This window comes from Clytia hemisphaerica, unplaced genomic scaffold (assembly GCF_902728285.1).
Source record: "Clytia hemisphaerica strain Z4C2 unplaced genomic scaffold, Clytia hemisphaerica genome assembly, whole genome shotgun sequence".
NCBI classification, from domain to species: domain Eukaryota; kingdom Metazoa; phylum Cnidaria; class Hydrozoa; order Leptothecata; family Clytiidae; genus Clytia; species Clytia hemisphaerica.
Window position 1 is genome coordinate 1 of NW_027104095.1, and position 71,834 is coordinate 71,834.

Genomic DNA, 71,834 nt, shown 5'->3' on the forward strand with positions numbered 1-71,834 from the left:
AGTCAAAGACTAGAGTTCAATCTCTTATTCAGAATTTGAATTTTGCTCCCAAAATGTTGTTGAATATAGGTTTTGATTCGTATGAAAATTCCGACCTGTAGGTAGTCGAAATGAAATGAGTTTTTTGATAGGTTTTCTTTGAGTGGTTTTTGGCTGTCTAAAACATATTTGAAATACTGTAAAGTCCCGAATAAATGTCTCCGTCGATTATTAATTTTCGAAGAAAAATTTGGGAAGCCACCTGTCATCCTCACGGTAACCCGATTCATGGTCACCGGGCGGTGGAAGTGCCGCCCAAACTGAAGAGACTAAGTATGAACCAGATTCTTGGAAGCCTGGAAGCTAATAATCTATAGACTTTTTTATATAGATGAACCAAGCGAAAGCAAGGCTAGAAGAACTGATTTTCCTAATTTTGGCAAAATATCACTTCTGCATGATGTTGATAATGTAACAAAATTATTCCAAATGGCTTTTTGTCTGTCAATGAAAAATAGAAATTGAATTTGATAAAAAAATTCTCGAAATATTGTATTTAAGTAACCAATAAGGTTTTGCCAAAAGCTTAATCAAAAGCTGAATGCTCTAAATAGCCTCTAACCCCTTTTCCAGGTGGTAAAAGACTGATTTTAGTTAGTCTAAACGAATTTTCTTTTGACTTAAAGATTAGTTATTTTTCAACTACCCGTCCTGGTCTTTTTACGCTAGAAAAGTGGCAAAGCAATCTTAGTGCGGAAATGGTAATCTTATACAAAACGGCGGTGGGCTTTGATGATATAGTTCTTCACAGACGGAGTGTAAATCATTCTGCTGGATCCAACTCCCAGCTGGCACACAACGTTGTTTTAACGTTCATCATCTAACGTTATATGGACGTTGTGAACGTTAGATAAACGTTGAAACAACGTTGTGTGCCAGCTGGGTTAAGTCAACCGAGTCTACTCTACTTGTACTTGACGTCTTAAAAATTACCAAAAAGCAATTTTTTTCTTTTGCAAAGTTTTGTGGTATTGATTTTTAATTATCATGGTTTATCTCATCAACATATTTTCATTATCGGATTTCTTTTTGGAAAATCAAATCAATAACAAATACTGATTGTTATAATTGTGATACCGCTTTCATCTAACCATAGTCATTATAAAAACATTGGTCTGGAAGCCTTTTGTCTCTTTTTATTGTTAAAAGATGGAGATTATGTCCCAAAATCGATTGATTTTGCAAATTTTTTGATTATGTGATTAGAAAATAGATCAATCCCAAGATGAGATTTTGGTAACGTGATCAAAAAGTATGCAACAAAAGAAAATTGTACAAAAAACTTAAACAATACATTGCCAGACCGGGGTTTTTTATAATGACTATGATCTAAATTTGCGTACAGTAGAGTATTTCTCGTTATCCATAGAATGGGCAAATCCGCGAATTTCTATTTCGCTGAAATCAATTAACATTTGCGAATGGAGCTTACGTAAGTTTTGGTATTGACTTTTTAATACTTTTTAACAACGATGAACGGCTATGCCCCCCCCAATAATTTTTTCAAAAATGGTTATTTTGTAAAATTCAAAGTTTTTCTTGTTTTTTCTTGAAAGCATTTTGTTTTGAGTGCGTTTTCAAGGAGTGTGATAAATTGCGTGGGTTTCGTGCCTTCGTGGGTCGGAAAAAAAATCGTGGGTCCATGAAAAAAATTCGTGGGTTCTGAAAAACAATTCGTGGGTCCACAAAAACAATTCGTGGTTCCTGAAAAAAAATTCGTGGGTTCACAAAAAAAATTCGTGAGTCATGAAAAAAAATTCGTGGGTCCACAAAAAAAATTCGCGGGTCCTGAAAAAAAATTCGTGGGTTCACAAAAAAAATTCGTGGGTCCAAAAAAAAAATCCGTGGGTTCACAAAAAAAAATTCGTGGGTCCAAAAAAAAAATTCGTGGGTTCACAAAAAAATTTGTGGGTCTATGAAAAATTTCGTGGGTCCAGAAAAAAATTCGTCGGTTTTGGTAAATAAAAATTTTATGTATTGCATTTGAGCATTTTTTTCGCGTAAAATTTGAGTGTGATAAATTGCGTGGGTTGCGTGCCTTCGTGGGTCAGAAAAAAATTCGTGGGTCCATGAAAAAAATTCGTGGGTCCTGAAAAAAAATTCGTGGGTTCACAAAAAAAATTCGTGACGGTTTTCAGGCCCAAAAAATCATGGAAAAAAGCATAGAAATTTGTCCCAACTGAAAAAAGGCTCATCCCCATTGAAAAACGTAAAAAATCTTTAAATCCCCACTAAACTTTCATCGACTTAAATGTCTCACCCCCACCAATATTTCGAACAAAGAACAATAGAATTTCGTATCCCCGGTGAAAAAAAATCCGTTTTGGATAACCCCGTTGGATTTTATGTCTCTTTATTTATAACCACAAATTATGTCACATTGTTACGGCGTTTCTCATGTCGTTGAATTTTTTTCTGAACCCACGAATTTTTTTTCTGAACCCACGAATTTTTTTCATGGACCCACGAATTTTTTTTCTGGACCCATGAATGTTTTTCATGAACCCACGAATTTTTTTCATGGACCCACGAACTTTTTTCATGGACCCATGAATTTTTTTCATGGACACGAATTTTTTTTCTGGACCCACGAATTTTTTTACGCGACCCACGATTTTTTTTACGCGACCCACGAATTTTTTTACGTGACCCACGAATTTTTTTACACGACCCACGAATTGTTTTACGAGACTCACAAATTTTTTTCCGACTCACGACGGCACGCAACCCACGCAATTTATCACACTCGTTTTCAAGCAATCTATTATTATTATACAGAATACGGTTTCAGGCCCGTTCAGGTCCTCTCTAAACCGATCTTGTTTTACAAAATATCTTTTTTAAATATAGTCCTCCTTGAGGACTTTCTCGCACTCTCCATTTGTAATCGCTCTGCGGCATTGCTCGATTTCTCTCGTTTGCTTTACTTCTCCATTCTTTTACCTGGTCTCTTTCCATTATTGGATTAAATCGTCTGTGATGCTCATACTGGCGTACTTGTCGTACTGCTTCAATTCTCTTAAGTTTCTCATAAATTTGTATTTTACATGCCCGTCATTAAATACAAATTTGATTGGTCGTGTACGATTTGATTCTTCACCAATACGGGAGATGTATACCGTCAAAATCATATATTGACGTTGTGCCGACGAATCGAGATTCTATTCAGCGCGCAATCAACGAAGACAAAAGTAACCATAACGACCATCCAAGATCTTGGATGAAGTTCAAAGTTGGTATTTTTATTCCCGTCGTTGAAAGCACAACTTAAAAAAGTCATCAATGCTTTGTAAAAAGAGTCAGTGATAGAGAATCATAACATAAAGTCTGTCTATTATTTCAATTCAATTAAAGTGACATCTCCAAAATTAAAAGTTTAGTAATTACTGTTAGGCGGGACCAATTAAATTTGTTGTTCTACGGGCAGATCAAATGGGCAGATCGTTAGCAAAATATGAGTCGGTCGGTCGGTAAAATAAAAATAAGATTTTCATTAATCAAGGTAAGTAATCAGGCTTTAAGTAATATTTTCAAATAATCTTGATCGAAAATCCATCATTCATCTTTGATGGAGTTTGTAATAAAATCTTTCGTGCATAGATTCTAGATTCTTTTTTCAACTTTTTTTTTAGTGTAAATTTTTTCAATGACTACTTATTATTGGAAATTTGTGGCACAGGAAATTCAATATTATTATTGTTTCGTTTGCAGCAAATACTGGGTCGGTCGCGCCCGTAGAACAACAAATTAAATTGGTCTCGCCTTATACATTTGGGGATCATGTAAAAGATTTCTTTCGAAATAAACTCATTTCAGTTACACTTGGAGGTTTCTGGGGAATTCGTTAATAGTAAACTGCATACTGCTACAGTGTGTTAGACATTAATATGGTAATAATTGCTCTTCATCTTTGATTTTTTTCCTACAGTTATTAGATTGACACATGCGCGATAAAATTTCTATTATTATTGGTCTTCAGAGGTTAATATATTCTTTGAAAAGTTAACCTCTGATACTCAGGGTAGAAGATGTAAGTTGGCTCTGTGTTTATTTTAACGTCGTTTAGGAGTTCGTTTACGAAATCATTGTCATCTCTATTACCATTACTCCATGGATGATGATGTTAGCTTCCCTTGATTGCTTTCTCTGTTCTTCGATTTGTTATTCGACTTTTTCGCTGCGAAGTATTTGTTTCATGCTGGATATATTTAACTCGTCACTGGTTTTCGTGATTTCGGCAAAACTTTTCTTTGAATGGGTTTTCGTTTTGTTATCTATAGGTTTCGCATTCATTGCCTCTTCGATTTTAGTTGTCAGTTTAGTTTCCAGCGCTCTAATCTAGAGCTTAAATTTTCAAAATTTCCCCCCTTGGTCCAAACCATGGTTGGCCCTCGCGGTGTCACTAAACTTCAGCCCCCCCTCAATAAGAAAATTCTTCTTACGGCACTGAAAGGTATTATATATGAATCTTAAATGAACAATATTGCATAAGTACGGCAATTTTTTTAGGCTTCCTAAATTCCAACTTCAGCATGGAGTCTTTAAGAGTAATCCTCTTAAAAATAATAAAACCTGATCGATGCCCTGAGTTATGCTAAGTTCAACCTTAATTGTCAACATCCAAATTAGGTTCAGACATTTCATTCTGTGAAGGTATTTAATGTCACTGCACACAAAAGGCATGGTTTGCCATCGCGGTGTCACTAAACTTCAGCCCCCCCCCCCCCCCCCAATAAGAAAATGCTTCATACGGCACTGTGTTTTGAGCGACTGCCTCGTTTGGAAACCATTAGCAAGGTGGTGACTTAGGCAAATGGAGGGTACGCATGTGCCGCCCTTAAGGATACCTTTTTTGGACTTCCAAAGTCCCGCTAAGGGTTGGAAAAATCAGAAAATCAAATTTCAGTCCCACTAAGGGTCGGAAAAATAGGAAAATTTCAACTTTTTACCCCCTGAAAGATGGAAATTTGGTCAAAATTGGTCAAATTTGTCCTACTGAAGCTCGTAAAATTCCCAAGAGGGGGGATGGTGACTAAATCACATGAGTCTTCAAGTGGTACTCTAAACGTCTTATGAACTCCTCTGGGAATCAAATTACCATAGCAATATTTTGAAAACGAGGTAAGCGTTGCTCGTGACGTTATTAATGAAAAAGACTATTAGGGTGGGTTTACGGGTGTATTCACACTGTTGCTTAAAAGTTGCTTTTAAATATGAAATAAAGAATTAGGTTTTAGGGGAAGGGGTACGAATTTTTTTTTGATTTTTTGAATTATTCTCCACTCCCCCCTAGCCCTAGTAGATACTTTCTGACCACTCCCTTATATTGAATTGACACGGATGTTGAGCAAGATTGGTCAAAAAGAGGAAAAGAAAAACAATTTTTTGTTTACTCACCACAATAAAAGAATAATAGGGAGACACTGTCTTTATATGAGGTATGTAACTGATATGAAACGGGAACCCAATAGCTTAGCCAAGTGGGGCGCAAAATTTGTGTAGGAGAGCAGATTTTTATGCAATTATAATAATTTTTTAATACCATGAACAGATAATTACAGTGTCATAAAAATCTGCTCTCCTACACAAATTTTGCGCCCCTCTTGGCTACGCTACTGAACGCTTATACAAAAATAAAACCTTTCAGAGGTACCCAAACCTACCTCTTGAAACAATGACTAGACGAAGGAAATATCGATATTATGTTTATAAAAAAATCGTTTAAGTAATTTTGAGCTTTTGTTTCGATTATGTTCTAAATTATTATTGGACTGTTAATCCCAGATTTTCATCCCGCACAATCACACCTGTTCGCGCACTTTACAACAAAGATATGAAGGAAAAAAATCAATCAAGATCGGAACGTAAATAATTACTATTTAACGATATCGTTACTCATTATCTGGTCAAGCTGCTTGGATTCAATCAAATTACTCTTTATTAAAAATGTCTAGACATCAATGCCAGTTCGTCACCAGTTTGAATGATAAAATAGAATTATTGCAAAATCATAAACACTCCCTCTTACTAATTTGACATCTTTTGTTTCCCTTCATTTTTATGAAAAGATAATTTATGTAATTTATATCATCTATTCATCTAGAGATTTGGGTACTAAATGTTACCCTGGGGAATGTATAAATGAGCAAAAATATCATTATTTTCTATGCCTTATCTAGAACATCAATATCGAAAGAAAGACAAGATTTTTGAATCATGAGGCATTTATTTCATTTTGTTTTACAAGTGTTCATTCTTGCAAGAATTACTGAAGCGAGCTACTACAATCGATACGGTGAGTATAATTTTTTATCTATGTAGACATGATGTAGAGTGTCTTGAAAAAAAGAAGAAAGGGGCTATCCACATAGTACGTACGCACAAAAATGTCAAAATTCGAGTACCCCCCCCCCCCCTGTACGCAAGCGTACGCAAATGGCTATACCCCCCTCTGGTAAGTACGTACTTTTTCATTCACCCCACAGACGCTTGCTAGTCTACCCCTTCCCCTGTACGCAAGCATACGATTTTAAGAAGACCCCCCTTCCCCCCTTAGTGCGTACGTACTATGTGGATGGCCCCAAAATCGAAACATGTCGTTAAGTAGAGATTGTGTGCTTTGTAATATTGCGTATTAGACGAGACCAATTTGGTTAGTTGTTTTACGGGCCTGACCGACCCGGAAATTCCAAAAATCGAAATAAAAATAAAACTCATTTTGTTAGTTCATTTTTATTTTCAAAGGTTTAGATAGTTATTCAAAGGTTTTATCCATGAATTCGACTAATTTACGTGTCTTTTTATTTTCTATTTATCAAGATGTAGTTTTTTTTAATTTTGCGCCTACCGACCGACCTACCCTCTTTTTGGGTAACTTGGCTTGTGAAACAACCCCGGGGGGGGGAGGTACTAGAGTTGGCGAATGAGGGGTATGTGCGGACGGGACCTCCGAAAACCGACCCTTAGAGAGACTGATTTTTGCTGAAAAGGTGACCGTTAGAGAGACTTTTTGAATTTTTTTTTTTCGATTTTTGAAAAAAGTCATACCCTTAGAGAGACTTTATTACAATTTTTTCTCTGGAAATCAAAAAATTTCCTAAAAATCTTGAATTTTCCGACCCTTAGAGAGACTAATTTAAAACTTTCCGATTTTTCCGACCCTTAGAGAGACTTTGAAAGGTGAAAAAACCGACCCTTACCATCCGCACATCCACCTATCATCCATTTTTGCCTAAGTACACCCCCCCACCCGGAAACAAAAAATTAAATTGCCCTGGCTAACATGTGATTAAGGGGATAGGATTCTGAAAAAGCATAAGATTTTGTGCTAGTTGTCATGTATACTCTGATAAACAAACTGGTGGTACTCAAGGTAGATTTTTCCTATCAGTACGGCACGATATTTGGACCCTATTTTCTTTAGAAAGGGACATCGTTATATTTAAGGACCTTTTTTACTCCTACTGATCGAAAAAAAAAACCCGATCTAGTGAACAGAGATATAGATATCTGTTCCTATTTATAGGGTATCACTCTGTAATGGTAATTAAGACAAGTTTAAGAATCAAGCAAACACTTTGATAATGGACACCTAAACTCCCCGGAAGGATAGAATTCTGTCAGATTTTTCAGAATTATTTTTGCCCCTTGGGAAATTTCAAAAGATAAAAAATTTCATGCGAAGCTGTACAAAAACGAGCCAAAATTCAAACGGATATACAGCAAGGAATTTTAAGGTTTTTTATATCGGGCATTTTTATTAAAACATCTAAATTTCTATACTCTAGTCTGGAAATGTTCTAAGATGTTTTAAGCCTAAAAATGTTCTTAACATCTTGTTACTTTCCCCATTTTGTGGGTAGTTTTGCCCATTTTCCTAAAAAATTGTATTTTAGAGTCCCCAAAGCCTTTAAAATGCTCTTAACTTTATTATTATAGGAGTATATTTCACAGGTCTATTGACCTCTATGAAACAATCTAATTCAAATTTACAGTTCATCAATAACGGTCTTTTTACATATTTTCTTGAAGTAGAGCTTAGCCCGAGGGCTACCTCTCACTTTCCATACACAGCATTCATCCTTCTCATTCTTCGTTTTCTCTTTAGCTTTTTCATGCCATTCTTTAATGGTTTCACGTTCTTTCTTGGAGAAGTCATCTGTTACACTGAAATTATCTTCGTTTAGTTTATGGACTGAGGCCATAATTCTTTTCTTGTCTTCTTCATTGGCCAACGTTACTTTCAATGGCCGCCATCTTTTCGTCTTGAACATATCATCCTTTCGAGCACCGATTCGTTCTGCAGTGACAACATTTATCTTTAATCCCATACGATTTCCTACAACTTCCTCCACGTAATCTTTGTCACCGGCCCGCTGTTCCTCTTTGTTCTCATCTTTATTTTCACCTAAATGATGGACAATGATGTTACATCTAGTTAAGTTCTTCTAGCGATCTTCTTCTCTTTCTTCTTTTTCATTTTTGATAAATTTCTTGATGATAACCTCCTGTTTCTTCACCTCTTCCTTTGTGATATCTGCATATGTTGCCCGTTTTGGTTCTTTAGCGACGTCTTCTTTATTCATAGCTATAAGTTCCTCCATTTTCTTCTCTAGATTATGCAATCTAGTGTGAAAACAGATTCAAATATTTGCTGACCTCCATCTTGACATTCTGCTTCCGTTATTGTTTGCGTTATTTGGTTACCTCTGACTCTTTGCTTACTTGTTTTAATTTTTTCCAAAAGTATTGGGGTGACTGTAACACATTTTTTACATTCAAAGCGTCGGCTTTTGTATTGCAGACAAAGCTGAATTTGGTATGCGGGAAGCTCCGAACAAGCATAATGAACGAATCTCTGGCATTTCCTACATTGTAAGATGTCATTATCCTTTATTATTTCATTCGTGAAGCATTTATTGGCGGTACAGGATCCATATTTTTCAGCATTTTCATTTTCATCGATTGTTGCCATTCTTTTTCATTCATTCGCAAGAGCGTGGCCGTACATATTGTATAAATAACTTGTTCTTAACATTTTGGCCATCGAAGTCTTATGTTCTAATATAGTTTGTTCTTATACCAAAATCGTGCAATTGCCACATCTTCTTTGAGAATCTTCGAACGTGGCGTTTGAACCCGGTATGGGTGGAGGTCACGTCGGGCGCATTAAACACACTGACTTTAAATACCTTGGACCAAGTTAATTCATCATCTTTCTATCGGATTTTTCATTTTTTGAAACCTAATGATAGCACAAGCCGATGTAGGTCGATTTATAATTCAGTTAGATTTCCCGTTTATTTTTTCATCCTCATTGTGCAGTGCTATCCTTAGGGTATCACTTTAAAAAAACTCGGTCAAAAGATTTTGCTTTGCCTGGAACCAGAAACATTGTCCAGGGTATAGTCAAGGTTAGTGATTAAACATCGAAAAAATAGTTATACAAAGCTTGATTGGGAAGACCTTTCCATTTTTAGATTACCTATTTGCCCGTTTTATTGAAGTTTCTTTAATTTTCCCGTTTGGGATAATGGCGGGAACTGCAAAATAAATTTAAAAATTCAATTTTACTTCATTTAAACGATTTCTTTAATACTCTTATATATGTAGGATCAGATGAATTCAATGATTTTAGTATTTGCGGTATAAGCAGATGCGGTAAAATATACAACCCAACTCGTCGTATTATCGGTGGAGTTGACGCGTTTGACGGAGAAATTCCATGGCAAGTGTCTTTTCAGAGAAATGGAGAACATTTTTGCGGAGGGACTTTAATCAGTAAAAGATGGATTATAACAGCTGCTCATTGTCAAATTTGGCGGACTGATGAAGCTGTTCTGGATGCATTTGACCTCGCTAATAAACATGATGGTAAATATTTTTAATCTGTTCTTTTTCGTTTGGGATATTGTTAAGATATTTGCATGATTAGTTAAAAGGGAAGAGTTTGGTTTTCAAATTTGAAAATTCAGGAATAAATATATAACACGGCATATTTTGATTGGCTCGAAAATTCTCTGACGTTTTTGACGTAGTACTTCCCGATGGTTTTACTAATTATGCTAAACGCTTTCCTGAGTAGAAGTTGGCCTGGAAGAATTTTCTCTTGACGAATTTAACCCCAGTTAAAAGATATTCCAACTTTTGATGTGTATATTCCTCTTTTTATAATTTGATGAAACGAGTGTTATTATTGCCTGGAAACAAGCAATTTTACAGAGCCCAAAATTACCATTCTGACTAGTATTAGATATAAGCATGAAATGTTTTTCTTTTCCTTTTTCTAACCAATCTTGCTCCACATCTGTGTCAATCCAATGTGAAAAAGCTTGTGAATTAAAATTGATGAGTAAGCAAACGATATCACTCTTATTTAAAAAGAAAACCATTAAAGTCAAAATTTCAGCATGTAAACATCACTTTTTAGGAATTTCTCAAAACACATTAATGCAATATTAAAAAGCTATACACCGTTGGAAAGATATTTCCAAGGGAAATAATCTAATAGTTTAAAGATTTCTGAAAAATTGAAAAATGAAGAAGAAAAATGAAGACTTTTTCTACTGGTTCAAAAATCATTTCATTAACCAATATTTGAACCTTACAAATCTCTGTTCAGATTTTTTGTTGTTTTTTTTATAAAAAGTTATAGCACTGTGAAATTAGGTAATTTTTGCTGTTTTTGGTAATTTTCGCTGTTTTAAGCCTACATCAAAGGATTGTAAATTTTTATCCAACGAAGATACGAAAAGTCCGTCAATAAACAGTTGACGCTCTCTAATTCGATATTCAAGGGGAATTGGATAAGGGAGGCTATCGGATAAGGAAGTGTCGTTTATGAGAGTTTCTTGTTGACGGGGACTTTAAATTTCATCAAATAAGAGAGCCTATCGAATAGTAGATCGTCGAATTAACGAGCGTCAACTGTATATCACCGGTGATCATTGAACATAACGAAAGGCTAATCAAAATCTGCTCAAGAACAGATCCTTTCATGTAATTCGGAGGTTACCCGAAAGGAAGGGGTACCATTCTGTCTCACTAAACTACCCCATTACCCTTGAACCACCCTTCTTTATAATTGCTGAGCGTCAAAGAGAAGGGTATCAATTACCATTTTGTACTAAGTACCAAGTCCTTTGTCTGACCAAGCTGAGGATATTGAAACCACGATCTTTTGCACCGTAGCCAAACGTCCTACTTAGTGACAGGCGCCGAGGCATCGGGGGGGAGGTTCGGGCGGTGGCTGCCCTGCCTTGTTTAATAACGTTAAAACAAACCTGTTCTAGGCAATCTATAAGGGCTAAAATTCTGAGATTTTCGCCCAATGGCGCCTCCTTGGTCAGTATATCATGGCCCTATCACTTTCAAAGTGGAGCCATGGCCTCTGAGTGAGCTCAATCAAATCATTTTCATCATTTTCTTCATTACTTTCTACAAATTCTATATTATAGGAACGAAGTTTTCCATCAAGACGGTAATAAATAACCAAAATTATGGTCAACCTTTACCGTTATCATACGATATTGCGTTGGTTGAATTGTACAGAGACGTAACATTCAGCACAAATGTTCGACCTGCATGCTTGGTTGGCAGACCACGAGTACCCTCATGTAGGAGAAAAGGTTATCATTTCTGGTTGGGGGCTTAGACGACCAAAACCTTTCCCTCCCTATTATCGCAAAAGGGTTCCAGATGTTCTCCGAGTAACCGAGGTAAGTTTTGTAATTCATAGTGTGTCTTTTAAATTTTAAAATCAATTTCAAATTTGCTCTCACGGTTTTCTGGTTTTTCCTATAAAAAGCTCGAAGAAAATTGCGACAAAGGGAACAATTTAGTTCAAAGTTGAAAATGAATTTCATATTATTATCAGGTGACTCAACAAGAAGTTTGGACGTTTTTTGACCAACTTAGTTAAACCGAACAAAATTTTGATTTAACCCAAAGTTCTTTGCTAGAAATAGAAAGAGGATAGTTTAACTTTATTTTCTAGGTATAACTTTTTACATTATAGTATTCAAATTCATACTTCAAAAAGTGAAAAAAGATGCGTATCAAAAAGTTATAAACATCCTAAGGCTTCATCAATTTTGGATGTTCTCATAAAAAAAACGTGTATACGAACCATATATTTTCTCATAGTCCGTATAAAAACCCCGGTCTAAAAGCTTTTTCTTTCTTTCAATTGTTTCATACTTGAACATGCGTTGAGAAATTAGTTTGTTTTGCTAACTTTTTGATCATGTGATTAAATCTTAAACCAATTCCAAGAGGAGTACTTGTAACGTGATCGAAAACTGAGCAAATCGATTTTCATCTTTTAATAATAACAAAGGAAAAACTAGCAAAAAGTTAAAAACATTAAGTTTAATTTTCTATTTTTTACTCCTTGAAAGGACGCTGTGAGCAGAACGGATAGCCCAGAAGTGTGTGAACGATAAGGGAAACCAGTGCATTAATTTTTGGCATTTGTTTATTGACTAACCACTCCTATACAAATAATTTTGGGGATAAAATATTTCCCATATTTGACAATAATTATAATTTATTGTCGACCCCAAAAAAATATCAGCGTTTTGATTGGTGGAGAGCATCAAGATATTTGCAATATTTTATATTTCTCTAGTATGGAAATATGACCCCCTTTTGGGGGACTGGGTAAGCAGCGGGAGAAAAATCAAAACAAAACAGCCGAAAAGAACTGACTTTCGGAGAAACTGACTTGGGAGTCAAATGGAAAAACACAACAAAAATATTTTCAGATGACCTTTTACTTTGGAGTTTTTCCATAAAAGACACTAAAATCAAATCTGATGAACTAAGAAATTATTATAAAACTACTTGACCAAATATTTTCAGCTTTCAGTGTAAAATTCGTCCGTGTGTGATATCCAAACAGTTTTATATCAATACATAAGATGGCCGCCTGCAACCATGCTCGCAAGCTTTGAAGGGAGGGAGGAAGGTAAAAAAATAATTTTCTCTGTCTTCACTGTAAGACGAGCTTCTTTGCGAATGGAAAATCAGTGCTCGAAGTCATAGCTCTAAACCACCTATAGATTCTACCGAAAGGAGCAAATGCAACGGGCGCGTACTACCGGGCGCGTACTACGGGCGGACGGCCTACCAAAGCCACTCTAGCTAAATGCGCTAAAGGGCGTGGCGTCGTAACAAAATAAAAGTTAAACTAAAATTTAACCTCTTAAATTACCACTTCCAGACCAGTGTTTTTTATAAGGACTATGATTTTCTCTTATCAGGTATTCGTTGACAGTGACAGTGTCTGTAGAGCCGCCCATAGCAGCTGGTTTCCGATTATCTACCAGCATTACACACAGTGGAATTATAATGAAAGAATTCATGATGAATCAATGCTGTGTGCTTCTGGAACTTTCAACCATATTGATCCTGATTACGGTCCGCAAAATAAAGATTCTTGTCATGTAAGTGTACCCAGCTGGCACACAACGTTGTTTCAACGTTAATCCAACGTTATATGGACGTTAGGGACGTTAGATGGACGTCAAAACAACGTTGTGTGCCAGCTGGGTAGTACTCTTTTATGCTTAATTGTAGAGGGGGTGGAATAAGCAGGGGGTTGGTACTCTGGGAGAAAATCCATAAATAGGGGGGTCAATATTGAGTGATTTTGGGGTGATTTTCCTAAGAACCCGTTGGAAAATGAAGGTTTTGGCACTTTTTTGGAAAATTTCATAAAATTGGGAGGGGGGGGTTATTATAAAATACTATGGGGTGATTTTTTCCGAAAAATTGCAAAGTTCAATATACTTCAATATTATACTAAGCAGATATATGTTCAATAGCTTAAAGTTGGTTATTGAGATTTATTAACTCGAGGTGATGTAATACTCAACAAGGCGAAGCAGAGTTGAATGTACATCACCGAGGTTTTTACAAAAGTTTACGAGGTTTTTATATGTAAGAAGTTAAGAGTGCTCTACCGAAGGCGTATAATATCAAGAAGTTTTACGAAGTTTTTATGTATCATCACCCACTCTTTACAAAAATGACTACAGTAATTAAAGTCACGGAGCAAATTTAAACCTGATTTCTTCAAATGACTGTTAAAAGTAGCCTGGTGAACCAAGCAACTTATTCTCAGTGTAATAAAAATGAAACCGCATGCGTACAAAATCCGTAAATCATATAGCGCATCGTAGCCTTTAAAATCATTGTTGATGTTTGAATGCGAAAGCTTAAAGGGACATAACAGTACTTGCGAAATTTACCACAACATACAAAGTTCTAAAATCATAGAGCTTGGTCTCCCTAGAGAATGAAAGTGCAAACCCATGTTTCCTAGCCAACCCAGGGCAGCCAAACAAAAATTAATGAAAAGCAGCCTTACAAAATCTAAAACCATTTAAAACACCCAAAGATTACAACAAAGTTCTTAAACAAGTTTATCATGACAAACCGTGTTTTCTTGGAAAATAAAATTGCCTCTGTTTTCTTCTTTTTCATGTTTTCATGTAACAGAAAGCTCTATCTTCGAAGTGAGGGCAAGCAAGCGGACTGCATTCTGATTTGAGAAGGCAAATTTCGTGTCCCGAGCGCAGGGTTAGCAGTGTCTTGTAAGCGTGGTAATTTCCCTATCCTAGGGTAGGTTTCTTTCCAGGGATAGGGCCCATTCCGGATGATACAGAGGGTTCACTTCTCTCTCTCTTCTCCCCTTTGAGAAATTTCATACCAAACAGGATAGCTTATTTTTGGCACACCCAGTTCGTTCATAAAAAAGCCCCGGTATTTTGGCCCGGGGTGCACTCAAGGTAAACGACCTACCGTACGTGCAGCCCTTCAGGATCCTTTTTTCAAGCTTCCCAAAGTGCGCTGTGTAAGGATTGAAATGAGCAAAGATGAGAAAAATTGCACTCTAAGGGTGTAAAACCATGTTTGACCGTATTTTTAAAATAGTCCCAAATCTTCAAGAAAATGGACCGTAATGCTTGATTTTTCGCCCAAAATTTGGGTAAGGGTCCAATTTCAAAGGCCTTATTTTGGTTACAAATACGGTCGTTTTTAAGTCGAGTGCCCCCCTCCTCCCGGGTTTTATGGGAAATGAAAGAAAATATGATTCAGATCGTGTCATTCCTCAAAGCATAGAGGTAATAAAAGTTAGATGGAGTAACAACTTTTTTGTAATAGCCAAAGAAGTCATAAAATTTAGAAATTTCTTTCAAATCGGCCTCCTTTGATTACCAATCATTGATAGCAAAAATCAGTCAGGATATAGATTATAAAAATTATAGTAAAGTTATTCTGTCCAACGAAACCTCGTATTTTTATTCCCTGAACATTTCAAATTCGATTTTCTGTACTTATTTTTGTGAGGTTTTCTTATGTTTTATCAAGAAAAAGTGTCAAGAAAACTGTCATCACACAATGAACAAATTAAAAATGTAGCATGATTTTATTCAAATTCTCTTCGACTTAAGTATTCCCATAAGTGGCTTCGTTTAGACCAACTGGCATTTGTAACTTGGCATTTGCTCATGAGGGATTCGATTTTAATAGCTTTTCCATTGTATTTTCTGTCATGGCATTTAAGGAATCGTCTTTTTAAAGTCATTACTGAAAAGGTGATCCCCTCAAGTTCAACTTTGACAGATCAAACAATTAAAAGCATGGAATTTCTCAAAAACTGCAGTCATTAAGACTGAAACTTTTTGCCGTAGGGCTAGGCTATGGCAAATCTTGCAAATTTTACAATCTATAGAAAGAACTGAATAAAAAACGTGCAAATACTTTAAAAAATCAAAAATGTCATTTTTTCTCTTTGTTTTGGTTCCTTTGTTTGATTTGAAATGCCAGAAAAGGGGATTCCTTTGCTCAATATGGCATTTCAAATGCCAACGAAATGCCAACACGCTGGCATCATTAGGCATTTGACAAACCGAACAATTGCGCGGAACAATAAAATTCAAAAGAATACTGCAAGCAATTACAAATGCCAGGCTGGTCTAAACGCAGCCAGTGAAAGCAAAATTAATGGCCTTTCTCCCAAACCAACAAAGCAACAGTTTGCTATCAATGATATAATACAATAGTAGAAGTGATATCTCCATCCATATTTTTATTACCTCCATGCTCAAAGTACAGGGTGTCCCGAAAAAAAGTATGGAGCTCGAACATGATTCTGAGTAGATGGCTGTTGCTCGTGTTTAACAAAATATAAGAAAATATATACCAACACAATAATCTTTTTACAACAGTCAACAGATTTAGTGAAACGCACACAAGAACTTTCTTTCTATAGAAGTGGTACGACTCGATACTTTTTTTCCGGACACCTTGTAGATTATTATTTTCCAATGTTGTCGTACTCACCGTTCTCTAGCCTGGATATCCAAGCTCAAAATTTTAGAAAAAAAAAAATTACCTCAACATACAAAGTTCTAAAATTATAGAGCTTGGTCTCTCTAGAGAAAGAAAGTGCAAACCCATGTTTCCTAGTCAACCCAGGGCAGCAAAACAGAAATTAATAAAAAGCAGTCTTACAAGATCTAAAACTATTTAAAACATCCAAAGATTACACCAAAGTCCATGAACAAGTTTGCATGCATTATCATGACCAACCATGTTTTCTTGGAAAATGAACTTGCCTCTGTTTTCTTATTTTTCATGTTTTCATGTAACAGAAAGCCCTATCTTCACTAGCAACTGGAGGACTATCCTATTTTTGCTTTAGAATTGCTCCGCGCTGTGTAGATTGACCCTTACGGCTTTAGTGAAGTGAGCGCAAGCAAGCAGACTGCATTCCCTTAAAGAGAATGCATATCGCTCTAGGGAGACCAGGCTGTAAACCAGAACATAAAAATATCAAAAACTAGACTGTGAAATAGTTTACAGCCTGGATATCCAGACTAACCGTTCTCATGATATTGAAAAGTTCCTAATATCTAGCAACCACGTGATAATGATAAAGCACATTCACGATTCTTGAAAATGTAAAGATAGCGGTTATAAAGACCAATCATTTATTTTATAGGGAGATAGTGGCGGTCCACTTATGTATAACTTACATAGTAATCAACAGTATTATTTGGCTGGTATTGTCAGTTGGGGAACATCTGGCTGTATGGACCCAAAACAAGAACCAACTATTTATACAGATGTTGCCGCCTTAAGAGGCTGGATTGATAGAACATTAGCTGGCTATGGTGGTAAGTGAGTCACATAACATGTCCAAAAAAAAATGAAGTAGTCAAGGTTCTAAGCTAATAGTATAATTTTGACTTTTCAAAAAAAGATGTGTACACATTGTACTATATTAGCTTAGTTGCAAACTAACTCGGTAAAAACATTATCGCCTTTGCCGAAGACTTTTCGTATTCCCAAGTCAATCAAAATATTTTGTTATCAAAGGCAAAAATAATAAAATTTATATTATTCCCATGAGAGCAATTAAAGATGACAGTCTTTTTCTCTTTGCTTTGAACGCGTTATTTTATCAAAACAATCAGAAACGATAAATTGCCGTGTAAGTGCTGTGTAATTAATCGTAATGCAGGTTTTTGGGCTAAAACTTATTATGGCCAGTAAGTGTATTGACACTGAAAGTTTTAAAGGGGCATAAAAGTAGTAAAATGTAAACATAGCGCGAACCACGTGTAATTAAAGAGAACAATTAAAATCCCGTGTCCAAAACAAACTTGTAAAACAAGCTAACGGCCTTAAAGGGACATAACAGTACTTGCGAAATTTGTAAACAAACTGTATGCAGCGGATACAAAATCAAAACAAATTTCACATGTCAAAATAAAAAATCAAACCAAATATGGCTAATTTTGATTGTTCAATTGTTTTACAAGTTTGTTTTGGACACGTGATTTTAATTGTTCTCTTTAATGACACGTGGTTCGCGCAATGTTTACATTTTACTACTTTAATGTCCCTTTAACGTGTTTAAATTATAAAAATGGTTTGCACTTTCTTCTTTGATAATATCTTTGATAGATTTGAAAGCAAACTTACCACATGATAGTGACAAACTTTTGCTATTCAAACTTTTATTAGTGGGAAATTTTTATCAACATTTATGCAATAATAATCGTTTTGTTTGTCATCATAGTTTACCCAGCATTCTCGACTGCTTCAACGAGACGTACAACAGGTGGGTATCACTATTATTAATCTCATATTAACCTGATAACAGATGTTCGTAATTTTCTTACGCGCACGGTAAACCTCTGAAGGCGCTTGAAAATCATACATCTGAGGAAAATAGTCCTCCCGCGGAAAATTCTACAACAAGAATCTTGTTTGTGCGCCGGAGAGTTAAAAACTGATACGGCGCCCTATTCATAAACACAATCACGCAACTTTGTTGTCGTTCCTAGTCCTTTTAGTAGAACGCGGTCCTTACGATTTCGAGATTGCATATTCGTCAGATTGTTATGTTTTCACACATCCCTTTAGAGCCTCAGCGTGGTGTGCAGAAAACATTCACAATCTGATCTCAGGTTATCTCATATTAGATGATCTATTCTGCGCATGCCTTGCTTCAAAGGGATATGGCGAATATGAAAGTCTGATTTGGTTGTCCAGCCGAAACATTCAAAACCGCCTTGCTTTTTACTTGAAAACTAAAAGTGACAGCGACTCGGTTTTATGTTTATGTTTGCGATTGACTTTTGATTTTGGTGCGATTGTTTACCTTCAGCCAATCAGCGCCTCCTCGACTCGTATTTACTTTACAAAAAACGTCAGGTCAGTGGGAAGAGTGTGGAAATTAGCGTTTTTTGTGAAGAAGCCACAGTGTCAATCTTTTCACAAATTTAAAAACCCACTTGAAATAATTGACATTTTTTTCTTTTTTTGGGTCCCTTAGAACATTTGCTAACCGTTGACCGCAAAAATTTAATAATTTGCGAATTTAGTAGGGGGCCAAGCCTGGGGTCCCGTGACATCTTTTTTGCGACCTGATGATTGGAAAATGATTGATACCATCTGAAAGAGCATGAAATTCTGAGCAAAAATGTATTACATCAGCTCTCTGACTCGAACGCAAAAAGAAATACAACCTCTTGAAGTTCAAAAACATATCAACGTCAGTACGATCAAGACAAGATTTGACGTCAAATCACACCAGTAGAGCTGACAGTTAGTTGGTCTTAAAGCGGCTGTATTTCCTTATGTGTTTTAGTCAGAGAGTTGCTGTAATACATTTTTTGGCTCAGAATTTCACGCGCTTTCTAATGGTACCAATCATTTTCGTTTACTTTGACTTTTGAAAATCAGCTATTTTCTACCCCTCATTTTCCCTTTGCAGTTTTGCCTATGGCGTCACTATTTTGGTCATAAAAAGTTTTCCCGGGCCTAATCCGCGTCCCCCCTCTCAAAAATATCTTGTAATGTACTGTTCTTTGGAATAGACTAAAAATGGCTCAATCGTAAAAAAGTTGTCACGGGACCCCAGGCTTGGCCCCCTACTACAATCCGTGCCATAATATATTTGCACTTTTGGCTAATTTACCATTTTTCGAAAATTGAAGTTCGAGCGAGAATGTCAATTTTAGGCCCTCCACTTGATTTCATCGATTATTTCGATCTGGGAGGGATTTATTGGTTTCTAGGCTATATTTCAAGCCCTACTGGACCATTTTTGAACTTTTGGATCCTCAGATCCTAAGGTCCTAAGTCTTAAGTCTAGCGTTAAAACTCAGAGTTAAAACTGTACCCTTCGAACCTACTTTAGAGCACTTACAAATCGATTGTGGTTTCAAAACACCCCGGTGAAATTCCCTTTTGTGCCAAGTATTTTGTCCCTGATTGTAATTACGACAATCAATATTATAAAGAATTGAGAATCAGGCCCTGGGAACAAGGTTGATCCTTAAGGTTCATCATTGCCAGCATTTTATTCACAAGAACCATCTTCACCAGCATTACATTCACCAGAACTATCAAATCCATCTTCAGAATCCAGCAGAATTAATGATATTTCTAGGTTGCAACAATCAGGGCCACCATTTTCAAATATTTTTCAGTTTTGTTGTCATTTTTTTTAGTTTCGTCTTTAAAGATTAAAGGAGAATCTAAATGGCACTAATGCTAATGGGCTTCCCATAGTGATCGATTTTGTTTTGATCAATTTTTGTCTTCTGTTGATCGATTTTTTTCGGTGATCATTTCTTTTGGGCCTCAATATTTTTTGGGTATCTGGTATCAAATTTCATACCCTTAGAGTGTTTATCCCGAAACACACCCTTACAGTGCATTTTGGGATGCTGAAAAACTCCACCCTTAAGCGCGGCACATGACGTAGGCCAGATCATATGAGTGCCCCCCCCTCCCCGGTGTATTCATTCTTGGCACCAGGCGATCGATGCTTAACAAAGTAATTCCTTTCTTTAACTTACTTTTGGACTAAATCTGTTGGTAGCATCAAACATTTGATTCAGAATTCGAAAAAATTGTTAGTACAGCAAAGGGGGACCCTTGATAGATTCTATCGATTAACTGAAAATCGTTTCACTCAAAAAACTGCAGGAACTTCTACATCTTATTGGGAGCATAATATCAAAAATTTGCCCTGGTCTAAAGGGTGAGACAGTTCATTACTTCGGCCATTACCTTTCAAACACTAAAGTCGTATTCAATGAGCCTCAATCAATTATATTTTCCCTTTCTTTTCATACATTTCAGCTAGAAATAACTGTGAAAGACCATCTATTTGGAGACCAGGTAAAGATTTAATCATTTAATTATTTTAAGTCCATTCGCTGTTAGTATGTTGAACTACTAACACATACGTATGTGTTTTCTGTTTAACTCTTACATGTTTTTATAAGCATTGCACGTATAAGCATATCTAGGCTCAGATATGACAAAAATTTAAGCTTATGCTAAGCATTACCTTGGGCATAAGAAAACTCTTTCTGATTTTGGTTGTTTTTGGCTGGGATTTTACCGTATTTTAGGAATTCCCCTAAAATTTTGCCTTTGATATAAGCATCCTTATGTACTTTTCAGCCTTGTCAAGCGCTCAAAAAACATGTATTTACTACTGATTGGAAATTAGTAAAGGGATACATACACTACATGGTATATTGTCAGGCGATAATATGGATACTTTTGTTGAGTGCCGGCTTTAGAGTGTGGAATTATTAAAATGATGAACAGTCTACCAAACTTTGTACGGATGTCAACCAAATTTAGTAAAATCTCAATAAAAGATAGCTATTCAGTAGTCTGAATCGCCGACCCCTATAGATATACTTCCTATAAGAAACTCTTTTCACTAGAGGATGAGCAGTCCAGCTATTGAGTAGTCTGAACCGCAGACCTCTACAAAACCGCATGTAGTATAGGTCTGCTTAATGATTTACCAACCGCTTTCCGGTTCGCAAAGGAAATCTTGGTGAGTTAATACCTTAAGGGAAGAAATTTTCGCGGAAGAAATTTTCGCGGAATTTAATTTCGCGAATTTGGGCGTAATTCGCGAAATTAAATTCCACGAAACACACCAAAATTGTTAATTCGCGAAATTAAATTCCGCGAAATTCGATTTTTCTTCTTCTTCTTTTATTTTGTTGTTTTTGACCAGGTATTACAAAAAAAGATGGACAAAATTGATTTTTAAGCATTATTACGTGTATTTTTTATCAAATATAAACAAATATAAACAACTCCGTGATGCTTAAAAGTTAATCTAAGTTGATAAATTCTTCTTATTCGCGAAATTAAATTCCGTGAAATTTGCCATTTTGAAATTTATTCTCGCGAAAATTTCTTCCCTTAACCCTTTAAGTGCCGATGTCGTATATATACGACATGGGCTATATAGGAGGGCGAAGCCCTCCTGTAATGCCCAGTTTGAGTTAGAAATCGTTATTTTTGGTCGAACTCGTAGGAATTAGATTGTCCTTTATGGTCAAGCAAAAAAAAATTCAAAAGTGAGTCTTTCCAGCGAAATTTTAAGCAAAAAAGTCAAAAAAATGCAAAAAATTGACAAAAATTCACTTTTTTGAGATTCTGACCGTTTTTTGACTATTTTTGGTCAACGAGTGATCCAAGAACCTCCAAATTTGGCCCTGTGTTTTTACTTTATTCTGTCTTCTAGTGAATTGATTTGAAATTTTACCACTGGGCACCTTTTCATCAGTTCAGTCAGGTCCGCGCAGCGGGCCTGACTGCTTTAATTCCCTAACCTACCCCCCCCCCCCCTTGGCCGCCGCCCACCACGCCCTTCCTAAATCGGGCGCGCGAAGGCGCCCAAAAGAAAGAAGAGACTCTAAGCTATCCAACGAGCTATATACGAGCTTCTAATTCCTTCTAGATCAGGAGATATAAGCCCTTAAAGTTTGAACTAGCGATTTTTTAAAAAAAACTTAGAAAAAAGGACCCTGGCACTCAAAGGGTTAAAGAAAAATTGCAAAAATTATTTTTTTTTTTTAGATTTCTCAATTTTTGGCCTAAACTCACTCAAAAATGCTGAAAAACACCAAAAAATCACATTTTCGAAATTTTTTTTTCACTTTGTTTAACCCTTTAAGTGCCGATGTCGTATATATACGACATGGGCTATATAGGAGGGCGAAGCCCTCCTGTAATGCCCAGTTTGAGTTAGAAATCGTTATTTTTGGTCGAACTCGTAGGAATTAGATTGTCCTTTATGGTCAAGCAAAAAAAAAATTCAAAAGTGAGTCTTTCCAGCGAAATTTTAAGCAAAAAAGTCAAAAAAATGCAAAAAATTGACAAAAATTCACTTTTTTGAGATTCTGACCGTTTTTTGACTATTTTTGGTCAACGAGTGATCCAAGAACCTCCAAATTTGGCCCTGTTTTACTTTATTCTGTCTTCTAGTGAATTGATTTGAAATTTTACCACTGGGCACCTTTTCATCAGTTCAGTCAGGTCCGCGCAGCGGGCCTGACTGCTTTAATTCCCTAACCTACCCCCCCCCCCCCTTGGCCGCCGCCCACCACGCCCTTCCTAAATCGGGCGGCGCCGAAGGCGCCCAAAAGAAAGAAGAGACTCTAAGCTATCCAACGAGCTATATACGAGCTTCTAATTCCTCTAGATCAGGAGATATAAGCCCTTAAAGTTTGAACTAGCGATTTTTTAAAAAAAACTTAGAAAAAAGGACCCTGGCACTCAAAGGGTTAAAGAAAAATTGCAAAAATTATTTTTTTTTTTAGATTTCTCAATTTTTGGCCTAAACTCACTCAAAAAATGCTGAAAAAACACCAAAAAATCACATTTTTCGAAATTTTTTTTTCACTTTGTTTAACCCTTTAAGTGCCGATGTCGTATATATACGACATGGGCTATATATAGGAGGGCGAAGCCCTCCTGTAATGCCCAGTTTGAGTTAGAAATCGTTATTTTTGGTCGAACTCGTAGGAATTAGATTGTCCTTTATGGTCAAGCAAAAAAAAATTCAAAAGTGAGTCTTTCCAGCGAAATTTTAAGCAAAAAAGTCAAAAAAAATGCAAAAAATTGACAAAAATTCACTTTTTTGAGATTCTGACCGTTTTTTTGACTATTTTTTGGTCAACGAGTGATCCAAGAACCTCCAAATTTGGCCCTGTTTTACTTTATTCTGTCTTCTAGTGAATTGATTTGAAATTTTACCCACTGGGCACCTTTTTCATCAGTTCAGTCAGGTCCGCGCAGCGGGCCTGACTGCTTTAATTCCCTAACCTACCCCCCCCCCCCCTTGGCCGCCGCCCACCACGCCCTTCCTAAATCGGGCGGCGCCGAAGGCGCCCAAAAGAAAGAAGAGACTCTAAGCTATCCAACGAGCTATATACGAGCTTCTAATTCCTTCTAGATCAGGAGATATAAGCCCTTAAAGTTTGAACTAGCGATTTTTTAAAAAAAAACTTAGAAAAAAGGACCCTGGCACTCAAAGGGTTAAAGTTTGAACTAGCGATTTTTTAAAAAAAACTTAGAAAAAAGGACCCTGGCACTCAAAGGGTTAAGGTAATTTGATTGACATTGATGCGCCCGCAAAAACGATCGTTTCGAACGTTTTCAATGGAATGTTTCGAAATTCGAATCCCAGACCAGAAAAACAAAACAGAAAAAAGATAAAAAACAATCTGATGCGCGCATTATGTACAGTCTGTAGATTTTTTTTTGACTTTTGCTTTTATAAGATATCTGGTCTATAAATTTATCAAAACTTTTCCATCAGCTCTTCGGTCGAAAAATATGAACAAATATGAACACAAAAGTGAAAGAAAACAACCAGAAACACTCCAATCTCTTCAAAGAATTGAAGTTAAGTACCTGAAAAGATACGAAGGCCACACAGTATTAAAAAGTGAAATGCCAAAGCTGAAGAAAAGTTCTTTCTTTGTTTTAATATTTAAAGGCCCTTGTTGAAGGAACAACAACACTCCCTTTTGTCCATAAGAAGTAATGTCAGAAATATTCAATATCACCCCCAAAATGAAATGTATATACATAACTAGAATACCTGGAAATAATCTGCAACATATCTGTAGAACTGACAAAACAATTATCTGGAGCTAAAGTGATCAACGAACCCAGTGTGGTAAAAAAATTATACACTCATACAAGTCCAAATTCAAGCATCAAAATGTAGTTTTATGAAGCAAAATTTTGTTGGTGCACACAGAAGATACACCAGGGCACTTAAATTCAATAAATCTAATTTCTCATCTTTTACAAAATCTCCACATTAAACAAGAAAGGAGGAAAAAAAACAAGCAAACTTTCTTCCGCCTACTTTTTTTACGAAATTCAAATATATTTTCCAATCTATGATTTGATGCCTCACAGAAAATTTAAACATTACGTTATGTTATATTTGTAGACATTCGCCAGCTAAAAATGTCTTTAGCCGTATATCGGCTAAAGGCGGCAAATCTCTGGACAAAGGAAATATCGCTTATTAAGCATCCTCTATAAGGAGCATGAATCCGCCAGCAGCCTAGCTATTGAGTGAAAACTTGACATCAGTTAACATTTTTAACGTCAAATTGCTAGAAGTTTACTCAAGGAATCTTATGAATTTGGCAATTCAGTTCAAAGTCTCATATATTTCTTTTGAAGAGTTTTCGATTGTTTTAATTGGCTTGGAGGTTTTCGGCCAGATTGAGTTTTTTATTTTCCCTGAGAGTTGAGATAATTAGGACAGTGAATCAATGTTTCAGTTGTTTTCTTTCTTTTTTAGCGACAACACGACAACCAGTCACACAACCACGTAAATATTTTGTTCATGTCATTGCCTAATTCTAAAACATCTAAACGGAATACCTTTTTTGGAAGAAGTTGGAAAAATCATCTTGAATCATGGAAAATTTAAATTTTTTTTAGAATTTCAGTCTCATTCAGCGTCACTTTTTTCAGAAAACGAGTCCCACGTAGGGTCCATTTTTCGAACTTCAGCGGCGGCACACCCCGTCGGTTGGCAAGGGTGGTACCCTCCCCAGGTATATTTAATTTTATCTTCCATTTATTATAGCACGAACACAACGACCAGTCATACCAGGTATATCTTAATTTTTCATCTTCATTTTCGAAAAAAAATTTTCTATTAGTTAAAGTGCTCGGAAATTAGTACCTGGTGTGCCACAAATAAGTTACCCTCTTTGATTAGATATTATAGGCAGTAGAAAAGAGATTTTTCAAAGATTGTTTCGAAATCATTCAGAGGAAAGCCTAACTTAAAATTTGGTGTATTACTTTTTAATTTTACTTCATTGGTTCAAAAGTTATGTTCAAAAACCTAAAATGTCAATTTTAAAAAATGTCAAAAAAGGTGAATAAGCAAGGAATAATTACTTTATCGTAAAAATGCTCTCCTACGCAGATTGTTCTTTACCTCTGTCTACGCTACTGGAATAGTGCAAAAAAAAGCAAATGTACTTGTCTTTTTATTGCTTTCTTCATTTATCTTTCATATCAACGCCAGGAACAAACACTGCAGACCTTTGCCGTAACAAAAACGATGGAACAAGACTCTCAAATCCAAACAGTTGTTCGTCATATATTGTTTGCACGCACAGGCGAGCGACAATCATGAACTGTCCACCAAGAACATTGTATGATAGGAACTCTCGTAGATGTGATCATGAAAGACTCGTTCGATGCTCAGCACCAGGTAATTAATCTTATATTTGCGTGCTCGTTCAGATACACAAGTAAATGACACGAGTGTGACTTTTGAGCAAATTTAATCACTTGATCCAATAGAGTTTTCACAGGACGACCTTTCTTTGTATTATTGATTGGTTTAACTGGTTAAGGGGATTTAGGCCACATTGACTGTTTATTTTTCCTGAGAGTTGAGATTTCAATTAGGACAATGGACTATTATTTTAATTGATTCAGTTGTTTTCTTCCTTTATTTTAGCAAGAGGTCGACAACCAGTCACGCAGCCACGTAAATACTTTATTCATCTCATTGCCTAACTTTAAGCGGAGGAAAGTACCGGTAGATATTGACCGAGTCTGTTCATTGGCACGTTACAATTGGTTGCAAGGGAATAGTTTTGATAGTCTTTTTTGTTTAGCGCAGGTTTTCGTACATGGGATCGTTTTCCCTTATTCCCTGGTCTGAATTGCAGACCTCTACAAGACCGCAGAAGCACGAAACGGTTAGTGTATGCCAGTAGCCTACTTCATCCCATAAAATTCTTTTGAGCCTGTTGAAACAGAAAAGAGAAAAAAACATACTTGAAAATCGACATTAAGAAATGCTGAATTTACAGACGGGTTGGGCTACGGGAACTCAAAAAGGAATTGATGGTCATTTTTGAGCAACTCCTTTTTGTCTTTACAGTCTCAAGTGATTTAAAATTTGATCTCTAACATAGATTTAAAGGTAAACAATTCCGTCTTCAGAAAACCGCCAGATAGAAGCGATTAAATTCAAACCATAGCTACAGGTATTATCCTCATCAATCAAATGATAATGATATGGATCCTGGGAATAAAGTTAATAGGGTTTTAATAGCATTTAAGGTATCTCCTGATTATTTCTCGAGTTTGACCAATCCGCCAAGAAGGTTTTTTTCATAATGTACCTAACATTCCATTTGCTTTAGTGTGCACAAATATCTGTTTTTTCCCCCACAATGCTTGCATATTTTAAACATAATATATGCTGTTGAAAAGATAATTCAGAGCACCAAATTTTATGAAAAGTAATTAAAAATTTTTTAGAAAATGATGATGAAAACTGAAGAAGAAGAAAATGAGTCTTTTATTAATTACTGCTAGAAACTTGATTTTTTGTTCAGTGGTACTTTGAAGCCTCTTGATTTCAGGCTTACAATTATTTCTACATAGAATTATAACATAGAAAGCTCTAGGCCTTATATGGCCATATACTCTTAGGTGCCAAATAAACGGGGGGGTTGGAAAAAATTTTCAAATTAAATAAACGGGGGAACTTTCCTTTTTGTAGCTGGGAATTTTTTCAAAATTAATAAACGGGGGGGGGGGGTTCTAATAAGGTCCGGGGGGGGGGGGGGTTTTGGAAAAAAATCGAAAAATTAACAAGCGGGGGGGGGCCGTTTATTTGGCACCTAAGAGTATGGTTGTACTTTGGAAGGAAAGAACAGTTTACCTTCGATTCAAGAACTTTATTGGGGAAATACTAGTTTATGGCTGAAAGCAAATGTACTTATCTTTTTATTGCTTTCTTCATTTATCTTTCATATCAACGCCAGGAACAAACACTGCAGACCTTTGCCGTAACAGAAAAGATGAAACAAGACTCTCAAATCCGAACAGTTGTTCGTCATATTTTTTTTGCAAGCACGGGCAAACGACAATCATGAACTGTCCACCAGTAACATTGTATGATGAGACCTATGGATGTATTCATGAAACACGTGTTGATTGCTCAGCATCAGGTAATTAATCTAATATTTGCGTGCTCATTCAGATACACAAGTCATAAGTCACAAGTCTGACTTTTAAGCAAATTTTATCAGTGAGGGTTGAAGGAATCCACTGATCTCAAGTCTCTTATATTATTATTGGAGAGTTTTCGATTGGTTTAACTGGTTTGGGGGGTTTTGGGCCATATTGAAAGTTTTATTCCCCCCAAGAGTTGAGATTTCAATTAGGACAATGGACTATTATAGACTCTATTATTTTAATTGATTCAGTTGTTTTCTTCCTTTATTTTAGCAAGAAGTCGACAACCAGTCACGCAGCCACGTAAATATTTTATTCATCTCATTGCCTAAATTGACCGAGTCTGTTCATTGGCACGTTACAATTGGTTGCAAGGGAATAGTTTTGATAGTCTTTTTTGTTTAGCGCAGGTTTTCGTACATGGGACCATTTTCCCTTATTCCCTGGTCTGAATTGCAGACCTCTACAAGACCGCAGAAGCACGAAACCGTTAGTGCATGTCAGTAGCCTAATTAATCCCATGTCAAAGATAAAATTCTTTTGAGCCTGTTGAAAAAGAAAAAAGAAAAAACATACTTGAAAATCGACATTAAGAAATGCTGAATTTACAGAGGGGTTGGGCTACGGGAATTCAAAAAGGTGATGATGATCATTTTTGAGCAACTCCTTTTTGTCTTTACAGTCTCAAGTGATTTAAAATTTGATCTCTAACATAGATTTAAGAGTAAACAATTCCGTCTTCAGATAGAAGCTAGATAGAAGCGATTAAATTCAAACCATAGCTACGGGTAATACCCTCATCAATCAAATGATAATGATATGGACCCTGGTGATAAAAACACCCCTGTCTCAGTGCCCCGGTGGCATGATTTCAGTACATGATTTTTTTCAGTACATGGTTTCAGTACATGATTTTTTCCTACGTCACTGCAGTAATCAAATTTTTATTGCACTCATTTGTGAATTGAGATATAAATTGAATAAAGACAGCGACAATAAAAAACAGTTCTTGAATTCCCAAGCCATTTAGGATGATTACAAATGAGTGCAATAAAAATTTGATTACTGCAGTGACGTAGGAAAAAATCATGTACTGAAACCATGTACTGAAAAAAATCATGTACTGAAATCATGCCACCGGGGCACTGAGACAGGGGTGTATAAAATTAATAGTGTTTAATAGCACTTGAGTTATCTCCTGATTATTTCTCGAGTTTAACCAATCCAAGAAGTTTTTTTCATAATGTACTTAACATTCCATTCGCTTTGTTTTGTTTAGTATACTTTAACATTTCAAACATAATGCAGTATACGGCCCCCAAAACTGAGACGGCCACATTTGGGGGCCACATACTGTATATGCCGTTGAAAAGATAATTCAGAGCACCAAACTTGTAACTTTTTCCTAGTAGTTATAATCTTATAATGCTCTGAAATTATCTTTTGAACAGTATATAATACGTTATAATTTAAGTATTTCTTTAAAAATGGAAAGTAAATCAAAGATGCAGTAGCGTAGACAGGGGTGAAGTAACATTTGCATAGGAGAGCAGATTAAAAGGACACAGTAATAATGTTTTATACTGTGAACAAGTAATTACTTTAACGTAAAAAGCAGCTCTCCTACGCAGATTGTTCTTTACCCCTGTCTACGCTACTGGAAGAAAGCAAATTAACTTTTTTTAAATGATTTTTTCATTTATCTTTCATATCAAAACCAGGAAAAAACACTGCAGACATTTGCCGTGGCATAAATGATGGAGCAAAACAAATAAACCCTAACACTTGTTCATCATATATTGTTTGCGAGCACAGCCGACCGACAATCATATACTGTCGATCAGGAACTTTGTATGATAGGGACTCTCGTAGATGTATTCATGAAACACGTGTTCGATGCTCACTATCAGGTAATTAATCTGATATTTGCGCGCTCGTTCAGACCATAATCCATATTAAAAACCCCGGTCTGGAAGACGTTTGTTTCTTTCCTTTGTTTCTTACTTGAGCTTGCATTTGAGAAATTAGTTTGTTTTGCTCACTTTTTTATCATGTGATTAAATCTTAAACCCAATCCCAAGAGGAATACTCGGTAACGTGATCAAAAACTGAGCAAATCGATTTTGATCTTTTGATATTAACATAGGAAAAAGATAACAAAAAGTTAAAACAAGAAGCTTCCAGACCAGAGTTTGTTATAAGGACTATGTTCAGACACATAAGTTGATGACACGAGTCTGACTTTTGAGCAAATTTTATCAGTGTAGTTTGAAAGAACCCACTAATCTCCGACTACTTGACTGAATCGGGCTCCCCATGAAGTGTGCGTCTATTTTTAAAGCATGTCACTGTGTTGTTCTTTATTCTGGCCGTCGACAGCGTTTGTTTTACCTGAGACAGTGGGATTCTAATATTTCAGAGGAGGAACACCGTAAAATCTGATGTAAAACAAAAAAGTCGGGTAAGTTATGGCATGTTTCACAAACTGAAAATTACCATAATTTCTAGATCGCATTATTCGACAAAAAATGACCAAAAAAATGACTGAACATGAAGGGTCATATAACATAGTTTTTAATTTGGCTGTAGCCTGGATATCCAAGCTCAAAATTTTAGAAAAAATAAGTTTTACCTCAGCCAGACAAAGTTCTAAAATTTATAGAGCTTGGTTCACCTAGAAATCAGGTGAACCCCTGTTGACAGATTTTCCTGCATGAATCCCATGGTTGCAAATAAATATATGCACATAATGACATGCATAATTTCAAGATGGTACCCCAGCATTGATAAATCAATTTAGAATGGCAGCCTTTACCATAAAATATAGACAGTGTGGTGGAAAGTCTGTTAGACAGAAAGTGCAAAGTGATTTTTGGAGAAATTTTTTTCTTCAAAATCCAACCCAAAACAGCAATACAAAATTGGCAAATAAAAAAGAAGAATTGAAGCAAAATAAAGATATACCTTTAGTTCTTTACACGATGCAACCAAATCATTAAGAAGATTAAAACAAGAATATCTAAGCAAGTAATTGAAAAGAAAACAACCAGAACATCTAATCCCCATGTTTTGATCTTCGCACTTCTTCCCTACCATTATTGTTATTTTTATTTGGATGCGTGGTCAAACACCCAAGGGAGATAATTAGCTATTCTATTGTTATTTGCTACGAAAAAGAAAAATCAGGGAGATTTGCAAAGCAGCGTACGCGCCTTGCTGATCGCCCGCGCGGTCCATCCAAATACTTAAGGCGAACACTTCAAGTCGGCTCGCATAATTTCTTATACGCGCACCACCATTCAGATCTCTGATTCGCTTGGACCCAACCAATCAGAATATCCGCATAATCATCTTCAGATCAGAATGCAGATGATCTAGGTAAACCAGACCGTAAGCATAAGAAATATCAAAATCAAAAAAAAAGTTTACGGGCTGGATATCCAGGCTAATTTGGCTGTAGCCTACAATCATGGTCATGATATTTGAGAAAAAAGGGAAATTCCCCAGGAAGTTTTGAAACCACAATCGATTTGTAAGTGCTCTAAAGTAGGTTCAAAGTGTAGAGTTGACGTTAGGATCTGAGGATCCAAAAGTTCAAAAATAGTCCAATAAAGCTCAGAATATAGCCTGGACGTCTGCCAACCCAGTCTGCCAAATTGTTTTAAAGATCGAGTTTGGTGAGATACATCTTTAGTCCAAGTTTGAAGGAAAATTGGATCAACCATTCTTGAAAAATTTGATTTTTAGTTTTTATGAGGTCATCGATTATGATGTTTTTCATGAAAATGAGCCAAAAAACAATCAGGTTACATCCCAGGTTGGAAACTACACCATAGTACCCTTCATGTTCAGTCATTTGTTTGCTAATACGACCAAAAAAAATATGATAATGTTAAAACATGCCATAACTTACCTGTAAGAACATATGGTGGCCCGGTCGACTTTAAAACTGGACACACTTTTACAAGAAATCTGTGGCAGTAACCTATCTAGTATTCAAAGAAATAGTGGTTTGAAACCGCCAGGATTTAATAACCTGATGAAATGTTTGTGTCTGTGTGTCAATTATTTCAAGAAATTATCATAGAGATTGGATAAACAACTCATAAAACGGTGGGAGTGAACTTTGTCTTTAAAATGTCTTATCTCATCTAAAAAATATTTTTTCAGGCAAAAAGCTTGAAAATAAGGCGAAAACCAAGCTTTATATATTTATGAAATTAGGTGTGAGAAAAACATCATGAGTCAAGAAAACCCAACGAAATGCATATAGTGACTCGGAATTTTCAATTGAGAATATCTTCCCAACACTGTTCCCAAAAGAGCTGAAATTGACATATTTATTAGACATATTAAAAACAAGTTGAGAACATTTTATACAGACTTTCTGAAACACAAATTTCCTAAGAAATTGTGCAAATATGGTAAAAAAGAGCATTTTGAGAACATTCTTTGGCTCAATACTCAAAAAGTTAAGAACATCCAATTGAAAAATATTAAAACATCGAAATCTTTGAATCTCAATCTTTATCTACAACAGGTGACGTTCCACAGGATGACGGAAACAACAACCAGCAAAATGATTTAGAGAGATTATTCTATTCTTCATCACTCTTCAGGAGAAGTTTTGCCGATTTTTTGGCCGCCCGAAGACAAAGATTTAGTGATGAAGAAAATGGTTTCCGTTTCAGAAACAATTAAAATTATTAGTATTTTTGATTTAAACGTAGCGCTGAAAATCCTTTAAAAGAATAAAGGTCTGGGGCTACTTAAAACATTCGTGTCTAGACAGAAACAGTTGCAGAAAACTTTTGAAATTTTTTCATTGTAGTTACCGTAGTAACTTGACAGTGACAAAAATCGTTTTGTTGAGATTTCTCTGAGGTGGGTGGGCCATTTGAAACAAAGTTCCTATTAGCAGATTCGTAACAAAGTTACGAATAAACGTCGAGTTAAAGCTCTGATCTTTTTGCATTTTTTCAGCATGTTAGGGTTTAATTCGGTCTGATATTGCTATTTTGCAGATGATGTGACTTTATTTCTTATATTATTTAAACATTTCTTACTTTAGTTTAATATTACATTTACTGGTGATTTCAAAGACTTGAAAAGGGGAATTTTTTTGGAAAAAAAGTATCAAGTGGATCTCTGAATCAGTACATGTTTCTTAATCCTCTTTTTATGACAGAATTTTATTTGAGAAGTGACGTGCCAATACCATATTATTTTCATCAAAATTATAATACACCCCTGTGTCACAGACCCGCTGAAACCCAAGACTCACTGGAAAATTTGGCCTAAATTTCATCCCCGGTGGAAAAAAAACCCTCCAATTTCAACACCACTTGGATATTAACTTTGATTTCATCCAAATCCGGAATTCAATATAAAAATTGCAACCGAAAACCATTCGCACTTGATTTTTCGACTTAAGAGCAATAGAACTTTTTATCCCCATAGGTATTTCGATAGAAGAATTTAACCCCGCTATGGGAATAACTTTGACTGGGGATGTGAGACAGTGGTGTTATAATTGTCGAAAAACCTAATCGTTCTGGAGTTAAAATTGGGAAGGAAATGAACACTTATTAAATATTTCCCGTTTTCCAAAAGGGAAATATTTATTAAAACGGGCTTTCTCCATAATTTCCCGTGTCAAAACGCCTTCCGTACGCCCTGACTGACGCCCGTTTTTAATTTGACAGCGAAAAATGCGGAAAGTGATATATACTATCCGTAGATCTAACACGATTTTTTTTCTTATCCGTAATTCCGTTTTCAGGGGGTATTGGGTCATTAACAGTTAGGTAGGGTCAGGGTTGCTAGTAACGGCTTGTCACTGTGCCGGGTGCATACTCGGCGCCTTGGGCCCCGCAGGGTTGCTAGTAACGGCTCGAATTTCAGTCAGGTTAAAAAAGGGGTACTTTTACCCATATTATAATAACATTACCCCCGTCTTTTTTGTCATTCTATAAGTATTTCCAAATTTTGTCTTCCGCTGTGCGAGTGTGGCTCAACGGATAGCGTGATGGCTTCCGAATTCGAAGGTCTTTCTTTAGTGGTGGTTCGAATCCGACCCGGTGCGATGATTTGATTGGTCGATAAATGATTGACAGGTATCAAAACTTAGTCAGAAATGAGAAACTAAGTCTCAAACAGTCAGTAGAAGCAAAGATACAGAAGAAAGATAGGAAAGGAAAAGGAGTAGAAGGAGTGTTAGATATACGGATAGTAGTTATCACCTACCGAAAAATGCACCCAGTGAAGTATAAGTAATGTATCATGATTCGAGTCGACTGATAAACTATATATATAATATATGTTACAAGTTCCTTACGGATTCTCAAGCCCGGTTATAATAAAACTATTACATGTTAGTAGCAGACCCGACTGGCAATTGTTATGTAGCAGGTTGAAACATGAGTTTTTGCTAGAAAGATGCAGTTTGTTTTCACCAAGTTAAATCTTTAAAATAAATCAAACTGTGTGGGTTTCTTTACTTCCAAACAACCTACCAATAGTTTTGGAACACTCCATAATAAAGGAAGATGGCTGTTCTTGTGGATTGACTTTCTGGTTACCCCATATAAACACGATGTGACATGAAAGTGAAGAGACATGATTTGTTGGTTATTGTTTGATTTCTTGACTTGTATATCTCATGGCAAATGGGATAGCAAATGACTTTTCATGTATTGATTGGCTCTACATATGATACCTCTAACTTTGAACACCTCCAGAATGTTGAAAAAAGCATTTTATGAGATAAGTTTCGATTGTAATTTTCATGGAAATTTTTAAGCGACAGATTTGACTTGGCGTCAGTTTTGTTTGGTTGATAAATCTTTAGCTTCACCATGACCGTGGGATGATTTTCAATAAACTTTTGTTGTTATACACAGTCACTCTTACACATGATGACTCCAGCCATGATTGGTATCAGACAGTCAGAATGTTGGAAAAAAAACATTTTACGAGAAATTGTTGATAGAAATTATATTGACTTATTTTTACAATTTTGGTGGTGTGGGTTTTGTTGGTTGATAATGTTTACACCGTGGGATCCTGTTACGGTATATTGATTGTTGTTTGTTGGAATACACCGTTTAACAGTCTCGCCATCTCCACCGTAGAGGCGGTAGGTAAAAATGCTCACTTTAGTACTGTGGCTGGAAGGTCAGAGAAATGTAAACATTGCCATTTTTTTTCCTTCCTTTAAAGAGAATGTTTTAGATGTTTGAACATGATATTAATGACAATTTTATGTATCTCTCCTGAAAATTTCACAAAAATTCATCAAGAGGAAAAGAAGTTATGATTAAAAGGAGTTCTTTACCTACCATTTCTCTGCTGGGTTTTCTTATGAGAACTGGATGTTTACCTACCATTTTTTACGGGGGAGAGTGAAGTTTCTTGTGGTTGCCAAAATCAAAACAATAGAAAATTGTTCATACGCGTGCGCAACCAACACCTGTTAAACGGTGTATTGATTACCAAAAAAAGAGAACCTTTTTTTGATAAATACTTTATTTTTTTCATGAACCGTGTGGATGGTTGACATCTTTCTCTAGTCTAGTCTTGTAAACAAATGCAGTGTCTGTTTTCAAATCTTGAATTCTCTATACCTACTGAATTTTTAAAATATGCATGATACAGTAATTATGCATGGCTGTATCATTGTTATGCTGGAGTACATAATTATTCAATATGGCTGCCTCTTTAAAAAAAGGTCTACTGTTTACAAGCTATTTAAATGCTTTAAAACTTTGAGCCACATTTTTTTCTTTGTTGCTATTAAAGATAGATTTTTACTTTGTCGTAATGTAAATTTATTGTAAAGTTTTAGTTTTTGAGTTTAGTTCATCTGCAGTAGTATTTTTCAGTAATCCTTAAATCTTGTGAATAAAGTAACATTTAACCAGACTTATTGCCCTCATTATATTCAAATTTGTATTTTTTTTAGGACTGATAAGTACATATTTTTAAACACCAAATCAAAGCAAGCAACATGCCAGTTCTTTCTGGACAAATATATATGTATACTTTATTATGTGTGCTTTTTTATATATGTCAATAATGACCTTCATTTTTAAGGAAATATTTAGTCGCAATTTTGCGATTCTTGTCTTCTTTTTCAAATCTTCTTGTCATGACCCTTTTAAATTTGCCACCTATCACAGTGTATTAAATATTTCATATTAGGAAACCCTTTTATTCATTTCTGAAAATATTTTCAGCTATCAAAAGCTGAATTGCTCTAAATTACCTGATTTTAGCTTAAAATTACCAACTTTGGTGATTTTGGAGGTACAATATAGGGCCCCTCTTTTATTCGGATCCCTCCACTTTTTGGAGTATTCGATTTTTTGTTGTTGAAACTCAAAACAATTTCTATCATTAGGTAAAAATGCAGACGTTTTTAACGATTTTCACGTTTGTGGTACCAGAATGATTAATTCTACTCAGCTTTATAAGCGTATTATCAGGGGAAAAGATTCGACTCCCGGAGAAATTCCATGGATGGTAGCCATTATGATTGATGGAGAGTATCGTTGTGGAGGAACTTTGATCAGTAAAAAATGGGTTATCTCAGCTGCACACTGTAACATCTACAGTGGTGACACTTTAATTCTTGGAGCTTATGACATTGATGTGACCATTAAAGAAGGTAATGGACTCCGGGAATGGACTACAGTCATTATTAACACGTGTTAAAGCACCCCTGTATCATAGGCCCTCCTGGACCCAAGCTCAACTGGGAAAAAAATCTGTTTCCATTGGGAATCTTAACCTACACTTTCAGCAACAGTGGGAAATTGATTTTAATTTCATCCCCATTTTGGAATTGAAGGGAAGAAGTTGCACTCCAAAATTATCCCCACTGGATTTTTCAACTTAGGAACAATATTATTCTTATCCAATCTCCATTGTGGGGAAAATTCGCACCGGGGCTATGAGAGAGGGGTGTGTTCGACAGTTACATAAGTGATGATAATATACTTAAGTTTTAACGACTGAAAGAACCCAGTGCTCGTGACGAGGTCCTATTTTCTTTTAGTTTTTCTTACTACCATACTTTTATCTTAGACATCGAATCTGCTGGACTTTGAAACTAAAAGTTTGACCTGGTAAGATGAGACGAGGATAAATATTGCTGAGAGAATATGTTAACACTAACATTATTTTTAGGCAAATTCTCTCCCCATCACTTCCAGCTCATTTTTCCACGTAACATTTTTCCAAGCCCAGTTGGTTTGTCAGTCTAATGAAATTGATACTTTTTTCTCAAATCCCAGAATTCAACTCAAGACAAGTTCGAAAAGCAAAGAAAGTGATAAATAATGAACAACATGACATCCCATTTCTGAATTCAAACGATATTGCATTAATTGAACTAGATTTTGAAGTAAAATTTGATCGCTATGTTAGACCTGCGTGTGTAGTTGGAAGTAATCAGCGCCCATTTGATGGCTCTGAAGTTACGATATCTGGATGGGGATTAAGATTGCAAAGGTCCAAAAATGTTCTCCAAAAAGTTGAGGTAAGTATGGGTGGGTGGGTGTTTGAACGGCTTTTTAAGTGTTAATTTTTTTGTAAAAACTCGAAATATCAATAGTTTTTCTTTTCTAATATCAGAATACCTGTACAAAATGTTATATATTTTTTTGCGATAGGCTGTCACATAATATTCAGAAATACCACTGGCTGAAATTCAAAATATACGGATTTTTAAATGCTTAAGAAGAAAATGTTGAATTTGAACATCGTTTGCAGACATCACTTGGGCCTAAATACTCAAAATTTTTATTTCATTTAGGTTAATGTTATGGGTGATGCTGAGTGTACTTCAAAGTATTCTAGAGAATATCATATTGACAGTTCGATGATATGTGCAGCTGCTCCTGGAAAAGACGCATGTCAAGTGAGTACCGTATTACTTCGAATAAACGCAGGGTCGGATACAGGAGGTAGGCTATCTTATTCATGGAGAGTAATTAGTTTCCATATAAGGTAATACGATAATAAAGTGCACTCTCCTCCATTGGTTATAGCCTCCCTCTGTATCCGAGCCTGAAACGCCTTCTTCTTTTAAACACCGCCCTCGAATAAAAGCCCCTCCTAAAGTCCATGCTCCTGGAAAAGACGCTTGTCAAGCGAGTACCGTATTACTTTGAATCTTCGAATAAACGCCCCCTTCTTTTAAACACCCTCCTCGAATAAACGCCCTTCCTGAAATCCAAAAAATTTAGTAAACGCCCTGGACGTTTATTCGAAATAATACGGTATTTACTAAACTTTAAATGGATAAAAATTGTATGAAGGGCACAGGTATGTGTCACCAATAAGAGTATACCTTTTTAGATCTTTGAAATCTTGCAAAGGGTCGTACAAGCCATAAAATATAACCTTAGTCTCCCTAAGGGTTACAAAAAAGGAAAAATTTCAAAATTTCGGATTTTTGTCCAGGATATTTGTTCCTCAATGGCTAAATTTTGGTTTCACCTTAAAATTTTCGATTTTTAAAAACATTCACTTACCCATAATCCGGCAAAACTATGCCCCCGGAAAGGAAATTGAAAAGTCAAAATTTAATCAATGTATAAAGTTTTGAATTTATCGACACTTTGATGGAATTGGATAAGAATCATATCAGACGCCAGCTGGCACACAACGTTTTTTCAACGTTAGATGAACGTTAAAACAACGTTTTGTGCCAGCTGGGACGCTTGGGAGGGCCGCTTTAAAAATCTATTTCGACCATAAATCTTTCATCGTGGACATATAAAACGACTGGACGCCTATCTTCTATTGCGTCTTTGTAGTGAGCTTCGTTGCCGCCTGTATTTCAAAATAGATCCGACAAAATTCCGTCACAATTTTATTTCTTTGAATTAGTTAGGTAAAAGGATCGAGAGAGCTTGAACATTACTCGTAATTCACAAGAGAATAGTTCTCTAATTTTTATAAAGTTTGCAATATATTTTATCAACATTTTTATCGCTGAAATGCTTTTTTCAACTTTTGAATCACTTTTATCATTCCAACAATTTTTTTATGATTTGAAAAAAATAGTATGCAAAATAGTCGAGAACCTGCGAGTCATAAGAATATCATAATTTGAATCTCACACACTCTAAAATTATTTCACACTTTTGAGTCAAAATTTAGAAATTCGGAATTTTGACAAGCTGACGATGATTTTGCCTCTGTTATCTTTTTTATGCTGTAAATATAAGACTTGAGAAGAGTAGAACATCAGAGACTTTTGTCGAAGTTTGGACGTTGCTAGCAAGGTTTTCCCAAGAGGTATATCATCAAAATCTATTGTTTCATTTTATGTTTTTAACGAGGAGGCAACGAGGCTAGTAGTGCTTTCTACAAAAATACAACAAAGGAGATGTATGTCCAGCCGTTTTATAAATTTATGGTCTCATCTTTTAAATTGAAAGAATCAAGACAGAAGGCTAAATGTCTGGCTATCCTGTAACTATCTTTTTTTTTGTGTCTTTGATAGCAAGATAGCGGTGGCCCACTTGTTGCAGAGTTAAAGGAGCCGAGTGAGACTGGACAGTTTTATTTGGTTGGCGTTGTCAGTTGGGCTAAAGGATGTGCAGATCCAAGATATCCTGGAGTTTATACAAATATAGCTCACTTGAGAATTTGGATAGAAGAAAACTTAGCTAAAAATCATGGTAAGGAAATATATATAAATTATTAGGTTACTATATTATCACAGTATTGAAGGGTTACTCATTCTGTGACATGAAAGTAATCTTAATTGGGCGAGGGTTCCTTTTACTTTTGTTTTTATGTAATTTGACAGACCCGAATACACACCCCTTCTCACAGACCCGGTATGATTTATTCAGCCAATGGAGATAAAAATAACGGCCTGAAACTTGATGGGGATTGATATTCCCGTATTTTTTATGGCTTGGGATTTCAATTATTTTGTTTTCAAGTCAGAAAATTCAGTGGGGATGGAAAAAATAGCATGATATTTTGCAGTAAGGATTGGTTTATTTGATTATTTTCGGTGCGGACAAAAATTGGAGGATAATTTTCCACCGGGGCGGGACGATATTTTGGACAATTTTTCCAGCGGGAAGGGGTCCCAGTGGGTCTGTGAGAAGGGGGTGGGAGAAGTTCCAATTTATTCACGTTTGTTTATTGATATACTTCTATATATTATTTGGACCTAACTTCTTTAAAGATTTTTTTCATCCGTGGTAATATCTATTGTTTTATTTTCTTCTTGACTTAGCAGTTTAATCTTTGAAATGTGAGTTATGGAAATGCTCTCCAGTAGACATGGTTCTTATTTTCACAAAAATACGAGAATAAAAATTAGAAAAGTCCGTCTGTGACTATTGGAAAAATCCTGAGTAAAATAAGAAAATACTTAGAATTTTGATTAAGGATTATCAGCCTTTGTTGAGTTGCTGATGCCTTTTCTAAATCCTAATTTTGATAAAATAGCAATTGTGAATTAAATAGCAAAATGATTGGTGTCAAAGTAATAAGTAAGATTGAATCAATCTCCCGATACTTTTTCTCAAGAGTTTGGAATATTTCTTTTTTGGCCATAACCTCTTTCCTACCAAATTTCTCAACCACAGTTTTCTACGTCGAAAGCGCATATTTCATGCCAGGATAGTGTCTACCTATTGTTATATTATGCTGATATAAGCAAAAAAATATTTTTTTGTCTTTTTCTTTCATTAGTATTTCCAGCATCAATTAACCAGACATTGGCATACAAATAAGGTAAAAATCCTAATGAGCAGAATTGTGTATACTACAATAGTCACACTTTAGGAATTATTCTAATTCTGATTATTTCTAGTGATAATGCAGTGTAAAAAGGGTATAAAGTGTGTCTCAATATAATCTGTAGTGGAGACAGAAATAGCTATATCTTTCGATATAATTCGAATAAAAAAGCGGTTTTGAATATTTTGACTGAGATAATATTATTGAGTTCTTTCGGAAGTTACAACCTCTTGTCTCTGCTGCATAAATTTTTGGGACAGACTTTGATAAGTATACGTTTTAGTCGGAAGTTTGAATGCTTGAACCCTATAACTCGTCAATATAAGGAGATCACATCTGGTATAGCTGTATAGGTAATATTTGATCATTTTCCGAAAAACTAAATCGTTAAATTTTTCTAATTTATTTAGTAAAGATCATTTCAATTTGTGCAGGTAATGCAAGATTTGCTTGAGAAGCGATAGAAGGAGAGTCCAGAAGAAATTTTAATTCTTTGACCATTAGAAGACGCCAGAGAAGGAGTGGCATGAGAAATTAGAAAAGGCAAATTTTGTACTTATTTTTGCTTTAACTATTATAGAAAAAATATGATGATTTAAATCGTCCATAAATCTAAAACAATTGTATAAACGGGTTTCAATGTTTTGATTTTGTACGGGCGGACTGATGTGGGTAGGCGATTGCGCAAAAAGACTTACGATCTATATGGAGACGAGTGAATATCAATCAAATCTTTGATAACTACCAGTCATATATCTTCGAAATTTATGAATGGTAAGCCTATATACCTCTGAGAAAACATACTAAAATCTGCTTGCCTCGTAAAGGACTGCGTTCATCTAATAGAACTGGGAATGACAACAAAATTACGTGATTGTGTTTGAAATAGGGTGCCGTATCAGGAAAATTCATTTTTTGACTTTCTGGCGAACAACAAGATTCTTGTTGTAGAATTTTGCCGATGGAGGACTATTTTTATCAGATGGTTAATTTTCAAAGGTTTTCAGAGATTTGCCGTGCCCGTAAGAAAATTATGACCAGCTGTTATCAGGTTAATATTTACACATTGTGATACTCAAGGCAACCATCCCGGCCGGCACACAACGTCAAAACAACGTCCTTTTGACATTCATAACGTCCAAATAACGTTATTTGAACGTTAAAACAACGTTGAGTGTGCCAGTTGGGATCGTGCATGAGATAAAATAAATTTGATGTAATGTAATACAATGTTTTGATCAAATAAATATTTAACATACAAATAAACCATTAATTAATTAAAAATGAAAACAATAAATTAAACGATTAATATTCCGTTTAAAGGAGACTATAAATACAGAAAAATGTAACCACGGAGCTTTCAAGCCACATTGGTAGTATACGAAATAATAAATAGCGATGGAGTCTGTGACAAACGACTTTTGGCACCGACCTCATCCCCTCATAATGCGTTCTCCGACTGAAAAATTCTCAACTTAGGGGAGACATCCCTGTTTTGAAATCATCCCACTCTCTTAGGAAAAACCTCACGACTGACATTTTCTAGACGAAAGGATCGTCTTCAAGCTAAATTATATTACAACTTTTTTAGCATAGAACTTTTCAAATCGAAGAGAGGTAATCCCGTTTCTTGGGGTTATCCCTATATGGTATAAGTCATCTCGTCTACAAACCGTGTTATAAATTAAGTTAAAGATCAATTTTCATTTTCAAATATGCGAGATGAGTAACGACCATCCTATGGTGAAAACAACTCTTTCAAGTCTTTACGCCTTTAAAATATCAATGATTTAGTCGACCCTCAAAAGCCAGGTTCATTAAAGGATTCTGCGACGTAAAGAGGCCAGCAAACAACGTTGTTTCAACGATCATCTAACGTTATATGGACGTTGTGAATGTTAGATAAACGTTGAAACAACGTTGTGTGCCGGCTAGTAAAGAGGCCAGTGCTGTAAATTGTTTAATTGTTCACCTTGCTCAATGCGTCCATCAGAATCATCAATACTTGATGGGGGCAGATACGCCCTGCGTTCGAGGGTGTAATTTAGTCATTAGTGCTATAGTCAAACACAATCAATTTCCTTCAAAACTTTTGGGGCCCTCTTACTTCAAATGACTCGCCGTGGGACCTATAAAATATTGAATCTTTACAATATTACAATATTTATAGCTTGAAAATATATCCATAATTTAGTCATTAGTGCTATAGTCAAACTTTTTGAATGAGAATAGAAAAGACTTTTTATTGTTGTGAAAACGAACTCTGACATCAGAGAAAGTGAGCTCAGGAACGGTGTTTAGTTTACTGTCAACCAACTCATCATCAAAATACAAATTGACATAAAATGATCCACTCATCTCATCAATGACTTGTCTTAAGCTAATCTTGTGGTATTTCCCCAAAGTAATCTTTGATGTGTCCACAACACCTATGACAGCATACACCCTATTGTCGATTTTATATGATGCCAAAATCTAAAATAAATAAAAATGGATTGATACAATCATGGACGAAAATTGTGAGACAACCCCCTTTCCCCCAGAAGCAATATTGAAGGGCATTGGAAAAGTCGGTTGGAAGGTCGTTCGCACTAAACATTGCCACTTGGGGGGGGGGGGCGTTCCATTGTTTTTCCAGAGCATTTTCCAGTGTTTTTCTCAAACATTAAAGTCCATGATTGTAGTATTCAAATAATGTTCACTTTAAACCAGACTCGTTCCCAGTCCCTAAGTTCTTATAATCGATTTTATATGATGCCAAAATCTAAAACAAATGAAAATATTCGTTTTCACAACTCTTAAAAGGACATAAAAATATTGACAAAATTTGTAAACAAACCGTATGCAGCAGGATAAAAAATCAAAACAAATGTCACATGTCAAAATCAAAAATCAAAACAAATATTGCTGATTTTGATTGTTTCCATTGTTTTAAAAGTTTTTTTTTGGACACGTGATTTTAATTGTTTTCTTTAATGATACGTGGTTCGTGCAATGTTTACATTTTACTACTTTTATATCTCTTTAAAGGTTGAGCCTTGGGAGGTAATTTACCTTGATAAATACCCCCCCCCCCCCCCGTGTCCCTGGAAGAAAGACCAAAAAGTGAAAATATTACCTTCTTATTATTAACATAGAAAGAGGGTAGTCGACTACTTTCGGTTCCGTACAAACTGAATGATAAAAGAATTTTCCAGTCATCTGTCCAAGCGTCGATTTTCAATTCAAATGAAACATGGAATGTCGAATTTCCAGCTGGCCATTGAGGGATTGTTGCGATTTGTGTTGTTTTATCGTATGATTGCTCCGATTCTAAATTTTTCACATTAAGAAAGTAAGTTTCTGTATAGTATACCCGGAAAAACGGAATTTCTTTTTTATTTTTGGCCAATCAAACAAAGTGTTCAATTGATTGACCTCTAGATTGGGCTTTTCCAGAAAAAATTTGAATATGGAGGGGGGGTGGAGGATATAACATTTTTTGGAAATTCACACCCGGACATTGCGACTTTTGACTCCCGAACAGTAGGTCTGACCCCCCGGACAAGCATCAGTTGACCCTTTGGACATTAAAAATACCCCCTCAAACAGAGCAAGTTTACCTCTGCACAATGCTAATTTTGTAGATTTTTCACTACATCCCGGGAAAACAATATCCTCCATCACCCATGTATGTACATTTTCTGTTTTTTGTAGTCAAATTTACGATAACAACATTTTAGCCAAAAAAATTCAAAAAATGAACAGCCACGCCTGGTTCATCATATAAAAAAAACTTGCATCTTACCAAAGAGTGGCACATTAGAAATATATTTTAGTTTCGTCGCTTCATGTGGGGTCATAAAAATATCCGGCGCAAAACAGCTGACATTATGGAAAATTTTACTTGGTGTTGCTTGAGAAAATTTTTCAACCCCATCCAAAAATATTTTATGCCTTGTTGGACAGCCTGCACATGCGTAGTTGACAATTTTGACATCAATTTCTTGATTTTCTGGGAATTGTATTTCAGCACGTAAACGTGTGATTCGAACTCTTAATTCTTCATATCGCATAAAAACCTAAAAGAAAGAAGAATATTAAACATTTGGATGGTACAGTGGAGTCTCTATATCTCGAACTCTCACGGGGAAAACAAAAACTTGTTCGAGTTAAGGAGACATTGGAGAGTCCGCTGTACTTAGCTACAAAAACCTAGATACTAGAATAAGAAATAAGAATATTTAAAATATATAGAATGATATAGTGGAGTCTCTCTAACTCGAACCTCTGTAAATCGAATGTCTCCTTAACTCGAACAAGTTTTCTAGCCCTTTCATTTAACAATACCTTATAAATCTTACCCCATAATTCCAAAGTTCCTTAACTCGAACAAATTTGTATTTCCCGTACGTTGTCGAGTTATAGAGACTCAACTGTACTTACATGGTTACGATTTAGAAAGGGGTAGTTTAGTGTAGTAATTACTGCTCTTGATATTCGTTCTGGAGGCCAGGCTTTCAATCACAATCCAACGTCATAAGAGCAGGATTGGATAAAAGTGTGAGAGGTATGTTAGACATTGCATATGTGGATGACGTTACTAAAATCTTTAACCTTTCCAGCGCACAACTTTTTTTGAAAAAATATGAACATTTCCAACTTTTCTTTTGAAATCCAAAATTTCAAACTAGCTTAAAAGCTTTCAACTTGAGAGTTAGACAACAGTTTTGGTACCCTTTGAAACGTTTTTCTCAACTTTCTTTTAAAGCATTCATGTGTGGTAAGGAGTTAAAGCCTTTAAGTCTGGGACCCGCTGGAACTTGGTATATTGGCAGCAAATTTAGGACGTGTACGTCACTTGGATTTGAAGGGTTAAGCTTAAGAGAGCTTAAGTTCTGGTTAATTGGCGCCAGCCACATGTTGACATCGCTTTCGACACTACATTATGTTGTCCTAGCCCATTGAGTTTAAAGCCCGAAGGGCTAGAGTAGAATCTCTAACCTTTCTCAGACAAGAAAAAGTGAAGCCACTTATTTCCCATCCAGAACACGCCTAGAACGCGAGAACGCGCCGCTATCATGACGACGGATTGTATCCTGTGGTTCCTTTGTTTTTGAGGACTGCATTTTTTGAAATCTAGCAATAGATTTTACTTTCGATCCGGCGTTTATGTAAAAAAACCCACGCGCGGGCGTTCTGGATGGGAAATTAAGTAGCTTCATTTCCCATCCAAAAGTTTCTACTCTAGCCCATTCGGGGCTTTTAATTTAATGTCCTAGCCTCGGTTTCTATTGAAACACTGCCATTAATTAAAAAAAAACTTACATATAAGACATTATGTCCATTCAATTTTAGCATATCGATAGGATCTGCTGTTAATCGTATGATATATGCATTAGGAGATGAGTCGTTACGCCAAGTTTTGAAAGTCAGTTGCCAATTGTCTCCATGTTGAGGGATTATATTTTGTAGTGATTCTTCAATGGTTGTAGCGGCAACTTGAACTTAAAATGAAACAATCCTATCTGTAATATTTTCATTTCTTCTCTACGATGAGTTATTAGAACTCCAAAATATCATTTCTTAGAAAGTTACACAAAAGACACTCACAATATGGTAAAATTAAGAACATTTTAAGAACCTTTTAAAGCCTGAATCTCAAAAGGTTTTAAGAAGATGGCAAGGCTTCAAAAATTTTGGATGCTCTTATAAAAAACATGAATCAGTCGATATATAAAATTTGGGTAACGTTTCATCGGGAGTGAAATGTTTGGAAAATTAAAGAAAATCATCTTTAAAACACCCCTGTGTCACAGACCCACTGGGACCCCATCCCAACTGGAAAGTTTGCTAAAAATTTGGTCCCCGGTGGGAAAATACCCTGGAATTTCAGCTCCACTGGGAAATTGACTTTGATTTCATCCCCACTCGAAGATCAACGTTTGAAAATTACACTCAAAAACCATCCCGACTAGATTTTTTCAACCTTGATACGAAAGAATTTTATCCCCATTGGGATTACGATAGGGATTTTTTTATCCCCGCTGAAAAAAAAATTGGGATGCTTTAAAAGATGTCCGTACAGAAACTATTCTAAAGTCGACTTACCTTTCTCCACGCTGAAGTGTTGGGAAAATGGGATGACTTTATGTTTTTGGATCTGAGAAAGAAACAAAGTAAGAATGAGCTGTTTTGAAACTATATGGGGAAAAAAATTGGTCGTTGTACTTTTTTCAAAATTCTATTTTCCTGGTGTATTCCATACTTACCTATAACAATCTTCTCTTAGCAATCAAATCGACCTGATTGGTTGAAACTCAAAGAAAACTTCTGGATTGTTTATTATAGGAAAGTACGGTAATGTTTTAACTCTTTAAATCTTTCCATACACCAAATGGTGGTCTGGTTCGGTCCGTACACCCACCTCATAATATGTGGCCCCAATTTGACCACCATCATCAGAAGATGCCTCAAAACTCCCATTTGAACAAAAGCATGAATTTTTCTCAGTGTAAAACCCATTCTTCTTATTGAGTTTTGTACGACACTTCAAAATGCATTCGATTTGTGATCTAGCGTCAATGTTTTGCGAGTCTTCTGAGGGAAGAACGACGCCATTTTGTTTGTAAATACTCAGGTAGTGAGCAGCGAAAGCCAACGATTGAAGATCCAATAGAACGGTTAGTAAGCTGGTACACTTATACATTTTCTTCTACAGTTGTCTCCTGCTAATTCGAAATCAAACGGGAAATCTGATTTGTTCGAATTACAGAGATTCGAATCAGAGAAAGTATATTTAAAGGGTTTCTCCTTGACTAGGACAGGGAATGAGTTCGAATTATAGTAAAATTCGAATGATGGAAGTTCGAATAAGCGAAACGCTAATGTATTTTCTTTTTGAATAAGAAAATCTTGCCAACCAAAAAAACTATCAAGAGTCACTATCGCATAGAAAAAAATAATTTTGAAATATCATGAAATTTTTGAAACATGAAATGAAACGATAAACAACTCTTCACGACACCTTTGGGAGTTCATTGATTTTCATGTCATATCTTTGTGACATTTTAGTGGTCATATTGAAAACATGTATTAATAATTCAGGGTGTTTTCCCTCAAAGATTCATATTTTTAAGGAGATGTCATTTTAACTCAAATTCAACCAAGATTTGCAATTACAGTGTGCTGTTCACACAATGGGATACTTATAAACGGCATATAGATCGTATTGTTCCTAACTCCTCAATTATTAAATATTTCCCGTTTTCCAAAAGGGAAATATTTATTAAAACGGGCTTTCTCCAGTGTCAAAACGCCTTCCGTACGCCCTGACTGACGCCCGTTTTTAATTTCACAGCGAAAAATGCATCCAGTGAATTATAAGTAATGTATCATGATTCAAGTCGACTGATAAACTATATATATATATAATATACGTTACAAGTTCCTTACGGATTCTGAAGCCCAGTTATAATAAAACTATTATTAGTTCTTTACCTACCATTTCTCTGCTGGGTTTTCTTATGAGAACTGGCTGTTTACCTACCATTTTTTACGGGGGAGAGTGAAGTTTCTCGTGGTTGCCAAAATCAAAACAATAGAAAATTGTTCATACTTTTGCGCAGCCGACACTGTTAAACGGTGTAGTAACATTTAACCAGACTTATTGCCCTCATTATATTCAATTTTTTTTTTTTTAGGACTGATGAGTACATATTTTTAAATACCAAAACAAAGCAAACAACATGCCAGTTCTTTTGTATACTTTATTATGTGTGCTTTGATTTCTATTTTAATCAACCCTCTCAACTGCTGATCTTTCAACTATCATTTAGGAGTATAGAATGGGCTTTCATAGTACTATTTTCTCTAAGTATTTTTTACCACTTGCGTGGATTAAAATATTATTTTCTCACGATAAAAGCTCACCCTCAATAGGGTGACACGACATTTGTAGAGTGGTTGAACAACTTAAGACTTGGAATTGTAACTTGTAACTCTCGCCTTGCTTTCTTTTACTAAGGCTAATTAGTGGGGGGCGTACGAGATTTCGGTATTGCGGAAATGGGCTTGTTTTTGTGCGGAATTTCGGTAATCACGTCAAAACACTTCGGTATTTCGGAATCCAAAAAGACTTCGGTTTCGGAAAAATGACTTTTTTTACTGCAGAAATTCGGTCTGAAGAGCTTTAGTTTCGGTTTTTCGGTATCCGATTGTGTGCTTCGGAAATAATACTGATGTTAAGCATACCAGGATAATCACGATGACGGACGAAAAAATACGAAATTTGATTGGTTGAAACTCACTAGCCTGTTTAATTTTCATGGTCATGATTTTACCAATTTGGGACTTAACCTCACTAATTTCTATCCCACAAAAGACGCTTTCTGAATCAATGACGTCAAGCACTAGCGCGCGCTAGATCCTAGCGGCGTTCGCGCGCACATATGATGGGTATAGGTATAGATTGCTCCACAACACAATCTTATTTCATTCGCGGACCTTTTGTAAGCAGTGAAAAATTGAAGCTTTTTCAAAACGGACCAAAGCTGGTACGATGAATGGCACGATGCCTCGAGGGCTTTGTGAGAAGGTCAGCATTTTTATAATAAAGCGTTAATATTTTACTGAGAGTCAAATCATCATCTATCATTCGGAACGATGAAAATCCAGTTCTATAACAGGGTTCCCAGCGGTGGTCAGGGAAAACCTGGAAAAGTCAGGGAATTTTCGTAAAACTTCTCAAAAGTCAGGGAGAAGTCAGGGAGCTTTTTTTCCAGAATGCCTTGAATTTGATGGTTTTCAGTCAATCTTTGAATCTCTATTTTTTATTTTTTTTAAAGTCAACACACTTTGACTATTGTAAAGCTGGCCGGGTTATTTTTGAAATAATTATTTTACTACAATCATGGACTTTAATGTTTGAGAAAAACACTGGAAAATGCTCTGGAAAAACCAAGGAATGGCCCCCCCTCCCCCCCCAGTGGCAATGTTTAGTGCGAACGACCTTCCCACCGACTTTTCCAATGCCCTTCAACATTGCCACTAGGGGGAAGGGGGGGGGAAGGAGGGTTGTCTCACAATTTTCGTCCATGATTGTACAACACGAAAAATTTGACGTTTTTGGTCAGGAAAGAATACTCTCTTTCCATTCTAAGTCAGGGAAAACTACTCTTCTCAACACTTTTTTTAGGGAAAAAGGGTGGATTTTAAAGCAAAAGTCAAGGAAAAGTTTTCGCGCTCGCTTCGCTTGCATTATCTTTTACAAACTTCCTTTTTTGAGGTAGGGGGTTAAACTGAAATTTGTGTCCTCTGGTCTCTGTGTCGTACCACCTCTCTGCAGCGTGCGGTGTCCACGGGGTGTAATAGTTGTACTGTATGTGGCAAAAATATTCTTTTCCCACAGTTTCTTCCTTTTTTTATTCAAGTTTTTCTTTAAGTGAAAATTATCTACAGAAAAAAATTCGGTATCGGAATTAGTGAAAATATTTTGCGGAATATCGGAAATCGGGTCAAAAATGCTCGGAATTTCGGAAATCAGAAACCCCGTACGCCCCCCCCCCCTAATTATCCCTTTTTATATATGTCAATAATGGGGGGGGGGTTCATGGTTGGCGGAGGAGCGGAATCGGCCCTTTTTTCGTACGGAGTGGCGGAATTTGGCGAAAATTTAGACGGAATTACGGAAATTGGGTTCTCTGACGGAGACGGAAAATTAGACAATTTTCGTGCGGAAAAACGGAATTTAGCAAAAAAATTTGCGGAATTTCGGAATTGGTAAAAGATATTCAAAATTTGCGGAATTTTCGACAAAAATATTGAATTTCAAAGGAATTTTCGGTGACGGAATTTTGGTTCAATTTAAGACGATTTGACGGAAATTGGAGAAAAAATTGGCGGAATTGCGGAATCGGGTACCCCTTCAAACCCCCCCCCCAATAATGACCTTCATTTTTAAGGAAATATTTAGTCGCAATTCTGCGATTCTTGTTTCATTTTAAAACAAAAACCGCCTTAACTCGCGCGCGTGTGAAAATTTTTTAACTTAAAGACAAAACATAAAACAATCAAGAGTGAAACAGAAACAATCTAACGCCTATATTTACAAGTAAATTTATAGCAAACACTCTGTTAAAAATCTAACTTTTCATGCTTGAAATTTATCTCAAAATTTTTTTATTTTTTCCGACAAACATGCTGCACTTTTCGGTAAGTTTCTGTGGCGCAATAAGACATAGCTCATTTAATGTTTCTAGCTCACTCAAATAGAGACATATAGGTACGCATGCGTGATTTCTCGTTCTTTAAACCACTTGTCATTAAGCAGAGTAAAGTACAAAAAGTAATGAAAGTATCACTTGTTAGGTCGGGGGTCGGGATGGCAAAATATGTCGTTCTTTGTCATTCTTTGTCATTCTTTTTATCATTTGTCGTTCTTTTTGTCATTCTTTCATATTTATTTGTCGTTCTTTTTAGATGGTCTGGAAACGTTAGTTGAACAGTCTCATCTTAGTCAATACCATTATTTATAATCGGAAAAAATCCAGGCCTTACATTTAAACCTGAGCAAAATTTGTGCAGATGAATGCGCATGCGTAACAAAAAAAACACAAGTAGTTAATACTTGAGAATATATAAGCACGATGAAATGCGGAGGATTGGTTGGTCGGGAAGATGGTATCCTATGGAATCCCAATAATATATCCAAGTCACTTAAAGGATGTCTTTTAAAAAAGTAAAAATTGGGAGAGTTATTTTGATAGAGATTGAAGAAATTGGAAATCGAAAGTTAAAGTTTTGAACTATTGAAGAGCATTTGGTCCAATATAAAGTTGGATACCCAAACAAATACATTGTCAGATTAGCTCAACGGGCAAGGCACTGGTCTAATACGCACAAGGTTCGCGGTTCAAACCCAGGTATGACACCTTTAAAATTTGAATAGCTTGAACGCGCAGGAGAAGGTATTGCCAAATTCGTTCGGATGATAGCGCACAGGTTTCACACGTGAAAAGTTCACGGTTCGTTCCCCAGGTGTGACCTTTGAGAATATGAAAATGTGAAAATCAGATATTTCGAAATGAAAAAGAGAATGGGAGTGCTCAATTTCAAAACGCTCTTGAAAATGTTTTAAAAAGAAGATTAGAAAAATAAAAATTGCCGTCTACCCTAGGTACCAGAGGCCAAGTTTTCATAAAAGAAAATACGACATGTGGAGATTCGAGTGAAAAAGCTTCATGCGAGAATTGAAGGGTTTCGATTTAAGCGTATAGTAATATAGACATATAGCACGTTTTCAAATATGTTTCTGTGGCACAATAAGTAAAGGGGCTGTCGCAGCAACCAGAGGTTAACTTTCATACACAGGTTCTAGTCCTAATTGATGCCGTTATTTATAATCGAAAAAAAACTCAGGGCTTACATTTCATACTGAGCAAAATTTGCGCCAATAAATGCGCATGCGTAACAAAAAACCGCAAGTGGTTAATACTTGAAAATATATAAGGATAGTGAAATGCGAGGGGTTGGTAGGTCGGGGAGGTGGTGTCCTGTAGTAACGAAATAATATATCCAAGTCACTTAAAGAATTGAAGTTTCTCAGTCTATATTAATGAATAAAAAAATTTTTTTTTTTAAGTTTCTTCTTTTTCTATTGAAATTTCATATTTTAAGAGTGTTATGAAAAAGAGTGTCCGGGTCATAGCGCATTGCTGCCCTAGAGGTCAAAAAGACCTTTAGACCCCAAGAGGACGTTCGACCACGCCTCTTTGGAGTCCCCAGGGTGGGTTTCGAGCAAGGCACTTTATGATACACCGGTCATCAACGGTACTGACTGTGTACGCACAATCAAGCAACTATGTTGAGAGCAATGGGTATCGCAAATGCACTTGCTTCGAGTGAACAAGTTCACATTACGAAACGGGGTACCATATCATCTCCAGGAACCGGCTGCCGCATGTTAAACCAGAGAACTAACTCTGGTTAGGCGCTTACAGACTGGTATGGACTGCAGCACGGAAACTTCTATTTTCCTGGACCGGGTCCCGTCGCGTAATTTTGCGACAACATAAACTGTGTCTATTCATGCGACCCATGAAACCTACTATCTAATCGCTTGTGGTATCAACCTCAACGCATGCGTAAATATACACGCAACTGACATTTGCCGATTTCTGATGTTATAGCTATAATTGAAAACCACTCATACAATCCCCAAAAGAGTTTCAAAACTTTTCTGCTAGAGTCAAATTTGTCTATTTAATTGCCAAATGTCTTTAGGTCCTTTATGATGTTTCAAGCTTTGAGAAGATGCAAAGAACGTGTTTTGTATAAGAAATTGAATATTGGCACCAGAAACTTTCAAACTTCTACCTTAAGAAACCACCCTGCCATCACTTGCCTCTAAAGGATTACCCCCAGACACTCATGGTAAGCTACCTACCGTACGTGCGGTCCTTAAGAGAGTCCCTTTTCAAGCTTCCCAAAGTGTCTGTAAGGGTCAAAATGAACAAAGATGAGAAAAAGCGCATTGTAAGGAGATTCGGGAAATTTGACAATATCTTGCCTAAAAATGATCAAAGTTTTCAAATTTCAAAGGACTATAATTTTGGGCCGCACACACGGTCGTTTGTGAATAGTGTTGGAAAGATATTCGCAATTGAAAATTTGGTGCCACTACAAGCATTTTGTTTTACGTCTAACTAACGATGTTTTTCTCATACCATAAATTAGTCTCACTTTTAAACTTTTTGCCTGCAAATGTATAAAAAGGAAGGGCTAGTAGAGGACTTTTTTAAAATGACATTGTGAAAAATTGAAAAAAATCAGACACCTTCGTACCACCATTATAGTTATCCATTGTATTGCGGGCTAGGCTAGAACATCAATTATTTTGTTTCTGAGACAATTAAAATATCGTCGCTGTTCATCGTTTTTTATGAGTCGTTTATCCAATGTCTATAATAATTCCTTTGTGACAGAATAAAGATTTTACCTTTTTTTGGATGTCGGTGTTGATGTTCATCTAAGTAAAAAATGGGTGGTGGTAATTCAGTGATTGTTGGCAAACACTCTATGTCACCCTACTAGAATCTTTCATCAATTTTTTATAAAATTTTCTAAAATTAGTAACATTTTATCTGTCGAGTGTGCTAAATTACGTGGACTAAAAATTATTCATTCGTCCGTGGGTTGAAATAAAAAGGGTGGGTCCAAAAATTCCTCGTGGGGGTCCAATATTCCTCGTCGGTCCAAAAATTTACAAAGACCATAATTAGTTCAGAAAGTCCACATTTGATCATTTGGAAAGGTAAATTAGATACACGCTCCATAACTTGTATACGGGAGGGGAAATTTAAATGAATTTATTTGAAAAATCATAAATAAAACAATCAAACCTTTGGCATAATATATAATGTATCTATTCTCCGAATGAGAAGATGATGAATTTAAGACGAGGCTTGAAATAGCATTGACAAACCCACGTGACTTTTTTGAAACCACGAGATATTTTGACCAAGGAACCAACAAGACATTTTTACCAACGAGCACCCGCAAATGCACGGACCCACGATGTAACCCACGTAATTTTAGCACACTTGAGCGTGTATTTAGAAAAGTTTGAAATTTTCACATTTTAAAAAATGCTCTGAAAGAAATCTCGAATCAAAACGAATATTGATTACTCTCGGGTACCTAATAGCCCGGGGGGGTTGGAATAAGCAGGGGGGGTTGGAAAAAATCTCAAAATTTAATAAGCGGGGGGGGGGTTGGAATAAAAATGTCCTGGGTGGAAAATGTTTGAAAAGGAGGCTAATAAAGCAGAATTAACACAAAAAAGGGAACTTTCAAAAACATTTTCCAAAAAATTAATAGGCGGGGGGGTTGAAATAAGAATGTCCTGGGTGGAAATTTTTCGAAAAATTAATTAGCGGGGGGGGGGGGACGGCTATTAGGTACCCGAGAGTAAGTCGATTTAGCGTGTCTGCTTAGGTTTCCAATGTTCTGAAAGTTTGTCAACAAGAACAAGGGTTCACAAACAGACTGTTTTAAGCATTCTGTATCAGACTAATATCTACCTGCACCAAGCTCTATTAGTTTAGAACTTTGTAATCTGAGGTAATTTTTGTTTTTTTTCTCTAAAATTTTGAGCTTAGATTCTTAGGCTATTTCAGATCTTTGTAACATTATATTGGTCATATTGAAAACTTGGATTAATAATTCAAAGATTCATATTTTTGAGGAAATATCATCTTAAACCCTTCTCGCAATAAATTAAAATTTTAAGGCGTTTTGCTCCTCACCAAAATTAGTTCTTGCCAAAACAAGTTCCAATTTACAAGCTTTTTCACATTAGATTGGCACGGATGTGGAGCAAGATTGGTCAGAAAGAAAAGAAAAACATTTTTTGCTATAAGCATAAGCATAATATAACAATAGGTAGACACTGTCCTGATATGAAATATGTGTGTGATATGAAACGGGAACACTCACGTAAATTTTACTCATTTAAGTTCGAATTACAATTATGTGTATTAGTAGCGGTCTGGCTTAATTTTCTTGGTGGTGCAAACTATGAAATTGGCGCCCCTGGTATTTTTGTCCTTATTTGCGCCCTCCACCATTAAGTGAAAATATTAAACTGTAAGAGAAGTGACTGGTTGAAAGTAACACCCGGAATATCTGAGTTAACAAACTTTTATTTATACGAAGGTGGTTGTAATGATAACTTGATATCTATTTCCTTGTTATTTCCTGGTCTTACTTTACTCTCCATTAAAGATCAATGGCTGAAAGAGGCCCCAAAAATTCGAAAGTTGGCAGGAATAAGGGTTCTTTGTAATTCTGGCGCCGCAGGTAAAAAAAAATTGGTGTAAGAAAGGTCAAACAGCTTAAAAGATATTCTAAAAAGGAGAAAGTTAGTCTGCATAAGACCACAAAAACCACAGCGAGCAGTTTCGATCAATCTTTCATTTTGGGTGTGAGCATCCTCTTTAACCCCTGGTGGATACACAACACTTCTCTTGCTTAGACTTTTCGCAATTCAATGTTGATAGTAGTTTTGAAAAAATTCGTAAAATAAAATGAAGCGCCGCAGGTGAAAAAAAATTTACATTGCACTTAAAGAAGGCGCTAAAAACGTGTCAAAGGGCGCCAAATCGCCCAACCAAACATCAAAAAAAATTTTGGCGCCCCCTTGAAAAGCTTTTTTGGCACCTCTCTCAGGTCTCTCTGGGTGGTGCACTGCACACCCTGCACCCCCTGCCAGGCCGCCACTGTGTGTATTGTTCTCTATGGATTCTCCATGTCCCTTTTTCTCTTTTTCTATCGTTATATTAGGCGAAATTTTCGATTTTCGGTCGCCTTGTTTCAACAAACGTTGGATATACAGTTGAATTTATAATTTTTTTAATTAAAATTTAAATACTTACTAATACTTACTTACTTACGTAATTAAAAAAGTCCTTTGATCCTATTAGAAATACAGTAACCTCGAAAAATTGGAAGTAAAACGCATGGTAGTTAAAAAAAACAAATATATCAAGGTCCTCAAAAATTAATGGCGATTTTTTATACTATGTTGTCGCATATTTCATATTTGTCAGACAATAAATAATAATATTTGTTACCCAAAATGTAAAAGAAAAAAATAATGTAATACCTATGTTACTGAAATGAAAGAATTTCTAGGATGAATAATTTTTAACTCCCCTTTTAATAATTTTTCTGTTTTCCCTTACCTTAAAGTCACCTCTCTCTAATTCGAACTTCGAAATAAAATATTGGTCTCCTCAGCTGGAAAAATTGAGATCCTTTGCAGATCGAATTAGAGAGAGTAAACTGTATATATCTAGATTCAACTTAATTTTTTTTGAATACAAAAGTAACTCTCCAAAGTACCGGTAGACGATTCCAAAGAGGGGGTTGGAAATAAATACCTCATCGGCTCTTTTTACACCGGCCCTAATTCAACGCCGGCCCTGATTACGCCACAGCATTTTTGGGCTTACGCCAATTAGGGGCGTAAATAACGCCAAAATTTGTTTGAATGGTTATTTATGCTTCAATTTACATTAAAATATCATTTTCAGTAGTAAACTGGTGAAAATTCCATTGAAAATGGTAAAAAATTAACATCACTTTTAAGTAAAATTTGCAAAATTTTGGCCCTTTTAACGCCGACCCTTATTACGCCAAGAGCCTAAGAATAACGCCAATAAGGGCCAGCGTAAAAAGGGCCGATAAGGTAGATAAATTAACAAACAGGGGCGGGGGCGTTTATTAGGCACCAAAGAGTAAACGAGTTATCACTCACAAATCTGGAGAAATTATCATCTGCGAAAAATAAAAATCTAAAGATAAAACTTAAATTATATTTTCCCTATACAAATTTACTGGGTAATTGAATCGTGCAGCATTTTAAACCGTGAGTAGCGACAGGTAGACTAGCTACTTTACACCATGTATCGTTCTCTGTATTATAACATTCAGTTTCTAGTGTACAAACCGCATTGCGATCACAACCGCCCACTAAATAAAGTTTTTCAGAATCGACAGCAACGCCCGCGTCCCAACGAGCGGAAAGCGCGGGCGATATAAAACTCCATTTGTCTAGTTCTGGGTCATAACATTCGCCTGAGTTCAAATGCGTCGTTCCATCCCAACCACCTAAGAACGAGTAAAAAGATGATTAGGAAAAAGTAAAACTTGATCTATTTGACTTTTCACATTTGTTTTTTTATTGCGAGTACGATATGAGATTCGTTTAGAAGTCAAAACATTTGGAAGATAAGATATTCACGTAAAAGGGAAGTCCTCACAAATTCAACTTAGACAATGAGGTCGTTGCTCTAGATTTAATTTCGCGTAAATTAATTTACGCAATTTTCGCGAATTTTTGGGAAATTTAGTTCTCGCGAAAATTTTACAATAATGATTTTGCAAAAGCCCTAGGAAAATGAAAGAAATTCAAATGACAACTGCGAAAATGAGTTGTTTTATAAACCCGAAAAAAAAATTAATTTTGAAACTTAACCATAAAACTTACCTATAACATAGATCTTTCCATTGACAACAGCACAGCAGGCGCTCGCGCGACAACAGTTCATGGATGCAATCCGTTGCCAGGTATTAAATCGAGGATCGTAACGTTCAGCACAATTCAAAGACATCCCTGCAAGGTGGAAAAAGAGGACCTGTCACACAAAGGCGAAAATTAAAACAACGTAAAACAACGAGCTTTCCTTTTGGTAGCTGGGCATTTTTTCAAAAATTAATAAACGGGGGGTCCTAATAGGGTCCTTTGAAGGGGGGGGGGGGGGGTGGGGGTTGGAAAAAATAGAAAAATTAACAAGCGGGGGGGGGGGGCGGGGGGGGGGGGGGGCGTTTATTTGGCACCTAAGTACTTTTCGCGCACTGCTCTTGTTTTGAATATTGAATTGTTCAGTTTTTATTGCATTGTACACTGAGGTTTTAATGAAACATTAGCGTTTGGAAAGCGGCGCTAGTTAATTTTTCGAAAAATTTCCACCCAGGACATTCTTTTTCCAATCCCCCACCCCGGTTATTGATTTTTGGGGTAAATGTTTTTGAAAGTTCCCTCTTTTGTCCTAATTCCGTTGTAATAGCCTCTTTTTCAAAAATTTTCCACCCTCCCAGCTTATTCCAAACCCCCATTTAATAGGTATCCGAGAGTAAGTTTAGAAACATTACAACGAAGATAGGAATTCTTAAAATCCCAAAGAAACTGAAAAACTTTATTACAGTAAATATGATCCTCACCTACATAACTGACACCGCCGATAACGTAAATGTACTTGTCTGTGGCCACACTGGGTGAACTTCTACTGGTCGACATGTTAGGTATGAACTTCCAACTATCCGTTGTTGGGTTGTATCGTTCCACACTACTCAAACGCATATTGTTTTCATCACAACCGCCGACGGCGTACAAAAAACCTATCATATGGTAAGGAAGGGAAACGTTTCTTTAAACCAATCAAATCTTGGCGTCTTGACGATCAAAGCATCAGATTATAGCCAGAAGATTCGAATCTTCGGTAGTTCAAAAAATAACCTCTGACAACAGAGCAGATTTTACACACTTTAACGGTGGCGTATAGGAGGCTTCCCACACTGAAGCAGGCATATTTACCAAATTCGTCCAACCTTAAGAGCAAATCGTGTCTGTAGGAATGATGCCAGATGATAAAGCAAATTGGTCCTTTTTAGTAATTTCGAGAAAATGTATCTTTGGTACTAACCTTCCAGAGCAGCCAGATTCAACAAACTTCTTCTCGTTAACATCTGAGAGACAGAACTCCAAGTGTTGGTTTTAGGGTCATATCTTTCGACATTTGCCAGTGAACTTTGCGCAGCACCTTTTGGAAAAGTAAAGTAAATTGGAGGGTTTACGTTATTTTTCAATTTTCTTTTTTAGAATATCATAATGGGCTCTTCCAGAAAATCTTTGTACATGGTGAAAATCAGCAACATTTTCCTTGTTTTAGGGGCAAACTTGCTCTGATTAGGGGTGATTTTGAATGTCCGGCGGTCCTTCACAGAGTCCGGTGGGTTAAATTTCCAAAAAATGTTTATCCTCCACCCCCTTAATCGAATTGTTTTTTCTCCAAATGCAGTATTGTTAGAAGATTAAGAGATAACAGACTAGACGACTAGACAAACAAAAAGAAAACTAAAAAACTAGGCTACTGGGACCTGGTATTGGGCCGTTCCATTAAATTTCCATACAGGGGGGGGGTGTACGAACCTTTTTCAAGGCAAAAAAAATTCTTAGAAATGTGTGGATACCCCCTGGAAATATCAAAATTTGAAAAGTAACCCTTAAAAATTCTTTTCATACCTTTAAAGTGAGGGTGGACGAACTAAAATCGGTCTTTTAACCCCCTGGAAATTTTAGGATAACTTTTTTACCCTAGAAAAATAAAAAGTAACTCCTTTATACTTCCTAGAAATTCTTCTCTTATTCCTCTGGAAATGTTCGCCACCCCCCCCCCCCCCCTGTATGGATATAAAATGGAATGAGCCATTATATGGCTTTTAACGTTTCCACGTTTAAGAGCCAAAGAAGAACAGAAAGACACCCTTCCTTAGAATTGTGCTCAAAGATAAAAATATGCAAAGTTGACTACTTTTGAAGTCGGACAGTGTCAGATTCTAGATCAAAATGTATCATAAACCCAGTTGTAAACATAGTTTTACTTTCGCTTAAATGTAAAAAAATATTACCTTCTCGGTATTGACCCCCGGCGGCGTAAACAAATTCGCCGGTGACGGCCAGACCGTGCCGACATCGCGGTGTTTGCATTTTGGACAAGACAAACCATTGGTTACGACACAGTAGATAGCAAGAGGTTGATGCTACCACTGATGAACCTATGACAGAGAAGGCTTGAAATAATAGTTTGATACTCAGACTCAGGTAGCGTTTTCCATGCATAGTGAAAGTAATAAATCGTTTATTTGAAAGAAAGAAACATATTTCAAATCTAATCATGCGAAATTGAGAAATTTTTCTAATTTCTAATTCTCAAATATGATCCCATCATAAAAGCGGACATTAAATTATCGGAAACTTCACTTTGTCAAATAAACTTACATGGCCCTTGAATCCCACCAACTGCTATGATACCGTTAACAATTCCCATCGAAGTACGCGGTGTCGTTCGCGTGCTCTTTAACTGCCATCTGCGATCAGGTAGCATGTGATAATTCTTAGCTTCCAAAAGGAGAGCTATGCATTCAGGTGTTGAGCGAACGATTTCGTCCTGCTCTACATGGTCCATTAAATAATACGGTGATATCAACGGGAAACGTACGTAAGACACTAACTCTTTAAAATGCTCGCGACGCGAATCAGGTTCTCGCTTAACCCATCGCATTATAGCTTCGTATATCTGTTCTTCGCGGTCTATTTTCGTATCATCGCTAGATACCAGGTCACTCAGTCTTTCCGCATCCATTTCAAGAAATTCGTTCGTTTCCGCAATCGTCGTAAAGTTCTCACGGATGAAGTTCGTAGCGGTGCTTTTCAATAAATCGCAGTTATATTGTGATGCGGTATTTTCTATACATAAACAATTTTTGGGTGTTAAAATTTTCCTTAAGAATTTGGTACAACGTTCTTTTAATGAGGTGATTAGCATATAATTAGCCGCTGAAATGACGTCTTTAATATTTTCTTGGGTTAATTCAATGTCTCCTGTGTAAATATAGTTTAACAAGTTTCCCATGCAATCTGAATCAATATCGGTTAACACAACCGGTTTACAATCGGAATCAGACGAATTGGTAAGTGTGCTGGCGAACAAAGCTTTGAAGTAAGGCGAGGCGGCCGCCAATACAGTGCGATGGGCGCTGAAAGTTTTACCACCCACACACATTGTAACATCGCAAAGAATGTTCGCCTCTCGGAATTCGTTCATTGTTTTCATCATATCTGAACAATATAAATGTCCTGGATTGGGAGCTCCGCCCGTGGATGACACCACTGATCCCGCCCTTTTGTTTTCGGGCGTGACGGGTGGTGCCCCATCTCGAAAAGCTTTCGGACTCTGAGCATCGATTTTCATTGATCTTTCTGAAGACGGTGGGTTTGGCGAATAGTGAGACGAACCGTTAGAGCGCGAACGTTTTGCAGAGTCCGCGCGGGCACTTTCGGATGCCGACGGCGAAGGTGCGAACGACGAGGCAGAGCCAGGTCGTTTTCGATTCTCCATAACTGATGATTTTGTATTTTTCCTTGTAGTTCTTTTTGTATATCTCTATGTCATTACATTTTTCACTGGAATGGAAACAATATAAGATTTGTCATGAAACTAGGCAAAAACATAAAAGTAAAGTAGCCCTGTAGTAAAAGTAAGTGAAGACATACTATATTGAAACAAAATGAAATCTAAGATTCTAGAACTAATTTAAGCAAAACAAAGAAAAACCAAAAAAATTATAGTAATTACTAAACGAAACTAAAGACAGTACTTCCAGGAGCACGTAGCCTACAAAATAACCTTTTATATTTCTTAAGGTCACCTTTAGCCGAGGCTGCCTCTTTGACCTTTCCAAACAAAAGTAATTGATATTGATCGAAAGGACAAGTCGACTTTCGCATCAGTAATCTAATATGGCATTTAGACGGGAAAAATATAAAAGAGCAAAAAACGAATAAAAAAAACAAAACAGAATAGTGTTTATAGAAAACTTACCATTATTATGCGAATCATATTAAAAAAGAATTTATAGAACTTGTCTAAACGGCTTGCTTTCTAATTTCAGACGTTTTAAAAGTACCGATGCTTGGAAACTCATGTCAATGAAATAGTATTGAAACAAACGTTTCTTTTATAAAAACATCCAATAATTTTTCAAAAGCCTTTGGATGTTCCTAACTTTTGAGTTTTAAGCCTAAAAATACAGTTTTCTAAAAAATTGGGTGTTTTAGAGTCCATACAAGCCTGTTCTCAATTAGTTAGTTCTTTTAAAGAAAGTATGTACCTGATGTAAAATTCCTGCCATATAATCGCAGCACAAATTTTTTAATGAACATGATACCACAAAACAAGAGATCCATGATTGTTGTTGGGCATTACAGTATTATTGTAGCTTACACGTTTTTTATACGAACAATTTTAAAAGAACACCATCCTCAAATTTAGACCCTCAGACCAATAAATAGCTTTATTGTTTGGAACGATAGAAATTTAAAAACAATCTCAGGCTCAGCCTAAATTTTGGTTTTTATAAAAAAAGGTTAAATCAATCCATCAACGAGGTCGAGTATTTCTCATGTAAGACAATACAGTGTGAATATGTGATACCCATATCAAATTATATCCGTTTACAAGTTTTTTATAAGAACAAACTATATAAGAACAGAAGGCTTTGATGGACAAAATATTAAGAACAAGTTAAGAACATTCTAAAGCTTCACAGACTCTAAAACACCGAATTTCTTAGGAAATCACACAAAATACTCATAAAACGGTGAATGTAAGAGTTCACTTTAAAAACATTTTTGGGCTTAAAACTCAAAAAGTTAAGAACATCAAAAGGCTTAAACATTTTTGGATGTTCTTATAAAAATTATAAAAAAACTTGTAAAAAGGTCTTCCGTTTTCAGATATTAGTGAACTAGTGAAAACATGGTCAAAGTGTGATCGAAGGCGCCTGCCTGATCACTTTATAGGTGTCGAATCAGGTCGAATCGAAAATCTTTTATTACGGTGCAAAAATTCAGCCACTCTCATAGTTAGCATGAGTGCGAACTTTCAATTATCATTACTTCAAAGTTAACACCATGAAAGTGTAATATAAATACGGTATCACGTCACTGCTTTTGTAACATTTCAAAACGAGTTAGTATTAGTGAATTATTTATATCTGATGAAAATCTGAAAGAGGACGAAATATCATTGAAAAACAGTTCATTTTACTTTTTTGTTCGTTTAATATTAACAGTATGATCTTATAAATGTAGTCAGTAATAATATATACTAAAAAATACATAATGCAGGTGCATTATGAATCGTCCGCAAAAAAGTCAGAGAAAAACAAAACTTCTCAAAAAATATGAAATCACTTTCTTCCACCAAGGTTCCAGTGAAAAGCCTTGCATGTTCCCAATGAAAGATCAAAAGTATAATAACACTTTTCATCCTTATAAAAATTAACAATTGAAATTGGAAACTTTGTAATTATAAAGCGATTAAAACTAAATTATCTTCTTAAACTGTACTGTACACGTTTGTTATAAGAACATCCAACAATTTTGATGCCTTCGGATGTTCTTAATTCTTTGTGTTTTAAGTCTAAAAATGTTCTTAACATTTTCACCACTTTCTAGGTATTTTTGTTCATTTTTCCAAAGAAATCAGGTAAAATGTTCTTAACTTGTTGGTAGTATTTTTGCCATCGAAGTCTTATGTACTTATATAATTTGTTCTTATAAAAAAAAGTTTTCAATTTGAATATAAATTCTTACCAATCAAACATCAATAAGACTAGCCCCTGTTGTCACAGACCTTACCCAGAATGGCTGACCTGACTCAACCAATGGTAGAGCGAAAGATGAACTTTTATTTCGTTAAGTTTGGCAGAGAAAAATATAGAAATTTCTATAAATGACTTTTGAATACGATTTTTCTAAAATTTATAACAAGAACCAAAGAGATGACAATAAATAATTGGAGCCAAAACAGAATTATTACTAATCCTCTCATTAGACTAGAAACCATTAAAATTGGAGTTTGTGCAATAAAGACGACAATTACAATTAATTACAGCCCAATTAACGAGACAATAACCATTAAATACAGATACATTTAAATATAGGCCAGTTTCAAATCGTTACTTCATAATTATCCATTGAATCATAATAAATTAGAGATATGCTGATCGAATTAAATGGGTTTCTTTGAGAGTGTATTATCACACTAAAAAAGGATTCTACTATTCTAATCGACAATTAAAAAAAAACAGCCAAGCAACATCAACACACTACAATTTTGTAGTGTCACGAATTACTAAGATATTAAACACAAATATATTTAATTCTTTCAACAAACTGTATAAAATATTCATTAGTCACAGTTGTAGTACAGGAATTGAAGAAACATGTGAAAGCACAGGAAATCACCAGCATATAAAAATAGGGTAAAAGAACTGTCTGTAAAAATCTAAGAAGTAATTAAATGAGATCAAAGGTCATATCACTAAAAATCATTTTCACATTCATTACAAAACATGACTTAATCTTTAAGATATCGTCCTCTAATCAATTTTTTAAATTTATAAACATGACTACATTATCCAGATAAATAAATTCTAAATTGTCATTAGTTGTTGAAATTTGTTGCTTAAGTTTTGATCTTTCGAAAAATTATGATATGAAAAAAAATTATAATACTCCTAGGCCATCTTAGGGCACATCACTGTCAATTTCTATCACAAGAATCTAGTGCATACTAGAATATAAAAACACTTTTCATATTTTGAAAGTTAGCAGAAAACCAGAGAGCATAAGTATAAAAGATTAGACTGGGAGATAACACTTTTGAACTTCTTAAATACAGCTCAAGAGTAGTTTCTCTTATAGCCAAAAGGTTTATCTGATCTCATAGCACAAAGAGATAAGCTGAGATTAGTAGAGATTTCAAAATAACAAATTTTCCAGATAAGATCTCTACTAAATGAGGACAAAAGCTTTTATGAACTGTGAATAATCAATTAGATCTCTTAATCAGGAGATAAAACAGCTTGAACAGTCTCTTGCTAACAAAGAACCAAATTCCCATGGAACAAAAAAAGGTAAGCTTTTTGTTTTAAAAAACTGTAATATTATAAAGCATTTTCAATCATTCAATCAATCAATCAATCAATCAATCAATCAATCAATCAACCAAAAAATCAAAAAATCAATCAATCAATCAATCATCAATCATCAAAAAATCAAAAAAAGTTAATCAACCAATCAATCAATCAACCATAAAAATCAATCAATCAATCAATCAATCAATCAATCAATCAATCAATCAATCAATCAATCAATCAATCAATCAATCAATCAATCAATCAATCAATCAAATAATTATTAATCTACAAAATGAAATTCCATGAATTCCCTTGTATTTATTTAGACTTTTAATAAAAGCTTATATTTCGCAGATTTTTTAGATTTTGTACTGAGCTTAAAACTTACTTATGGTAGCTTTTTCTGAAATCCGTGTTGCATGTGACTAAGTGAATGATAAAAAGATTAAATTGCAAAATAATAGCAAAATGAAAGAAATAACAACAAGCAATACCACAAAATGGACCTACCTGGAATTCGATTTCAACTTTTTTAACAATTTCCAAACCAAACAATGTTATTAACACTGGAGAGCTTTGCCACAACCGAAAAATTAAACTCACTGGTGAAGTGCCTAAATTTGTATTTTTTTATTCAATTCAAAATGCAGTGATTATAGCTACTAGGTCTGACGTCTGAGGGCTGGATTTTTCATAACCAAATAAACCAGATTCTTTATTAACGTATTAGTTGAAAATACCAATTTACTCTATTGAGACATTAACTGGTCTGGGACAGAAAAACTTAAGAAAGAAATGGTTGTGGTCCTGCAGCGGGATCTCAAATTTAACAAGCAGGAAAAATTGCACATTCTGACGTATCTCTTTCTCAGTCTAAAAAAATGAATAATTCTAGAAACTGTATATCTGCCTCCAACGCAAAAATTTTTCTGATAAAAAAAAAAAAATATTATAATATTTAGTTAATCTAAGAATTAAGATCTAAGAAAAATAAAATAATGATAAATTAAGATAAATTATTAACTTAAAATAGGAAAAGATAACCCCAAAACTCAAATCACTGAAAATAGGCATAAGATTGCTAGAATAGGATAGTAATGTAAGAATGGAATTGGGGATCAAAGGTCGAAGTGTTGTAATAGTGACAGAAATTGGTAGAAAAAAAGGACAGAAAAACCTAGAAAAACAGAATTCTAAGCTAAAAAATATGATAATAGAGACAAAGAGCGAGCTAATGATTTGTCAAATAAAATTTCTTTGCTTGAATTAAAATTCATCTAGAGTTTCTAAAGATTTAATATTTTCCGGCAAATCATCATACATCGTGCCTGACATTGGAAAGTGCCATCATTTACAACTTGACCAAAGATTTCTTTATCTGTGGATCGAAGACCCTTACTTTGATCACAAAACTCAACTTTCAGATAATGGGGGTGGTTAGCATCACGAGGGATTTGTGAACAATTTTTGATGTGTTGAGCTCAAAATACTCTTTCACAGTAACCATTTTAATTCAAATCACATCGTGTAGGGTAGCATATCGCGATAGAACGTAACCAGCTGCTATGTTCTGAATTTTTTGTAGCCGATCAAGTTGGTATTTCGGAATCTGTGCAAAGACAACATTACTGTAATTCAGTTTTGATAGTATCAATGTTTCAGCAAGTGTTTACGTACACTAAAGGGTGTGAAACGACTGAATTTTCAAAGAGAGCGTAGGGTGCCTTGAGATGATTTAAGATACCGTTTATGTGTGTCGACCAAGTAAGATTTTCGTCGAGTTGAACTCCAAGTAGTTTGACATTGACTTTGTGTTCGATGGATTTCCCAGAGCATCGAAAGAGTAGACTTTGATTCTTTGGGTAATTCCTTATACGATTTGAATGGAAGATGATAAGTTGGCAGTTTATCACTGTTAAAAGTAGATTACTATCCTTCGACCAGGATCGAAGATTTTCGACATCTTCTCCATTTCCTTGATAGTCTGCAATAAGTCTCTAACTTTGCAGTGCCGAAGAGGGTGGTGTCGTCGGCATACTGAATGCTACTGGATATATTTGGTCGGAAAGTTCAACGACATATAGATTGAATAACACAGGGCCAGTATACTACCCGTGGAACTCCGAAAAACATAGATTTAATTGATGAAGTTTTTATCTTCGACTTGGACATATTGCTTTCTGTCTTTTAAATAGCTCGATAATAACTGCAGAGAATCAATGGAAAAATTCATGTCTCGTTAATTTAGAAGCAAATTGGTGTGATCAATAGTATCGAAGGCTTTTGAGTAGTCTATTAGGATGGATATGGTAACTTCACTTTTCGCCATCGCTTTCTTGATATCATCCCTCAGTTTTACGAGTAAGGTTGTGGTGGAGTGACCTTTACGAAATCCACACTGTTTGTGGTAAAGTGCTTGTCTTCGATGAATTTGGCAAAGTTGGACTAAGATAAACTCTCTCGAATACTTTAGAAAGTACAGGAAGTACGGATATAGGACGGTAATCTTTGATCTTTATAGGTGAATCAATCTTGGAATTGGACATACTCGAGCCACTTTCCATTGGCGAGGAAAGATTTTTTTGTCGATACAGTTATTAATAATGTGAACGAGTGGTGATGTGACAAACTCTGATATTGGTTTAACAAACTTGATAGATATGTTATCAGAGCCACAAGAGCAGTCATTCTTTATATTCTTTAGAATTTGTTTACTGATCATACGTGGTATGTGGATTTTGAACGAGGTTCATTCAATGCCTCAAGGTTGGGCGGTAACGTTGCTTCACATGTTTACCAGTGAGTTCTGAAAGTTTGTATAATATCATTCATCTCGGAGGGATGGTGGTTGATTCTTGACTTTTGGTTGTTCAGTACTCGATGGATGGTGTTCCATACAGCTTTAGGATCTTAGACGATAAAGATTTCTTGAAGAAGTTTTTTTGGTTTGTTCTTGTTTATACTCAGTAAGCCTCTCTTTGTATAAAGCTTTGAGTCGTTTATTCGAGCTTGCTGACGATAAGTTCAAGTTTAGCTCGACAAGTTTCGATTGCTGGATCACGCATCCATGGTGCGATTGGACGTGTTAATTTCATGCGTTTTAACGGGGCATGGGTTTCGATGCAGGCTGAGATCAGATTATTAAGGATATCAATGGTCTTCAGGTCATCAAAAGCATATATGATACTGAATGGTACGATTAGAAAATCTCATTGACGTAGGAGTTCATGTCAAATCCTGACGTCACGAATGAATTTGTAACGAGGTTCAAAACGTTCTTTCTTGATATTAAATAGAAGTAGGGGGTGTCGTGATCACTTATTTCATCTGTAGATAACGCGGTGAAGCGAACTTTACTTGGTATGTTTGGTGATCACATGGTCGAGAGGGTTGTGTTTTGGGTCTCGTTGGTTTTCGTTACATGTTGAAATAGATTGTATGATGACAGAAGTTCTTTGTAACGCTTGGTCGACTCCTTTCTTGACCAATGAGATCGAAGTTCAGATCCCCTGTCAGAATAATATTCCGCTCCACTTGGTACAAATTTCAGCGATCGTGGTTTCAAATTGATCTAGCCATTGTAATTTTTCCTTTTCTTTGAAATTTGTTGGTATACGGTAACAAGAAGATACGGTGTATTTTATTTTCGGCCACGGAATTCAGCAGCGAGAATTTCTAGCGTCGAATTTTTGGTTAAGTCCTTACGAAGTTGGTAATGGAGGTGATCTTTGGCGTAGATACCGACACCGCCTCCTCGACTTCCTCGGTGTCTGAAGATAGGAGTGTAACCGGCGATTTCAACGTATTCTAGCTGTTGTTTGTTTATCTTGCAGCCATGTTTCATTGACGGTAATGATGTCAAACTGATGAAGGGTAACATGGTGGAGAATTCGGTGAAGTAGAAAGAAGCGACTGAGCGTTTATGTGTGCGATCGAAGTCGAAATTACGGTCTCATTCAATAATTTTAGATGAGTTGTTTTCAATAACAAGTTCCTCATTTGAAAAAACTTTCATCGAAATTCAAATCTCTCAAACCAAAGAAGGGTAGGACAGTCAAAGTACAATCGCTGCTTGTCCATTGTACAACGATGCGAGATGTCATAGTTTTTGTTCGTATTTGGAGAGCGTTAAGCATGATGCATGGGTAAGGCAGAGACATTTGACGCATTGAAGGCGCTTCCTGTTAGTTCCAACTCCTTTATCACACTTAGTGGCATTTAGGTGCAGGACCGGGATTGATTTCAATATCACCAGATAATACGATGTTGAAAGTTGCATCAGAGTTTGTGTAATAACTAACAGGCAATTTCATTCTTTTGATTTTCGATGGGTTGGTGTTTACAAAAAGATTCATTCTTTTTTGTAACGACGTAATCGATTATCGAAGTGAACGAATGCATTAAGAGCATTAAGATCAATAAAATGACGAAGCGATTCATCTCGAAAAAGTAAAACGTTCGACTTTTTCCAATTCAATGTATAAGAGAAAAAGTGCTTCTTGAGTGAGAAAAAATATTTCCCAACTTTGAGTGATGCAATATATAATAATTTTTATAAGTTTATCTCGTCTTCAAAATGAAATCATAACAAACGTGTACTATTAGTCCCTCAGTACTTGCTCATATCTTTCATCCTTGTAATATTCTCTTGCCAGATGTAAAAGTAATCCACAAACACTTGAAAATTTCAATTTCGACCCAGATAAACTCTATATATATCAGCAAGCTCCAAAAATGGTAAAATAATCAATCCTCCATCAAGAAACGTCCTAAAGTAAAAACTTCTTTAAGTTTGAAACTCCAAAATTTTGAAAGTCAGAGCATGACCGTACGATGTAACATGCATGTAATGGATGAAAAGGCAAAATGTTCTATTATCAAACCAAATCAAACACCTATCAAACTTTACCGGAAAACCTTCAGTTCAATTACAGTTTTGCATTTGATAAAGTTCTGTTTGAGTGGTTCAAATATCAACAGAGCCGCATATCTAGCAGCCAAACTGCCGTTGGATTACCTGAAAAGCTTGCCAGAATGGACGATACAGGCAAATATCATAAACCGAACACATCAATTCAAATATATAAATCAAACTAATTGTACTTTACTGGAATTTCTTGGTTCAATTTAACTGTTGGATTTGGTTTGGTAGTGGAACACCTGCTGTTGTTCGATTAATATTATTCGATTGAATATGATTAGTTCTCCTTAATCTAAAAGTTCGATTGACATCACCTGGTATAAAGTCATCTTTCTTTTTTGAGGGTGGCACCCCTTAAAGTTTATGTATATACATGAATTTGATGTTCAGTTTGTCACACTAGGAAATCAAGTTTTCAGTAAAAACAACATCAGTCATCTACAGGTTGTATTTGTAACAACAAGGATGAGAGTTACCTCAATCAAGTTCTCGAAAAGTTTAATTAGAATTGAAAGCTTGAAAAAAATTAAAACGTGCAGTAGCCAGCTGATCAACAAACTAAAATTGGTCACTTTAATTCCTGTGATTTCGCTTAAATTTGTTAAGGCCTTGATTACACACTAACATACTAAAATAAAAATAATTCTGCACATATAAATCCAAACCTGAAGAACACCATTCTTATAAAAAAAGCGAGTAACATTTTTCGACTTTTCAAGTTCATATAATTCTTATAAACAAAACAACATAAGATGAATATAGTATAGAGTGTTTGTTTGTATTTTGCGAGAGAATGCGAGAGAAATATTTTTCTCTACGAGGAAGTGCGTCTAAAAAAAGTAGCTTGTAAACTTTATAGAAAAAGCGCGGGAAAAAGCGATAAACAAAATAAAAAAGAGAAAAGTAGTAAGCATTAGGTAGTAGGCATTTTGTACCTGCCTATGCAAAAATACAGGAATGAAAAAGCCGTGGTTGGATTTAGTTGGAAAATATGCAAAACATGCAAATTTACACAAAGATTAAAAAGACAACAGTGCAATAAGCAAAAAGCTCGTCCCAGCTGTTGAAAAAACTCTTAAAGCACTATAGCTCTCACCCAACAAAATTGTGGATTGTAAAAATTAGATATTCAGATCTATTAAAAATTTCCTTTCAATGATATAACATCATGGGGTTTTGGTGAATGTGCTGGAAAGATATTGGTTCTTGAAAGGTCAATAAATGACCCATTTTGGCTTAAAATTTGATGAAACAATGAAAATCACAAATATGAATAATATATTATTCTCATCGTATTTCAACTATTGCCATCAAGACAATTCGAAGATCAAAAATCATATACTGAAAAATTAGCCTGTTTTTAAAAAATATCTTATAATTTTAATTTTGTGAGCTTTCCAGGGATTTTACCGAAATCGGAATCTGGTCATAACTTTCAATGGAGCATGTTCCTGCTCTGATTTTTTCACATATTGTTCATGAATGATATTCTTTATGTTATAAAATTTTTGACATTCTCAAAAGATTTTTTGGGAAGGCTTTTTGCTTATTGCTGGTCATCTTATAAAGAATATTATAATCATTAAAACATAAAAGATGGAATTCCGAATGCCAAAAGAAATATTTACAAACAACAAAAGGCCTTTGCAGTGAGGCTCAGAAATCCCGAGTTAGCAAAAAACCAATTATGAGTCATCAACAAAAATTTTTATGTCACGATCAAAATATCTAACTCAACTCGATTCTTTTGTCAAATTAAAACTTCAAAGTTTTCGACTTAACTAACAGTTAATCACACTAGGAAATCAAGCTTTAAAAAAAAACAAATCAGTCAGGAATGTATTTGCAACAACAAGGATGAGAGTTACCGAATCAAGTTTAAGTTCCTAAGACAATTAATTAAAACTTGAAAACTAAAATGAGACTT

At 35.7% G+C, this 71,834-nt stretch overlaps 4 protein-coding genes across 5 annotated transcripts; 2 read left to right on the plus strand and 2 right to left on the minus strand.

Annotated features, from left to right (window-relative positions):
• The first annotated feature begins 6,210 nt into the window (after window positions 1-6,210).
• LOC136812858 (uncharacterized) lies at window positions 6,211-32,694 on the plus strand. The gene is made up of 15 exons (XM_067069381.1): window positions 6,211-6,334; window positions 9,652-9,912; window positions 11,496-11,756; window positions 13,302-13,484; window positions 17,051-17,225; window positions 18,134-18,175; window positions 20,710-20,748; window positions 25,211-25,240; window positions 25,502-25,528; window positions 25,952-26,140; window positions 26,393-26,422; window positions 27,714-27,899; window positions 28,180-28,209; window positions 29,628-29,816; window positions 32,447-32,694. Exons 3-15 carry the CDS (start codon window positions 11,610-11,612, stop codon window positions 32,605-32,607), a joined length of 1,428 nt encoding a protein of 475 aa, XP_066925482.1. The 5' UTR covers window positions 6,211-6,334; window positions 9,652-9,912; window positions 11,496-11,609; the 3' UTR covers window positions 32,608-32,694.
• A 3,601-nt stretch (window positions 32,695-36,295) lies between these two features.
• Window positions 36,296-41,294, plus strand: LOC136812859 (trypsin-1-like). Of its 2 annotated transcripts, none has more exons than XM_067069382.1 (6): window positions 36,296-36,574; window positions 37,203-37,447; window positions 37,724-37,828; window positions 39,422-39,599; window positions 40,633-40,674; window positions 41,115-41,294. In XM_067069382.1, the coding sequence occupies exons 1-5, from the start codon at window positions 36,355-36,357 to the stop codon at window positions 40,671-40,673; spliced, it is 789 nt and encodes a 262-aa protein (XP_066925483.1). In that variant the 5' UTR covers window positions 36,296-36,354; the 3' UTR covers window position 40,674; window positions 41,115-41,294. The 2 variants fall into 2 exon arrangements, with proteins under 2 accessions (XP_066925483.1, XP_066925485.1); XM_067069384.1 differs by having other exon boundaries at window positions 41,091-41,131.
• Window positions 41,295-42,620: 1,326 nt separating this feature from the next.
• Window positions 42,621-47,598, minus strand: LOC136812860 (uncharacterized). The gene is made up of 6 exons (XM_067069385.1): window positions 47,087-47,598; window positions 46,771-46,822; window positions 45,988-46,166; window positions 44,468-44,741; window positions 43,799-43,992; window positions 42,621-43,155 (listed from the first exon to the last, which is right to left on the minus strand). The coding sequence occupies exons 1-6, from the start codon at window positions 47,366-47,368 to the stop codon at window positions 42,871-42,873; spliced, it is 1,266 nt and encodes a 421-aa protein (XP_066925486.1). The 5' UTR covers window positions 47,369-47,598; the 3' UTR covers window positions 42,621-42,870.
• A 9,375-nt stretch (window positions 47,599-56,973) lies between these two features.
• On the minus strand, window positions 56,974-61,467 carry LOC136812861 (kelch-like protein 18). The gene is made up of 6 exons (XM_067069386.1): window positions 60,281-61,467; window positions 59,911-60,057; window positions 58,926-59,042; window positions 58,444-58,620; window positions 57,710-57,835; window positions 56,974-57,330 (listed from the first exon to the last, which is right to left on the minus strand). The coding sequence occupies exons 1-6, from the start codon at window positions 61,398-61,400 to the stop codon at window positions 57,044-57,046; spliced, it is 1,974 nt and encodes a 657-aa protein (XP_066925487.1). The 5' UTR covers window positions 61,401-61,467; the 3' UTR covers window positions 56,974-57,043.
• Window positions 61,468-71,834: the final 10,367 nt, after the last annotated feature.

Bases quoted from the DNA above. Each gene is read 5' to 3' on its own strand.
- LOC136812858 (XM_067069381.1), top strand. From the start codon at position 11,610: ATGTTCGACCTGCATGCTTGGTTGGCAGACCACGAGTACCCTCATGTA. The intron at 26,141-26,392 runs GTAATTAATCTT...CCTTTATTTTAG, and splicing joins CGTTCGATGCTCAGCACCAG to CAAGAGGTCGACAACCAGTC. The intron at 26,423-27,713 runs GTAAATACTTTA...TATCAACGCCAG, and splicing joins ACAACCAGTCACGCAGCCAC to GAACAAACACTGCAGACCTT.
- LOC136812859 (XM_067069382.1), top strand. From the start codon at position 36,355: ATGATTAATTCTACTCAGCTTTATAAGCGTATTATCAGGGGAAAAGAT. The intron at 37,448-37,723 runs GTAAGTATGGGT...TATTTCATTTAG, and splicing joins ATGTTCTCCAAAAAGTTGAG to GTTAATGTTATGGGTGATGC. The intron at 37,829-39,421 runs GTGAGTACCGTA...TGTCTTTGATAG, and splicing joins CTGGAAAAGACGCATGTCAA to CAAGATAGCGGTGGCCCACT.
- LOC136812860 (XM_067069385.1), bottom strand. From the start codon at position 47,368: ATGTATAAGTGTACCAGCTTACTAACCGTTCTATTGGATCTTCAATCG. The intron at 44,742-45,987 runs GTAAGTTTTTTT...TCTTTCTTTTAG, and splicing joins ATGGACATAATGTCTTATAT to GTTTTTATGCGATATGAAGA. The intron at 43,156-43,798 runs GTAATATTTTCA...TATTTATTTTAG, and splicing joins TCTATGTTAATAATAAGAAG to ATTTTGGCATCATATAAAAT.
- LOC136812861 (XM_067069386.1), bottom strand. From the start codon at position 61,400: ATGGAGAATCGAAAACGACCTGGCTCTGCCTCGTCGTTCGCACCTTCG. The intron at 60,058-60,280 runs GTAAGTTTATTT...TCTCTGTCATAG, and splicing joins TGGTGGGATTCAAGGGCCAT to GTTCATCAGTGGTAGCATCA. The intron at 57,836-58,443 runs GTGAGGATCATA...TCCACCTTGCAG, and splicing joins CGGCGGTGTCAGTTATGTAG to GGATGTCTTTGAATTGTGCT.